General features: G+C 52.1%; 3 protein-coding genes across 3 annotated transcripts; 1 reads left to right on the top strand and 2 right to left on the bottom strand.

The window, feature by feature from the left end:
• Nucleotides 1–12,737: 12,737 nt before the first annotated feature.
• LOC119093784 (uncharacterized) lies at nucleotides 12,738–16,598 on the bottom strand. Its single transcript, XM_037216794.1, has 6 exons — nucleotides 16,564–16,598; nucleotides 15,906–16,091; nucleotides 15,591–15,673; nucleotides 14,715–14,738; nucleotides 14,317–14,480; nucleotides 12,738–13,639 (listed from the first exon to the last, which is right to left on the bottom strand). Exons 3-6 carry the CDS (start codon nucleotides 15,615–15,617, stop codon nucleotides 13,507–13,509), a joined length of 348 nt encoding a protein of 115 aa, XP_037072689.1. The 5' UTR covers nucleotides 15,618–15,673; nucleotides 15,906–16,091; nucleotides 16,564–16,598; the 3' UTR covers nucleotides 12,738–13,506.
• Nucleotides 16,599–16,669: 71 nt separating this feature from the next.
• LOC119094275 (forkhead box protein N3-like) lies at nucleotides 16,670–29,779 on the bottom strand (the record flags this gene model as incomplete). Its single annotated transcript, XM_037217349.1, has 6 exons — nucleotides 29,668–29,779; nucleotides 24,848–24,996; nucleotides 24,419–24,533; nucleotides 23,672–23,874; nucleotides 17,809–18,021; nucleotides 16,670–16,792 (listed from the first exon to the last, which is right to left on the bottom strand). Coding segments are annotated over exons 2-6 (780 nt in total), but the record flags the coding sequence as incomplete, so codon positions are not given.
• Nucleotides 29,780–58,132: 28,353 nt separating this feature from the next.
• On the top strand, nucleotides 58,133–67,465 carry LOC119094277 (histone acetyltransferase Tip60-like). Its single transcript, XM_037217350.1, is given in 12 exon segments — nucleotides 58,133–58,277; nucleotides 60,176–60,233; nucleotides 60,454–60,482; nucleotides 60,484–60,523; nucleotides 61,028–61,161; nucleotides 61,790–61,964; nucleotides 62,563–62,636; nucleotides 62,638–62,706; nucleotides 63,311–63,394; nucleotides 63,782–64,106; nucleotides 65,206–65,368; nucleotides 66,958–67,465. Coding segments are annotated over 12 exon segments (1,416 nt in total). The 5' UTR covers nucleotides 58,133–58,229; the 3' UTR covers nucleotides 67,175–67,465.
• Nucleotides 67,466–72,089: the final 4,624 nt, after the last annotated feature.

Here is a 72,089-nt window from a genome sequence, read left to right on the forward strand (position 1 = left end):
ATCCAACTCGCATCCATTTTAAAAGGAACTGATTTTACCTATGATGATTTTAACTGATTTTTAACTGATTTAACTGATTTTACCTATGAACTGACAGAAGTCTGGCTGATTTCGGAGCCGACTACGACTCCCGCAGGAGTCGAGCACGAGACCGGGCAAGTCATGGCACGTATAATGAAGCTGCAACAAGTTATATGACAATGGGAAACCGCCATAAAGGGCACTGTAAAGATGCACATAAATTGGGACAATACATGAAGACAATTGAGTTTTACTGCTGGGCGCCCAGTGAAAAAGACCGACACATTTACCCATGACCATCTGGGGGTTACAAGTAACCCATCTGGCTTTCGCGAACTTGCAGACCATGTCTGTCACCTTCACTAAATTTCAGAGCCTGACAAACTATCGGTTTGAAAAATTGTGGATCAAATATAACTTTGATGTTAGGTCAGGTCAATGATTTGAGATGTCATCAAAGTAGGCCTGTAAAAAACGATCTTTGCCTCAAAATGCGGCAAAACCAAGATTCCTCCCTTGTTTCAGATTCCTTTGATGTAATTCATCAGTTTCATTGCCTTGAAGCAATAAATCAACTTGTTTCACTATCTGTCAGCACTGGTCACTTTGCACATGGTCACAACAGGCCATCGTCAGAAAAAAATATGAGGGCAGCTTTCCAAATGGTGCTGAAACAAGATTATTTGTCAAGACCATTTGTGAGCAGTAAGACCATATAGCTAACTCATTTCCACATCAAACACATTTGTATGCCAAGCCAGACAAACAGGAAAATTGCAAGTGATGGGGTGATCTGACCTTCACCCGACATTAGCCCTCGACCTTTGTCAACACCATATCTGATTTTGGAACCCAAGAACACGCTCTATCAGTTGGTGCCGGTTCTAAGATTAAACATGATCCCAGGTGCTAAACAGCCTTGAAGTCATTCCAAAATTGTTGTGATCTTTGGAGAATTTTGCACAAGTTGTGACATCATCAGTTACCAGAAAAATGTTAACTCCTCAATCGACGGTTGAGATGGACCACAGCTGTTAATCATTTTAATTTTTCCCCATTTCACAATCAGAGCTAGAGACATCAGGACAGCACCTTGAGGGTTGTGGAAAACAAAATACCTCTACAGTGACAATGCAATGGCATAAGTTAGCTGCTTTGTTACACAATAAACACTTCATGTGTGTTATCAGATGAGCCAGCATGCCAGACTGTTAGGGTTCTTACATGCGATTTGCTCTCACTTTTCTTTTCAATGATGCCACCAGAACTTTTGTAACTCCCCTGTCCACTTGTAGAAATGCCAAGCTGTAGACATTACCCTGTGATGGTAATGGAATGTAATGGGCATCATATAATCGAACCGGAGCAGCCATTGCCTGAAAAATCATACGTTCCCATTAGTTACAAGCAAGACTGCACACCAGGCAAGTCTCACCACAACAGCAATGCCATTTTCACTAAAGCCCAGCCCAATTGAGCCATTACACTTGCCAAAAGCTCACAAAATTGGAGCAATCAATCACAAGTTCAGAAGTGTTCTGTGATAAGATACACCTTTTAATTGTTATGGTATCTTCAAAAAAAAAGCCTTCCCATTCCCCTTGCAAATAAATATGAAACTTATCACAAAAAGCTGCACAGGATGGGCCAAAACAGGCCTCAGGCCTTGATGATCCAGTTTGGCAGTCACTGCGGCCCCAACACATTTGACCAAACCTGTATGGATCAACTTTTGTATGGAGCTAGAACTGCCATGGATCTTATCAAATGGGTTAGCTAGGCATGAAACTAGCTACACAGCCCTTGGCATGGGTTCCCAAAGGTGCCTACCTCCACAAGCATAGGTTCTTGTATCATCTACACATTGACAATTGATCGGTCTCCTGTTACTGTGCTGCTCACCCCATATTGCACAGGAATATTGCCATTAACCATTAAGTTGTTCAGTGCATTAGTGAAAAATTATTCATATAGATAAGACAGTAGTAATAGCCTCAATCCTCACAGAAAATGAGGAGAATGGAAATATAGATGGGTTGATATTTTGGCAGCATGCCTTTTTAAAAATGACAGCAGAAGATACAGCTGCTATCATTTCAATACAGGCATGATGCTGAAATATCAATCCATGTATATTTCCATTCTCCTGATATTTCTCTGAGGAATAAGGCTATTACTAATCATTACCATTAACAGAGCCAGAGGAGTTGCTTTAAAAATCAGATTTATCTCAGGTGTCATGCACTCTACCATAGGCAAAAAGGTTATGCATCTTGAGTCACAAAGCACAGCAGAGAAGTGTCAGTTAACCAGGGCAGTGGCTGTTTTTTTTTTAACATGCTGCCTGCATGATTGCAGTAGGCCCTCCCACATGCATGTGAAAGCCCATGGGATGAGTACTTTTCTGACATGTGGTGAATCTACCACTTGATCTGTGTTATTCCAGATGAACAGAACACTCTGTCTTCTCATGCACCACCAAAATATGTATGGCAGAACTGTTCATGCCATGCCAAGCTACACCTAATGTTAAAGTTGACAAGCAGAAAATAACCAGCGTGGATATAGCTTGCGCACAGAGGGAAAAGCGGAATATGGACTGGGGTGACACTTGCCCTCAAATTTTAAGTGTTATTTTGTTCCTCTATTTAGCCTACACAAATGTGCTTTCACGATGCCCTATCAAAACATGCAATTTACAGATGAAGTAGCTCCCCAGATCTTGGTTTGCCCCCCCGGTATTCTTCAAGTACTTCACCTTTTTTAGAAGAAGAAAAATCTCCACCGCGAGCGTTTTACGCGCAGTGCGGCACGGGCTCAACCAGCTCGCGTTAGCGGATTGCCCGACTTTGAAATCATACATCAAACGACATCTTTAGCACCAAAAATAAAGAGCAGGCAATTAACATTATCATTACGTCGTTTCGACCACTGCTATTCACAATGCTCGCATGATTGCCTATCCTCTTCAAGAAATAACCATCTGATAATATAATAATTTCGGCAACAAACAGGTCATTATTTTTAACACGCAGACAGCCGACGATTATAGCATGTACTAAAAGGGCACGTAAGCACCCAAATTACGTACATTCGCGCAATTAAGAAAAGTATCCCAGTTCTTCACATTCGTGTCTCGAATTGATTTTCCAAACAGACAGCAACAGAGAAAAACCCCAACAATGTCGGCGGAACTGAAGCATTTCCAGCAGTCTTAAAAAGGACCAAGCCACGGAACCAAACACCGAAGCCAAGCCAACGTTTTCGGTACGGTACATTGACGTTATTAGCGCAGTGCATCTCATACACGAGTCCGGATAATGTGATTCACACCTATTAGGACCAAACACATCGTGACGACATTGTCGCTTAAACTACAACACTTGGATTCAATTAACTATACTCCGTTTGCCGTGACATGCTGCCATCATGTCGTGCAGAGGGACTCGTACGTAGTACCCTCTTAAGTAGTGCACCTCCTGTGCAATTCCAACGAGCAAGGAAATCGCTTTGACATCCAGAGACATACCTCTGCCGAGATAATATGCCAACAGCCACCCTAAGGAAACGGATCAAGCCTCGGAAACTAAGCCTGAAGCAAGGCCAGCGTTTTCGGTACGGACATATACGTCTGTTAGCGTAGTGCACCTCACACACGAGTCCGGATAATGCGATTCACACCCTTAGAACTGAACACGTCGTGCTGACAATGTCGATGGAACTGCAAGACTTCGGTCCGATGAATACGACTCATGCATTGCCGTGAGATGCTGCAATCATGTCGTGCAGAGGGGCTGTCGTAGCACCCTCTTAAAGTAGTGCACCTCTTGTACAATTCCAACGAGCAAGGCTTGAAATCGCTCTGACATCCAGAGACATACTCTGCCGAGATATTATGCCAACAGCCACCCTAAGGAAACGGATCAAGCCCCGGGAAACGAAGACTGAAGCAATGCCAGCGTTTCGGTACGGTACATATACGCCTATTAGCGTAGTGCACCTTACACACGAGTCCGGATCATGCGATTCACACTTATTGGGACCAAACACATCTTGCTGACGATGTCGGTGGATACGCCAGACCACGGTCCGATGAATAAGACTCATGCATTGCCGTCAGATGTTGCCATCATTGGCGGACGGACTGCAGTAGCACCCTCTTCAAGTAGTACACCTCTGGTATAATTCCAATTGGCGGGGACCTAAAAACCGCTCTGACAATCCAAAGACATACTCTACTACCGAGATAATATGCCAATAAAAATCCTAAGGATACGGACCAAGCCTTGGAACCGAAGACTGAAGCTAGGCCAGCTTTTTCGGTACGGCGCATATGCGTCTATTAGCGCAGTGCACCTCATGCACGAGTCCGGATCAGGCGATTCACACTTATGGAAATTAAACACATCGTGCTGACAATGACGGTGGAATTGCGAGACTTCGGTCCGATGAATAAGACTGATGCATTGCCGTGAGATGCTGCCATCATGTGCGGGCGGACTGCAGTAGCACCCTCTTAAAGTAGTACACCTCTTGTATAATTCCGATTGGCGGGACCTAAAAAACACTCTGAAAGGCAAAGACACACCCCGCCGAGATAACATCCCGACACGAACCCTGAGGAACAAAGCCAAGCCCCGGGAACCGAGGACCGAAACAAAGGCAACGGTTTAGGTACGGTACATATACGTTTAGTCGTGCGGTGCACCTGAAACAAGAGCCCTTACAACGCGATTCACACTAAGTAGAAATAAACACATTGTGCCGACAATGTCGGTTGAGCTGCAATGGTTTGATTCAATGAATAAGACTCATGCACTGTCGTGGGATGTCACCATCATGTGCGGACAGACTGTAGTAGCACCTTCTTAAAGTAGTGCGCCTCTTGCATAATTCGTTGACGAGACCTAAAAACGGCTCTGTCATCCAAAGACACACTGTACCGAAATAACGTGTCAACAGCAATTCTAAGGGAACGGACCAAGCCCCGGAAACCGAAAACTGAAGCGAGGCCAACGTTTTCGGTATGGTACATATATATTTATAAGCGCAGCGTACCTTATACCATCGTCAGCAAGATGTGTTTAGTCCTAATAAGTGTGAATCGCATGATCCGGACTCGTGTGTGAGGTGCACTACGCTAACAGACGTATATGTACCGTACCGAAAACGCTGGCCTTGCTTCAGTCTTCGTTTCCCGGGGCTTGGTCCGTTTGCTTAGCGTGGCTGCTGGCATATTATCTCGGCAGAGTACGTCTTTGGATGTCAGAGTGGTTTCTAGGTCTCGCCAATTGGAATTATACAAGAGGTGTACTACTTGAAGAGGGTGCTACTGCAGTCCGTCCGCCAATGATGGCAACATCTGACGGCAATGCATCAGTCTTATTCATCGGACCGAAGTCTTGCATATCCACCGACATCATCAGCAAGATGTGTTTGGTCCTAATAAGTGTGAATCGCATGATCCGGACTCGTGTATGAGGTGCACTACGCTAACAGACGTATATGTACCGTACCGAAAACGCTGGCCTTGCTTCAGTCTTCGTTTCCCGGGGCTTGGCCCGTTTTCTTAGGGTGGCTGTTGGCATATCATCTCGGCAGAGAATGTCTCTGGATGTCAGGGCGATTTCAGGCCTTGCTCACTGGAATTGTACAAGAGGTGCACTACTTTAAGAGGGTGCTACGACAGTCCCTCTGCACGACATGATGGCGGCATCTCACGGCAATGCATGAGTCTTATTCATCGGACCGACGTCTTGCATTTCCATCGACATTGTCAGCACGACGCGTTTAGTTCTAATAAGTGTGAATCGCATTATCCGGACTCGTGTGTGAGGTGCACTACGCTAACAGACGTATATGTACCGTACCGAAAACGCTGGCCTTGCTTCAGTCTTCATTTCCCGGGGCTTGGTCCGTTTGCTTAGGGTGGCTGTTGGCATATTATCTCGGCAGAGTACGTCTTTGGATGTCAGAGCGGTTTCTAGGTCTCGCAAATTGGAATTACCCAAGAGGTGTACTACTTGAAGAGTGCTACTGCGGTCCGTCCGCCAATGACGGCAACATCTGACGATAATGCATGAGTCTTATTCATCGGACCAAAGTCTTTCATATCCACCGACATCGTCAGCAAGATGTGTTTAGTCCTAATAAGTGTGAATCGCATGATCCTGACTCGTGTGTGAGGTGCACTACGCTAACAGACGTATATGTACCGTACCGAAAACGCTGGCCTTGCTTCAGCCTTCGTTTCCCGGGGCTTGGTCCGTTTGCTTAGGGTGGCTGTTGGCATATTATCTCGGCAGAGTACGTCTTTGGATGTCAGAGCGGTTTCTAGGTCTCGCCAATTGGAATTACACAAGAAGTGTACTACTTGAAGAGTGTGCTACTGCGGTCCGTCCGCCAATGACGGCAACATCTGACGATAATGCATGAGTCTTATTCATCGGACCAAAGTCTTTCATATCCACCGACATCGTCAGCAAGATGTGTTTAGTCCTAATAAGTGTAAATCGCATGATCCGGACTCGCGTGAGGTGCACTACGCTAACAGACGTATATGTACCGTACCGAAGACGCTGGCCTTGCTTCAGGCTTCGTTTCCTGGGGCTTGGTCCGTTTGCTTAGCGTGGCTGTTGGCATATTATCTCGGCAGAGAACGTCTTTGGATGTCAGAGCGGTTTCTAGGTCTCGCCAATTGGAATTATACAAGAGGTGTACTACTTGAAGAGGGTGCTACTGCAGTCCGTCCGCCAATGATGGCAACATCTGACGGCAATGCATGAGTCTTATTCATCGGACCGTGGTCTGGCATACCCACCGACATCGTCAGCAAGATGTGTTTGGTCCTAATAAGTGTGAATCGCATGATCCGGACTCGTGTATAAGGTGCACTACGCTAATAGACGTATATGTACCGTACCGAAAACGCTGGCCTTGCTTCAGTCCTCGTTTCCCGGGGCGTGATCCGTTTCCTTAGGGTGGCTGTTGGCATAATATCTCGGCAGAGTATGCCTCTGGATGTCAGAGCGATTTCAAGCCTTGCTCGTTGGAATTGTGCAAGAGGTGCACTACTTTAAGAGGGTGCTACGACAGTCCCTCTGCACGACATGATTGCAGCATCTCACGGCAATGCATGAGTCTTATTCATCGGACCGAAGTCTTGCAGTTCCATCGACATTGTCAGCACGACGTGTTCAGTTCTAAAGGTGTGAACTGCATCATCCGGACTCGTGTGTGAGGTGCACTACGCTAACAGACGCATATGTACCGTACCGAAAACGCTGGCCTTGCTTCAGTCTTCGTTTCCCGAGGCTTGATCCTTTTCTTTAGGATGGCTGTTGGCATATTATCTCGGCAGAGTATGTCTCTAGATTTCAGAGCGATTTCAAGCCTTGCTCGTTGGAATTGTACAGGAGGTGCACTACTTTAAGAGGGTACTACGACAGTCCCTCTGCACATGATTGCAACATGTCACGGCAACGGAGTAGTCATATTAATTGAACCCAAGTGTTGTAGTTTAAGCGACAATGTCGTCAGGATGTGCTTGGTCCTAATAAGTGTGAATCACATTATCCGGACTCGTGCATGAGATGCACTGCGCTAATAGACGTCAATGTACCGTACCGAAAACGTTGGCTTGGCTTCGGTGTTTGGTTCCCGTGGCTTGGTCCGTTTTTTAAGACTGCTGGAAATGCTTCAGTTCCGCCGACATTGTTGGGTTTTTCTCTGTGCTGTCTGTTTGGAAACATGAATTCGAGACACGAATGTGAAGAACTGGGATGCTTTTCTTGATTGCTCGAAGGTACGTAATTTGGTGCTTATATTGCCCTTTTAGTACATGCTATAAATCGTCGGCTGTCTGCGTGTTAAAAATCATATGACCTGTTCGTGGCCGAAATTATTATATTATCAGATGGTTATTTCTTGAAGATGATAGGCAATCATGCGAGCATTGTGAGTAGCAGTGGTCGAAACGACGTAGTGAATGATGTTAATTGCCTGCTCATTACTTTTGGTGCTAAAGATGTCGTTTGGATTGTATGATTTCAAAGTCGGGTAATCCTGCTAACGCGAGCTGGTTGAGCCCGTGCCGCACTGCGCGTAAAACGCTCGCGGTGGAGATTTTTCTTCTTCTAAAAAAGGTGAAGTACTTGAAGAAAACCTGCCCCCCCCCCCCCCCCCAAAGCCATCATTTGTTTCCCCGAAATCAGGGGGAAAGTGACATTCATGGATGCAAATGGCATTCACTGACAAAAAAAAAACAACAGCTACCAAGGCGATATATCTACCATGCTCCTATTTGCTTACCGCCGCTTCGGCTCGCTCTTCAAGCGCGGATCCCTGTTCCCAACTTCAAACGGCGCTGAAACAGTTTTCCCTGATATGGAAGCAATTGATGTTCAAGATTTCACGTTTATGGCGCCCGGCCGCGCCAGGATCATTTGACAGCACAGTTTATCGTGCAGATCAATGAAATTGCCCTGTTGTGTGCGGAGGTCTGTTTCGGAGGGGTTTCTAAGCCTTGGTCGGCATTCGTCGGTGTTTGGGCGCTTGTTTCCGTTAGGACTTTCTCACTGATGCAGGGGTAAGCGGTGGAGCTCGTGTCAGATCAGCAAGCTTTGAGTGCTGTCATCTGCAATTATTGCAGGTTTAAGGTGAGAATGTACCTGTGTGTGAAGGTACAGGCTTCATTGTAACCACTTCGATCTAGTTTGAATATGATAAGGGGCTACTCACTATCTTTTCTCATGCATTGCCCATAAACTCCGCAGTAAAGACCAGGAAAATTTGTCTGAACCTCTCATATTGTGTGTGTTTAATAACACCGCATTGAGGATTTTTGTTGCACCTAGCTGCTAAGGTTCTCTGACATTCCCTGCCTCACCCAGGCAGGATTGACAGGTACTATGGGGAGCCAAAGCCCACACTGCTGGTTTCCTAGATACTCTTCTAACCACTATGTGCCATGGTGCTTGGCACATCCATGACATTTATATGCTCTAGCTTGCACACCAATGTGTCAAACAGTACAGGATGAATTGTGCGGGATTCATAAAAGGCATAAGAAATTGTTACGGTGTATTTCTGTATGGAAACCTGTTTGTGACTATTTTATTTTACACCAGCACAACATTATAATTTCTTGAAGAATTGTTCCCCTGTTGCTTAAATTGAAGACAATCTTGTATGCAACATTTGACACTCTTTGGATCTGGATGAAGTTAATGTGGATTTAGAAATGTGCCTGGGCTGTATGGGGTATCCAACAGCATTCGAGTCAAGGAGATCCAGGCATAACACTTCAATGTGCTGTGCTAAGCACCTTATAAACCTCTTCAGTTGTTGAATTTTCAGTTGGACAAAACCTGAATGGAAGATTGTATTCTCACATTGTCACAATTTCTCTGCTGTGCCTGCTATTAAGCTCAAGAACATAACACCAAAACACATATTTCGTGATGCAAAGTCACAATTGGTGTCAGGAGTGAGCTATGGTGTTTGTAATGCTTTCATTGCATGCACATTTGGCACATGGATATATGGATATACATGAGTCATTTTATTTTCATGGTGGAGTGCCACTTTTCATTCTGATTTCACTACATTTCACAGAGTGACTTGTCTTTAATTGACACACCAGATGAACCTGCAGTGTGGAGCCATAAAAAGTATCTGAATATCCTGGATCAGGATACACAATTTTGAGGCTTTGAACTGGCTAAAAGGTCCAAGGATCTTGTCAATATGGAGTCCTATAGGATCCTAGATTCATCTTTTGGGATCCAGGCATTTGTTTGACACTGCACATGTGATTTAGGCAATGGATAACAGGATTCATCAGGCTCATGGTTTTGCTTGCAGACACAAAGCTTCATCCATGTTTCAGGTCACTGAGCTGTTACACTGAGCTGTCAGGCTGCTGAGCTCCCTGGCATCGTGCACTGCTGTCGAGCAGTGCCAGCACTGCCAGCCAGCATGGACACGACGCCTGTGCTGAAACGAGCTCGTTCCAAGTTGTCGCGGCGTGAGTCGCGCGGCCTCACCAGTCCCAGCCCAGCCGGCGGCAGCGACGAGCGAGAGCGGCACGCACCGGACGCCTACAGTACGCCGCTGCGCGCGCCGCCCGCCGCCGAGACGGCCTGCTGGGACTCGCCGATCTCGCCTTTCAGTCCGCCGCCGTCATCTCAGGTGTGCGAGATCGTCTGGGACGACGAGGTGCCGAGCTGCCGGGCCGAGGCGCTGAAGCGGGCCGTGCACCGACCGGGCGACCGGGTGCCGCCGCTGCCGGCGCCGCTGGCCGCCTCGCCGGCGCCGCTGGTGCCGGCCGGCCGCCGTCGCGCGCAGCGCCCCACCCGCCAGCAGCACATGCAGCTGTTAGCGCTGCTGGAGACGGCCGAGAGCCTGTGTCGGCGCCCGCCCGCTGCTGAGCCGCCGCCGCCAGCGGCTCCGGCGCCGGCCGACATGGAGTCGGACCCGGAGCTGGAGCGGTCGCTGCTGCGCTGCTCCCAGATGGCCGAGCAGTCGTCCAGTCCGCGCCGCTCGCACTCATTTAACGCGTTCGTCATGGACGCGATGCCGGACGAGGAGGACGAGATCTTCAGCCAGATCCCGGACGAGGCGCTGGGCGGTGCCGAACCACCGGCCGAGTCCTCCAGCGGCGTCAGTAGCGACTCCTGCGCTCACGTCGAGCCAGCCGTGCCGCGGCCGGCGGCGGTGGGCCGCGGTCTGCCCCGGCCCGCGTCCGTGCCAGACTGCCGCGCGGCCAGCGGCTCCAGGCCGGCGCCGCCCGGCCGGGCTGCCGGCACGCAGAGTCAGACGACCGGCGTCTCTGCGACGGCGGTCGGCACGGCCGGTGGCGCCCGGTCGGGTGCAGCGGCGCCGGGCCGGAGCGGCGGCGCCGTGACACACCAGAAGCTGCCGGCGGCGCCCAGGCCAGCGAAGGCGAACGGTGCGCCACCGACGGTTAGTACGCCCGCCGACCCGGTGCGTCTGCGCCAGGCTGAGATCAACAGGCGGCGGGCCGCGGCGCTGCGCCGGCTGCGCCAGAACCAGCGCGCCCGCTCGGCCGGTGCCGTGCCGCCGCGCTAGCCCGACCGCGCTGCGCTCGGCTGAAGCGCCCGGGCATCCACCGAGCCGACATCGGGGCAGGGCGCGCGGGGCTCAACTGGCATCATGTGTCGCTGGCCTGACTGGCCACATTCCTGATTTTCATTCGAGAAGCGAGTGGCTAATGGCATGACACAGCCGCCGGCGTCAAGGGGTGGCCTACTGCTGTGCAATCGAGAGCTGTTCTGATTTTGGAAGGCCATTTGCGTTGTTATTCCAATGGTATTGGGATATGTGTGATTATTGACAGTCGAGCTGTTTCGCCGTGCCTTGCTCATCAGCAGAAACTTTAACATTGCCATAATACATGCGAACGAGAACATCCCGAGACAACCGCGGCTGATCTTACCGCTCACCAGGGCTGCAGCACGTGGCACGCTTCACGCTTCCCGACGGCATGCATGACCTCCAGCCATTTAATAACCCTTTATGTCCAAGATCATTTCTGAGTTTCGTGCAGTCAGGAAAGTATGCACCGGGCTCTAGCTTCGACCAGCTCTTCACCTCGCTCGGTCCTTCAGGGGGGAAACGAGCGCTCGAACCAAGCTCAAGCAGCAGCAAATGTTCGATGCATCATATTTCAGGGGCTCAGGGTTATTTAAAGGGTGGTAATAGAATGAGCACATTTCACCTAGACAAATGATCTCACCTGGGCACCTAGCCAAATGATGAAAGATGCAACCTTCTGCTAACGATATCATCGTAGGGGCGGTATCAGCCGGCAATATCGCAGCGGCAGACGACCTTGTTTGATCAAATCACTCCTTTGCCCAGTGTGCATGTAGAATGAAAGCGGGTGATGGTGGCTCGGGAAATACGCTTATTATTCAACTGACAGATTGCGACTGTGTGCATTCGATAGCCCTGGTACATGGTCAGCTGCGAGTACAATACACTCGTCGGTTTTTGAATTCTATTGTTTTCGGTCCACACGCTACCCGCCAGCAGCGCATTACAAACGCCATATGGGCATGCACACTGAGCTCGGAGCTCGAGTCACTGCCCTCCAGAGCGCGCTTGTCGTGTCCAGGTGCTTTGCTTTGCCGCAAGCAATTTTGTGGCTGCTTGGCACGGGCTTCGTCGCGATATCGCTACCCGTCTAGGTTGGTTCCCTGCAGGCACCATTCAAAGACCCAGCTAGACTGCCCTGAGACTCGCGGCCGTGTCAGACAACTTGCAGCTGTCTTTCCAACGAAGAAGCCTCATTGATGGCAACTATCTAGAAATAATGTGCCGCCTGTTCCGGTTCACTGTCCTGTCTGTGTAGGACGAGTGGATAAACCGTCCATCTGGTAGCCACAGCGAGAATTCGCCGAGTTTGGGCGCGGAAGGATCCCGAAGTTTGCTATCCTAGGTACGCTTCGCGTTTCGCTCGACTTTGTGTTTCGACTTTCAACGTAATAGTTTCGGTGTTGGGCTCGGATACCAACAGGCTGAGCCCGGTGTTGGGTTCAGATACCGACGGACTGAGCCCGGTGTTGGCTCGGATACCGACGGGCTGAGCCCGGTGTTGGAAGACTGGACCCGGTGTAAGGCGCAGACACCGACAATGTGTTCTCGCCCGTGGCCAGGCCAACAGCGTTCCCTGTCGTCAGGAACACACGGCGTTACCACCAGACTACGCCTGTATTTGATTCACAGTCGCCCGGCCGAGTCTGCCCAGCGCCGTTCAACAGCTCCACGAAGGTGGACTGGCTTTGTACGCTCGCTACTGCTCCGACAGGGGCCAGACCCAGCCGGCCTGTATGCCGTCCCCAGCCGGGGCAACGCTCGCTCCGGCTCGGAGCGCCGCTTTGTACACGCTGACTCCAACAGACAATACCGACGCGACTCCAACAGACAATGCCGATGCCACAGCGCCACCAGACCAATGAAAACGCTAACGTGAAAACGCGCCGACGCCAAACGGCACCTTCGTTTTGCGGCCCCGGGGGAAGCGAAGAGAGCGGTGGAGCGCGGGACACCAAACGCCCAAGGGGAATAGGCCTAACCACACCATGTACGAACACACCGAATATCGGAGGGTAAAAGCGTAAAGTCGACGTAACAAACACGGTAAACTCGACGTTGTTTCTCGACTCCTTATGGTAAGCAAGACAAACGGTCAGAAATATGCGTCCGTCGTCCGCCTGAGAACTATGCATGATTGACATCGCCGCGCCGCGCAGCCAGTGTATAACGGCGGCGGCGAGCTCTAACGCGAGCAGCCGCCGGGCCGGCAGGCGCCGGCTCCGCCCGGCCCGCTTTGGCACATGATGGGCTGCCGGCCATCGCCCGGCTCTGGCGCACCGATGCCCTACCACACGCACGCGCACACCACCACACAACAGGAGGACTACAGGCCGACGCACGGCGGCGGCGGCGGCGGCGGCGGGCCTACCGGCCGCGGCGGCGCCGCTCGGCCGGCGACCGCGAGCGCGGCACGCCGGCCAGGTTCAGCAGGAGGTCGGCGCCCTCCTCGATGAAGCGTCGCTCCACCTCCTCGGGAGTCAGGTCGCCGCGCCGCCCGCTGCCGACAGCGGCGCAGGTCAGCCGGGCGACCGTCGCGGCCGGTCCACCCCACAGCGGGACACACAGCGTGACAGCGGCTGGATCGTAGCGGCCCTTCTGCCGACCATCTCCGCACCGATCACCACTGGGCTCACCCAGGCTCCACACCAGGCAGCCGTGGCGTGTACGACACCCACAGCCGACACAAAGTCGGCTTCTGCCCCATGCGCAGCGTGCCAAGTGTGGCTACACTCCAGAGAACGGCCGTTGAACAACTGATCCCGCTGGCCGGACAATCATTTTCGTTTTGCTAGCGTACGACTCTCTCTCGGTCTCTGATCCGGTACAGTTTGCCGCCAAAGGTAAAACCCCATACGCTAATGTTGGTCGTCTTGGATTTCTTTATGTCACCTGATTCGTCTACTCATGATGAATTCGGTTATTCAAACAATCAATTTAAATTGTCGCAAGCCTTTAGCCCTTTCTTTCCGCTAAACGTTTGTGAATATTTCAACTTTTGGTTTAGATATCCGCATTCAGCATGACGAGAGGAATTAGATGACATAAAACAACGCAAAATGGCCAGGAATGAACATTCGGGGTTTTGCCTTTGGACGACAGCAGTGTACAGACGTGAGTCGCCCGCGAAACGGCGAACGGACAGCCCTCACGCTATCTGACTTGACCTGCTCTGACCTGGGCTCGTGCGAGAGGTTCGAGTCGTCGGAGAAGGCCTCGTCCTCGCTGTCGGCGGCCGACGGGCCGGAGCGCTCTCGCTCGTGCACGGCGTACGTGTGATCCTCGGCCGCCGAGCGGGAGATCATCATCACACGCCGGATGCAGGCCGGCCGGCCGGCGACGTCAGCAGCGGACCCCGGAGAACACTAACAGGACAACAGCAGTCAGCAGCGGACCCCGGAGAACACTAGAGGGGGGAAGCAGCGACCAGCAGCGGCCAGCAACGGACCCCGCGGTCAGCAGCGGACCCCAGAGAACATTATAGGGGGAGCAGCGGCCAGCAGCGGACCCTGGAGAACACTGCCGGAGATCAGCGACCAACAGCAGACCACGGAGAACACTGCCAGGGAGGAGTGGTCAGCAGCGGACCCCGGAGAACACTATCGGGAGAACAGCAGTCAGCAGCGGACCCTGGAGAACACTAGACGGGGAGCAGAGGCCAGCAACGGACCCTAGAGAACACTAGAGGGGGGAGCAGAGGCCAGCAGCGGACCCCGGAAAACACTATCGGGGGAGCAGGGGTCAGCAGCGGACCCGGGAGAACACTGTCGGGATCAGCAATCAGCTGCAGATCCAGAAGAACATTATCGGGGGAGCAGCGGTCAGCAGCCGGCCCCGGAGAACACTGTCGGGGAGCAGTGGTCAGCATCGGTCCCCGAAGAACACTGCCGGGGGCGCAGTGGCCAGCAGCGGACCGCCGAGAACACTATCGGGGTAGCAGCGATCAGCAGCGATCCCGGAAGAACACTGCACTGTCCTCCCCAGTGTGCCGTCACTGAACAACGGACACTGGCCTGTTTCAGGAAGACTACAAGCGAGCGGAAAAGTCAGGGCGACACCAACAGCACGGGCCGGACTGCAACTTGAAAGCAATTGGACAAAAACCAACACAGTGCTTATTTTCAGGAGCTGTGGGCAAGTATATATTATGACAATGTCTCGAGACTGATACAGTTGCAGAGAAACGCATGACGCTCGTTACCACAGTTATACAGTGACGAAAAAGTACAACTAACGAAAGGGCATGATACGGTAAAATCGTTCACACACAATACCGGCACCAAATGCTGTTTCTGAAAGACTAAACAACTTAACTATGCGCAATGAAGAACATGACGTAAGAAATATAAAACGACGCTTAACACACTTACACAAGGCATCATGTGACTGAAACTGGTGTATCGCAATACTGATCGCCTCACTTCAAATCGCCCATGCCACTTCTGACTCACCAAACGTTTGCTCTCGATCTTCCTCATCTTCCCCGTAGCCAAATATTCGAAGTCTCCTTCTCTGATCCGCTTGTACGTTTTTGCTGAAAAACGCAATGCACGTAAGGTGCATGTTCATATACGCACATATGCATGCATATTCATATAATACTTTGATACACGCCCTTGCCGTTTAGTCACCTTCCCAAATTAACAGCTGTAGTACGTCAGAAATATTTAAAAACAGCCAATTCCATGCGCTACCGCGCGCCAGCATAAAATGTATATTTTCACTCACGCCCGCGGAAGTGATTGGCTGACGTCGCCACCACATACCGAGCTTTGGTGTGAGGAGGCGGTCATCGGCCAGCGAAATGGCGTCAACGCCGCTCTGGTGGACGTCGCGTGCAGTACTGCCGTCTGCACCCGACAACAGGCGGCGCGCCAAGAACGGGAACAGCTCCGGGTTGGGCAAGTTCTCGTTGCTACGCGCCCCGTCGCAGGGCAGACGCTCCTCGCCGCCTGCTGGATAGACCATTGGTATGCCGTTAAGAGCGCCCCGTCACAGGACAGACGCCTGTCGGATAGAACATTGGTATGCCGTTAAGGCATGGTTGATGTACATCATTCGCACCTCCTCTTTGTAACCCATTTACTTTCCCTTTTTGTTTGCTGTCCTCCCCCCCCCCCCCCCTGCCTAGCGTAGATCCTCCACAATCCCCAGTGGCACCATCACCAAAGATGAGGACTTCTCGGCACATCTGAGCACGATGGCATCTTGCTTAATTTAGACTTCAACCTCAACTGGAAGATGAATCTGCCTGGCACAGAACAAGATTAATACTTTAAAAATTGTACTGCGCCTGCCAGACCGGAGGCATGCAATGCATCTACAACATCTAAAAAGCATGAAGAGCGCCCTAGCTGCATATGTGTGCGCTCAGCAAACACATGATCGAGTGCGTGACGAGGGAGCGGGCACGCTGGGGCTGACCTCGGTCGGCGCGCGGCGGCGGGCAGTAGCGGGCGCGCGGCACACGCACGCGCCGCGGCGACGCCGGCCAGTCGTCCGGGCCGAGCGCGGCGGCCGCCGCCGCCCACGGCTTGCCTGCCGAGTCGTTCTCCACCTTCCAGGGGTGCACGCAGGGCGAGCGCTTCAGCGTCTGGATCAGGTTCAGCCGGTACATGGGCTCGACGGTCCAGAGCGAGCCCTTGCCCATGCACTGGCGGCGGAGGAGGCGGCCCTGGGTCAGCTGACAGGCCGTCCCTTCAACATCGGCAGGCCCGGCAGAGCAGGCCTGCGCAGCTTCGAGAGACTTCCGTCAACTCGCCAGAACCATGCGCCGCTCTAACACAGCACTCAGTGATGACGAGACCCGCGCCGGGATACCGCAGGGGGATAACGGCCGGCGTACTTGACTTGGTGCCATTACACGCCTGTCCGCACGTCGCAAGCGCGAAGTCATTAGAGCTGAAGACCGAGCGGCATTGAGAGTCACACCTATCCTGAGATTCACACAAGTCTGCAATCAAGTTATCGCGTATCGTACACCTTTTTGACCTAAATGAGTCCTGAAACCCCGGAGGGCTCTTCCGTACGGTGTCCAGCCATCGAAGACACTTCTACTATCAACAACCACACTGATTAAATCAGCCAAATGCATTCCAGAGCATACTACGACACCATGGACCATGTCCATTCTGGACGCACAACTATGGTAAACTATGTCTCTTTAGGTGAATCAAATCAAACGTGCGGAAAGCCATGGATCGCGTCCATCCGAAGGAATAAGCGTGGCTTTGTCTATGTTAACTTCAAGGAAGGTAGTTATGCGCACCCCGATGATTGAATGCGCGTAGAAACAACATAACGCAACCACCACCGCAACTGTCCCCGTCTGCAGAAGCGACTCCCAAGCGATACGAACAGAAGCGCGATCCGTCGCCTCGAGCAAGTTACCCATCAGCAGGAGCTGGTCATCAGCGTGCAACATGGGTAACAACCGAGCTCGAACGGCCCGCTCCCAGCCAACAGCTACCCTCCGCCTGACACGGCGCCTGCGGCCGGCCAACAGCCACCCTGCGTCGGACACGGCGCCTGCGGCCGGCCAACAGCCACCCTGCGCCCAACACAGCCCCTGTGGCCGGCTACCAGCCACCTTGCGCTCGACACAGCCAGACACAGCGCCTGCGGCTGGCCAACAGCCTCCCTGCGTCTGACACAGCGCCTACGCCTCACCGGCACCTTGTCCACCTTCTTGAAGCACTTGTTGAGCGACAGGTTGTGTCGAACCGAGTTCTTCCAGCCGACGGGCGCCGCCCGGTAGAACGGGAAGTGCTCCATGATCCAGCCGTAGATCTCCTTGACGGGCAGCGCCTTGCGCGGCGAGTCTTCGATCGCCATGAAGATCAGGCACGAGAACGAAAACGGCGGCTTGAAGTGCACGTGCACCTGCAACACGCGGGAGAGGGGGGCTGACAGCGTGTCCAGGCCTGCGCCGGAGTCTGGGACCGGCGGCAGTGGAGGCGGCGGCCGGCCGGGCGCCGTCACTCCGCCCGGTGCCGGGCCAGGCTCAACAGCGCGACCCGCCAGCAGACGGGCCAGGCTCAACGGCGCGACCCGCTAGCAGACGGGCCAGGCTCAACAGCGCGACCCGCCAGCAGACGGGCCGGGCTCAACAGCACAGCCCGCCAGCGGCGGCGACGCGGCGCACGTCCCTGCGGGTCCACATCAGCAGCATAAACAGCTCGGAGGACGGACAGTGGCGGCGACGGCCGGCTCGGAGGACAGACGGTGACGGTGGTGGCCGCTCGGAGGACAGACGACTGCAACGGCGGCTGGCTCGGAGGACGGGCAATCAAAGGGGGGGGGGGGGCAGACCTGGGGGACAGTCTGACGTTGGTGACTGATAGTTGCGTCACTAAGGCGGGGTCATTTAGAGGACGACCATCTGCAGGCCGAGGCGTTCAGGCGCCACTCACAGGGGCAGCCGGCGTGCTGCCGGCCGGCGGGCAGGCCGCGACGCCTGGCCGATTCCGGTTCCGGCGTCGGCGCAGCCCGGCGGGCGCCGGCCGTCCCCGCCGTCCCCGCCGCCGCACCATTCGCCCAGACGGCGGCACCGGGCCCGGCTGGCTGAGCCGCGAGCGCAATCACAAGAGTGCCAGTCTCATCTGACGATGCCTCGTCGTTACGGGTGGCATGCAGTTAAACGCTTTTACACGAAGGAATTCCGAGGGATGTGCATGATATTTCGCTTCGAAATGAGAAAGCCAGTCCCAAAGCAATGGCACCGTGCATCGAAATTTGTGGTGGACGGCATATGCGCGATCTTATATTGCCGAGAACATTGTGTTGTCCTGCCTCCCCAACACTGCACGGTCCTGAACACATGAGCAAAATTATGGCGTATCTGCATGCCACGTTTTTCGTTGTTGACCGCATCTCCAGGTTTCATGGAACTGGTCACGGTGCAGTGTTTAGACGGGTGAAAAGCCGGTCACACAGGGCACATAACTGTAAGTCTTGAAGCGGAAGCACCAGTGGCTCGCCACTCACGGCAGCCGGGCGCATGCTCAGCCTTTTTGCTCCCTTGGCGCGGGACAGCCAATCAGGCCGATCCGTGCCTCTGATTGAGTGTCTTGCACGACCATCCCGGCGGAAACGATCCCCCATCGACAATGCACCGACCGCAGCCAATCACGTCAAATTAGTCACCATGGCAACCGCCTGCGTAGGAAATGGCCCCAGCAGACAGAATCGCCAAAGATGTTCGGTCATTAAGTCGGCCAGCCTGTGGCGCGAGGAGGCCGGTGGGCCGCCGCCAACTGGGGGATGCCGCCACTCATCGACCAGCAGCGCGGAGTATTGCAGAGCGATCGGCTAACCAGGCCACCATCGCCACACGGCACGAGAGGCGCTTTGGGCGCCACTCCCAAAGCGTCGGAGAGGGGCTAGGGGCTTAACAGCATCTGGCGTTCGAGGTATTTTCATTGTTACTTGTCTGCCTGGAGTTCTGAGCTGTCAACACTTAGTCGCGCGTCTCTTAATGCACGTTACACGTTTCGTAAGGAAGGACGTGCCCCCGAGACCTGTGCGCATACCCGCTTTTTTAATCGAGAGCGCGCCGCACAAGCGGAGGAGCTCACTCGGTGTTACGGGTAACCGCTCCGCAGAATATGCACGCGCCACTCTCCGCCTTTGCGATACACGCAAGGCCTGTTTGCTTTGTAGTCATGTAGGTGTGCCGAATCATAACGTAATATGATAGCGGCGGCCACGGATTCAAATGTAAGTTCGACGATTTATCTGCCACCTGACTTCATCGCAAGAAGGGCGTCCACGAATGGATTCGACACATTTCGTGTGGTGTGTTCCAGAGCGACAGAAAAATCGGCTCAGTGTCAGTTGACTTTCACAACGAAATCTGACGATGAACACAGCTATGAATCGCCTAATGTTCTCAACATAACCACTGATGGCTCAATAATGTCGTTTCGCCAGTGCCTCCTCGAAAATTGCAGGTCGATTGCTTTCCGAAGCAAACTCCTAATTTATGCTGTCTAAGCATCACGAACACAAGGCACACTTACATATTATATATATATATATATATATATATATATATATATATATATATATATATATATTACAGCTTTGAATTCACGTCAAGGCGCTGGCCGCGCTATTATCAAGGTGGCCACTCCGGTCCCCCATCCGGTCACCACGTCCCACCTACGCTGTCCTTGCAGTCATCGACATCAGACCGTTGGGGTCACACAAGTTTAGCTCCACTTTTAGGCACAGGAGCCTCGCAGCAGTACACATGCCATATCTGCCGTCACCTCTGCACGGACATTGCACCATGTGCGCACTCTTCTCTGGTCTCTCTAGTCCGCACATGTCAGGCCATGCTATCCTGCACAAACTGTCTGTTTGCACCCCGGATCACTTTCATGGACGACAAATGACATACGTCCGGCGATCACAGTGAACTGTCTCACTGACATGATGCCTGTAAATAACACTCCATTCTAGGCTTCTCACAACGTTGCAGTTTCGAAGAGCTTCCTCATTGCGATCATACTCGTACGTCAAATGACCAAGCAAGAAAGATGACGCTGAGGAGCGGCACTAGCGGCGGCCGAGAACTGCACATCGACGTCGGTGAACACGCAGGCTGGCTGCCGCGGCCACGAGACGCTGGACCCCGGCCGTACGACTCGGACCGATCGGACGCTGGACCCATGCCCTCGGCCGGACGCGCCGCGTGGGGTGGGGTGGGGGCGCGGTGGGGCTTCTGACAATGCCCACCAGCGCGGGACGAAGCCCCACGGCGCCGTACTGCGGCACTCGTCAGCCCCGCACAGGCCGCCGGCGGAGAAGACCGACGATTGTGAGCCGGATGTCATGGGACTGCGGCGACCCAGCATTGCCGGTAGGAGGGCTGTGGCGTGATGAGCGTGGTTTGCAGAGATGTCGGCGTGACTTTTATAGGCCAGTGGGTTGAACACAGAGCATGATGAATTCCTTGCTAAAGCAAAGGGTACGACGCATTGCACAGTGTGGGAAGGTCGGTAGGCCAATGCAGCCGGAAGCCTTCAGCATCCAGGACCCATGGATACCACTGATGCGATGAAAAGACTACCGATCGTACGTGCTCGACACCTTGATGAGAAAAATGTTACAAAACGTGCAGATATGAAGGGAGGGTATTAACATGCGCCAGGGTAGGGGTGAATTTGCCCCTGCCCCCCCGAAGGCTTTCCCAGAATGATTTTCGAACGGCGCGGTGAAGCTAGGCCAAACATTGCATAACTGCAGGCAGCTGAATAGTGAGTCTCTTGGTACAAAAAATAAAATGCATCCCGCAAAATTGCTAAACCTATGGCAGGTCCAAGCCAGGTCGTGGCTGTCGGTGAAGGCTATTTGCTGGGGAATCGTTTAATCTGATGTGACAACAGAAGGTGAGAGGAATCCATACATCTCTGAGATAGTTTCTTAGGCAATAAACCAGTTGAATTCAGAATTACAACAAATTCAACCAGCTTCTCACTCAAAGAGCTCGCTTCATGAGTCAGTTGGCGGTGTTCATTTCGAATCTATTCGTAATAGGGACCGCAACAGATATATGCCATGGACTTTTTTAAGGTCAGGGAGTTGGTTAGTGACCTAAAATATAGCAGGTCAACATGTTGTTTTTAGGAACATGCCCTCTAGCGTGGCCCCTGATACTTATTTCAAGGACAAAATAGGAGCAATCCCGTAGTTTTTGTTCACTAAACCCTCATGAGGGTCAAACAAGGTCAATGATCTTAAATGAAAACCACTGACATTTTGTTTCGATCAGGTATGTAGGTTCACGGCCGTTGCGTGAGGAGGTCTGGAGACAATTTGGGCACTAATCTGGATTCTGACCCTGTTTGTTGGGCGGGGCTCAAACTGAACCCCACCAACCCCAGCGAATGGTATTCAACCGGCCACACGACGGTATGTATCAAGGCCCATTAGCGCATTACAGAGAATAGCTGCAGCATTCACTGCAGATTCTGCAGCCGTCAAGCGTTGTAGATTAGAGGCGCCACATATCAGCCCGCGGGCCCGCAAAGCGGAGTAAAAAGAGCTACAAGACGGACTGTAGTCCTCCACAGATGAAGTCTGCAGAATCTGTAGTGGATTCTGTGCTGCGGTTATGCTACATTATTGTGTTATCATATATCCTGGATTGTTATATTATTTAGCGCTGCGAAGACGGATCGTCGAGATCTGGGCCTGATTTCCAACCAAATTATTCGACTTCGTTTTAGCGTGTGACTTGTAACCCATTGACTTGATTCAAATATCAATCCAAGCATATGAAACGATTCGTGATAAATACATGACATGACATGACATGACTTTCTCGCATTTTGAAAACCTTCCTTGTTTCATGCTAACCTTCACCCTGATTCGCCGCTTTTCATAACGGGGACTGATTGGGGGAGGGTCAATGCGACACCCCGATGCCGTTTCTTAACTAACAAAGCTGAGCCTAACGGCAAACACTAATGAATTGATCTAAGCGGGATCTCACGTTTGGTAATAAGGTTTACGTTTCTAGCGTAATAATTCCTCTAATTATGCCAGGTCAAAGGTAAAATTTTCCTGAAAATTAAACTTCTCAGCGTAACATGCCTACCTGCGTGAGGCCACACTCGTCGCGACACGAAAACTAAACAGGCATATTCCTCGGCCAATCCTGACTGCAATGGAAAGTATTTGTAAGTGTTTTTGATATATTTTGATCACGCATGGCTATGTTAGTGCAACAGTGTCGGTTCGTCGCGCGCGCGGTCCGCGGAATCGTCGACTACCGCCCGCTACCCGCACTGGCCGTAGAACGTCGTGTACTGTTCACCTAAGCCGCCGGGATTCCGAAGCCGGAGATGCTAAGGACAGATGTTTGGTGCCAAAAATAGGCGCGATTGATGCACGATGGGCTATTAAAAATTTGGGCGCGATTGCACGACATGACGGATAGACATTCTCAGAGAAAACTTAAGGGAGGGGCGCTTCAACTCCTCCCCCCTCAATCAGGGCGAGGGTTCACAAAATAAGGGACTAAATCTTAGTGATACTACAATGTTGAAAAAACCCCGCCTGGCCAACAGCTTGCTCGCAAATGCCTATGAACAGCAAATCAAAGTGTCAGACGATTGCGGTTCTTCTTGCTGGAAGCTACATAAGGATGTCATGAATGTTCGTAATCACATTAGCTTCCAAAAACGGTGAGGCGTCGGGGTGTGCCGGCCCACACCAGGAGAACACTGTCCCATAGTTCAAGCAATATTCAGCAAGCCTGTGGCCTCAACCGTCATACAGGTGAGCAATATAGATTTCGTCTGGCCAGACAATCCTGTCAGCAGCCAGATCTCTCCACCATGTCGAGGCACTTGTAAATTCATCACCATAAACAAGAACCACAGGGCTTAACACTTTCCGTTCGCATCAGTCAACCGCACCAGTCTAATTGACCAGCCAGTACACTAGCAGCGCCACAACGGCACGAGTACCAGCGTGTCACGACAGCCCGCCTCGGTGGCCGGGCGGCGCACGGCGCACCCACCTTGGGGTCGTAGGCGAGCGGATGCGGCTGGCGGCGGCAGTTGAAGCGGCTGGCGTCGGGCGCCGGCCGCAGCGGCGACTCGTCGGCCGGCTCGGACGCCTCCTCCAGGTAGTCGGAGGTAGGGGAGCCGTGGCCGGGCCCCGGGCCGGGCGACAGCTCGCCAGGCGGCGAGACGGCCGCCGGCGCCGGCCGCAGCTGAATGTCTGCCGGCCGCCACACCAGGCATCATCGGACGGAGCTCACACTGACCGGGAGCCAGCCGACACGCGACAACAGACGACTCCGTGACTGAACAGGCATCATCTCGTCCCATCAAACAAGGATTAAATCGTTATTTGATAAGGCAGATATTTAACCCTAACAAGCAAAAAAAAAGAAGACGAATGCTGTCACAATTGCACATGTTACCACGACTCACGCGTCTGGGCACTGGACCCGCACTGCATCAATGCCTATTGTTCACGGAAATTCCACCAGGCTCTCGAGAGACTCATGCCAACGACAATACTGCATCAACATTGCAGCGTACAGAGCGAACGACACATGGCAACAAGAAATACACCATGTGAATCAAGAACAGAAGTTACACTTGAACGAGTTCAAATAACACGTGCCATTTGCCTGGGGTCAACATCGTCGGCCTTCATCGCCGTTAGAAGCTGGACGGACCCGGCTGAACTTGAAACGCACACATAGCTTGCCAGACACGGGAGCTCAGCCTACAGTACTTCAGTTAATGACGCTCACCCTTTAGCAGGTTTTTGTTATGCAACCATGACAGTGATGTCAGGTCCTCGTCCACCACCGACTCCGGCTTCCCAGAAGCCAATTCCGTTTCCAGAAACTGGTCGGGGTCTATCATCTGTGAACAACGAAGCAGCGACTGTGTTGACTGGTCGTTCTCGGCCATTACAGCCTCGCTGATGTGAAACATTGGGCGAAGTATATAGTTGCACGGTGCACAGGCAGCTTTCAGTCATGGTATAAGTAAAGGGAGACGACATAGGCTCAGAGCCACCATAAGGATACGCGGGGAAAACATCGCTTTCAAGGCGACATAAATCGTAACGCCACCGTGTTCATGTCAACGCACGCCAGGATACGAGCAGAATCTTGTCGTGGGGGTCAAAAGATCAGACGGGGCTTCCGGCGATACGGCCAGACATCAGCACTCACTTCCGAGTCCACTTCAGACTTGATTTCCGGACTCCTGACGCCGGCCGCGTAATCTCGAGTTGGCATGGCTCCACGAGATGGCAGCACTATGCCCAGGCTACGCGCCACCTCCGGTGTCAGCATCATAACTGGTTGTCCATTCACCTGGCCTGTCAAAAGCCGGTGCCAATGGTAAGAGCGCGTTGCGGAACCGTACGCTTGTTTTCTGAACCAGAGGAGACCATGCATCTTTACAATGACGGGACTTGAATGACTAGTGCCAACTCAGAGCCGACTAGGAGAGAGAACGAACTACCTCTATTACTCATTCAACGCTTCATGGTGTGTTCTCGCAGCGCCTTGTCTGATCAGAAGCATGCTCCGGCCTCCAGGCATGAGTCGGTCTCACGGCCGTCCTGGCACGCACACGCAGACGCACACGCACACCGACGCAGGGCCTCCGCATGGTAAAATCTCCTAGATCCCACAGCAGAGCTAACACTTCCAGGTCAGCGCATCTCCAATCTAACCAGACCAAAAGACAGAGCGCAATGGACGGCGAGGAGCGGGATGACAAGATTGTCCCGGAGCTATGACACAAATGGCATCGATAAAAAGCAGGGTGCGGGGTATTCATCCCTAAATTTGTAGCTTATATACGACTTGTCCCCAAATCAGGCTGCTTCTAACTTTTCCACAAACAGTCTGTGGTCTTAAACTAGCCCATGAAGTCACTGACATGATGACATCCTTTGACATGAAATGTTTAAACATCCGACATCTTGAACTCTCATGCGACCCGTGGATCAAAACATGATTTGAGATTTTAGGACGCGTCGACATCAAAGGTCATATTGCGCCTATGACGGCTGTTCTGGGCTGTGCTATGTCTCAACTATTAAGTAGTAAATACCCCTGAAAACTTTACGAGTCTTAGAAATAGAAACACCTGGCCTGATTAAAAAAATAAAGAGCCGTTTCCCAACATGTCGCCAATCTGTGATGGCTGGGAAGAAGCTCCTAGCTGGGAGCGGAGAACAACGTGTGCAAGGCCCAAGGGTGGCCCGCTTTGTGGCGGTGTCGGCAAGCCCGTTGCCCGCAATCCCTACGTGGCTTGGGATCAAGCATAGCACTACCATTGTCCTCACGCCGTTCAAACATGTTAAGCGAGTAAGGATGTCCTGAAAAAGGACACTGAATGTAAAATATCTTGAGAGCCGGGAGGCTGTTGACGGAGTCAGATACGACCCAGTGACGTTTATCGCCAGTAATTTCAGTGCAGCAAAGTGCTTTAATGACGGCAGCAAGTTCTGCGGTATACACAGAGGCGTGTTCTGGCAGCGAGAATGAAAGAGAGGCATGGCCACAAACGAACGCAGAGCCAGCGCCCGATCCGGTTTGGCTCCGTCTGCAAAAGTCGTTACGTGTTCTTCACATGAGGTAATAAGCCCCAGCGCCCCAACCAAAGTACCTCGCGCGTGACAAGCCTTCGTTTTTTCAACCCGTGCCCATGAAAGACCAACAATTGGAGCACATACTTAACATGGAGTTCACATCAGGCGACTACACCTGAACACGCCCCTCCGTCTTAGACCGTTCTCTCGGAACAACTCCCGGAGCTAAAGAAAAAATTATAACCAGCTTTCTCCGTTCGTCTCTTAATTATAACGAGTTTTCTCCGTTCGTCTCTAAATTATAACGATCTTTTTCCGTTCGTCTCTAAATTATAACGAGCTTTCTCCGTTCGTCTCTAAATTATAACGAGCTTTCTCCGTTCGTCTCTAAAACGCTTCGTCACACGTGTTGTTTATCAGCTTTTTTCGGCGCGCTGACTGCAGTGGTCATTTGGCGCTGAAAACGACGCTTTTACCTAACTAATGAGCCGTGTCAATAGTGTCCAAGTTTACCTTTTTAAGAAACAAAGAGAGCTGCTAGATTCAAGGCAGCGCGAGTTGTCTCCTATTATATCACAGCGCGTCAGGACCGGTCACGCTGTTCAAAGTGATACAGACGTTCTTCCACGAAAAGGCTGTCGGGCAGGTGGGATGTTTAAGGAACTACGCCAATTTACGAGCATACCACATCCCAAGCATCATCTCACGCTGAAATGAGAGCGGCTGTTCGTTTCCCTCTGCCAGAAGGCTTGCAACTGGAGCCGTTTCGAACGCACCGGTTGCTATGCGCAGTGATGCGTGATATATGGTGTCTAAACGACGTTCGAAGGTGGACGCACGGTCATATATATAACACACCGTAGTCAAGTTTAGATATAAGCAGTGGACGATACAACAATAAAAGCAGTTTCCGATCTGCTCCGTATTATGTCCGTGACACGTATTTCAACAAGTTCGGTGTCTTAGTGCCAAAAGGCAAAATATGACCAATAATGCTACGGTTTGTCTAAAACCACACTAACGTTTGTAAAAATGCTTTTTTTTAAAACCGAGACAATCGTGTCTTAGCCATTCGTTCACAACTTTGCACATGTACGAGGTAAGTGCCACTGAGCGGTAGTCAGAAGAATTTGTCACGTTCTTACTATCCCTTGCAGCAGAACTATGCACAACTTCCGCCAAGTGGTCGGAAACTTTCTCTTCTTCCACAACTGGTTGCATGCCGCCAATATCCCTTGTGCTGCTGTTTGTAGGAGTCACCGGAGCATATCATTATAAATGAGGGCTGGGCCTTTCGTCACGCTGCGCAGAAAGTTGAAGGGAATGGTCCACATTGGAAGACATTTAAGCAAGCATCAGATATGATAGGATTAGGTAACTTAGGACTATTGACATACTTTACGTGGAAAATACTGCTTTAGACAACACAACTTCTCTGTTTAGTAAATATGCTCCTCAATGCGTCATTGCTTGAGCACTGCTCCTCAATACGTCATTGTTTGAGTACTGCTCCTCAATACGTCACTGCTTGAGTACTGCTCCTCATACGTCATTGTTTGAGTACTGCTCCTCAATACGTCATTGCTTGAGTAGTGCTCCTCAATACGTCATTGCTTGAGTACTGCTCCTCAATACGTCATTGCTTGAGTACTGCTCCTCAATACGTCATTGCTTGAGTACTGCTCCTCAATACGTCATTGTCTGAGTACATCACCGCATCTTACGCAACACTGAGAGCCAACTGACGGCCGTTATAGCTGGAAATTGTGCTCACGAACGCCAGATACAAGCAACCAGACAATCATACTTGTCTTGGTTTTGAGCGCCGCGTGGTTATTGGAACGCCAGGATTTGAATGACTTACTGTAGCGTCATGAATGGTTGGCTGACTTTGAAATAGTCTCCTCGACAGAGGCTACTAGTCTACTAGTCTACTAGTTTCCTCGAAAGAGGTCCGCGGGCATGCGCCTTAGAAAATAGAGGGGTTTAGGTCTTAAGAACGGCAGGGATGTGAACTGCACCGAGTGATGTTCAAGATGGCTATTTCGGTTCGAAACCCCATGCAAATGTGAAGCACCCTTTCAATTGCGGACAAAGTTGAGTGAAATGTTGGCTATATTCATTTTATTTATTGTTTACAATGTTATGTTGTTATGGTTATATGCTATGCTCTTAGGTCGCATTGTTATGAGGTTGTCACACTGTGAAAGTTTTGTTACATAGGAGTTCCTCCGCTGCATGAAAGTTTACCTCGGCTGCTTTGCAACGAGCACGGCGGTGCATAGACTCGGGGACGGTATTTGTTCGCCCGCAACGCTCTGCAAACGCGCGAGCGACTTCATTCGCCACATCAGATGGGTGCAGTATGTCCTGGCCATCTATACGAAGCACGGGGCGCGGCACTGAGGAGTGTTGGCCTGCTATACGCTTTACCCGCCGGTCCACATATGAGCGCCACGACGTGGGCTTTGCCTCCGAAGTAGTACGTCGGGCTGCCGCCCGAGCTGGTGGAAATGCGACTGAGTCGCCCGTAGCGCTGTGCCGATCAAAAACCCGCAGGGCCTTTTTACGCGTACGTGTAGCGTCGCGGCACTGGTCTGTCACCCCCCTGTCCCCCTGTCACGTGGAGGTACGTGACAGGGGGACGTAGTGGGTCACTGGACGTAGGCGGTGTGATTTCTTCTACTGAGTCTCAAGATACTAGCTGCATGTCAGGAAAGCGCGCTAACGAGATGAGAAACTCACAAGAGTGGGGAATAACCACGCTGGAGCGCATCACTTTTAGCAGATGTTCACCAATCTACACTTTCTTCCGACACGCCGCAAAGTACAGCCGTCTGAGCCAATGACCTGGCATGACCTACATCTAAAACATTCCGGCTACAATGGAAATAGATGTGACATAGACATTTACAATCCCATGAGCTGGCTAAAATTGCTGACGTAGCTGCGGGGGCCTAGCATTTCAGCGTTGACTTTAGAACCAGGGACAACGCCAGTCAGTCACTATGCTCACGCGGAGCATAATTCGCTCTTCTGAAGCGTCCTCTGAGCGAGCGGCTGTGAGCGAGTCCTCTTCCTCTTTGCAATGGGTTAACGATGTTCCAAACGGAAAAAAATACAAAATCGTCGACCAATGAATCAAATCACAACCGAGCTTCAAACCCCCTGGATATGACATTAGGCGGGTCATTATTCACCATGTGTGCGCAGCCAATGGGAATATCGGGCGCGAGTTAAGCTGTCTCGCAAACACCTTGCCACCACACACACATGTGCACATGCTTTCACTGGGCGCAAAATGACCTAGAAGTCGGCACGCCCTAATGCCCCAACTATCATCAAAAATGGGTTCGCATACAGCGAGGAGCGCGTAAACCGCAGGTGTCGAGCGGGGCAGGCCGGACGTGTCCCGCCGCGAGCGCGGCCCCGCCGGCCGCCACTGACCGGTCTGCAGCAGGACCCGCTGGGTGGGTGTGAAGCCGAGCGCGTTGCCAGTGCAGGCGGCCGGCTGCAGCGCCAGCGGCCGCCGGCCGGGCACCGGCGGCGGCGGCTGGGCGCCGTCAGCGGCAGCCGGCGCCGGCGCCTCCAGCGACACCATGGGGCGCCTCCTGCCGGACCGAGCGTGCGTCACGGCGGCACCGGAGCAGCTACTGGCACAGCCACGTCACGGCGGCACCGGAGCAGCCACTGGCACAGCCACGTCACGGCGGCACCGGAGCAGCCGCCGGCACAGCCACGTCACGGCGGCACCGGAGCAGCCGCCGGCACAGCCACGTCACGGCGGCACCGGAGCAGCCGCCGGCATAACCACGCCGCCCTCCTCTACATGGTCAGGCCTCGGGCCAGCGGCAGACGGGCGCGGGGAGCACAACACGGCCGGTCGGCAATGGTGCTGCCTGGGGCCGGCGCCGCCAGATCCGACCTCACCAGCCTGCGGCGGTGTCAGACGGCCGGCAGTCAGCGCGCCTCCGGCGGCGGCGCCTGCTCCGCACGAGGCTGGCGGCTGGTGACGGCCTGATCTCTCACGCGCGCGCGCTCTCTCACACCTCCCAGAACGGGCGCAGCGCCCCGACGCCGCGTGGTCCCCATGGCAACGGCATCGACACAGGGCGGCGCGTCGATGCCGGCGCAGCCCATCTGCTTTGTGCGGACGGCACGCGGTGGCACGGCGCGCCGGAGCGGCTGCCGGCCGAAGGTCAGACCCGCTGACACACACACCGCGGGCCCACACAAACAAGCGCCGGCTGACAGCCCAACCACGGCCAGGGGGGCGTCTCAGCCGTTGCGGCACGACCGGCGCTGGGCTCGCACGTCAGCGCCGGCGCTGGGCCCGCACGTTAGCGCCGGCGCTGGGCCCTCACGTCAGCACCGGTGCTAGACCCGCACGTCAGCGCCGGCTCTGGGACTGACGTCAGAGCCGGCGCTGGGCTCGCACGTCAGAGCCGGCGCTAGGCCCACACGTCAGCGCCGGCGCTGGGCCTGCACGTCAGAGACGGCGCTGGGCCCGCACGTCAGAGCCGGCGCTGGGCCCGCACGTCAGAGCTGGCGCCAGGAATGCACGCCAGCGCCGGCGCTGGGCCTGCACGTCAGAGCCGGCGCTGGACCTGCACGTCAGCGTCGGCCGTCAGCAGTGATCGTATTCTTCGGTTTCCGCCATCGTGAGGCCTTGCGTACGTAGCAATACACGCACTCAAAACCCGCGTTTGGGAAAATTCTGAAACCGAGCTGCACAAAACAGTTTTTGGCGCTACCGAAGTAATGAAGCACCAAAGCGGTATATCCATGAAACATCTGTGTTTCCCAGGCCGCGCCTCAGCCTACGTCTCATTAATCTCATCATCATTAACCGACCGGTAAACAGACTACACTGACTGAAAACGAGGCCTTATTACGCTGTTTGTGCTTTGTCAAAGATTTCGGGACTCTTTCCAAGGTCCGGGTTGGCATTCTAGCCTACAGAAACTACCTTGTGCCAGTTTCTAGTTTACACCGTTCATTTTTGCCAGCTGGTTAAAAGGTTTTGCCAGCATACACTGATAGAACCCTGGTAAGTCAATAGCAGTAATTTTAGCACTTATGCAATCATATCTTAATCACAAAATTTATCATCCACACAAAGAAGCAGAAACAGCTCATTGAGGCAACAGCAAGATCAAAAACTGTATACTTCTTTCAACTGATACATAATTTAGTACCTGAGCCCAGACCTTATGACCCATGGCCACGGCATCAACGATGCGTTACGTCCGCCAGCGCGTGCCCAATGTGAGCTGCTCTCCCCACCGAGCCAGGGTCGTGCCCGCCAGACCTGCCGTAGTCGACTCACCGGCGAGATACACTAGCCTCACTCGCTATGGCGGCCCTACAGCATACCCGGTTGGCTGCGGGGGGTCACCAATCACCTGTCCCAGACAGCCGCCCAGGCAGCGGGCCAGCAGCGGCGGGGCCGTCTGCACCAAACCAACTGTCCAAGCGGCGGGCCAGCAGCGGCGGGCCCGTCTGCACCACACCGCCTGTCCCAGACGACCGCCCCGGGTGGTGGGTCAGCACCGGCGGGCCCGCCTGCACCACACCAACTGTCCAAGCAGCGGCGGGCCCGTCTGCACCACACCACCTGTCCCAGACGACCGCCCCGGGCAGCGGGCCAGCAGCAACGGGCCCGTCCGCACCAACCACCTGCCCTAGACAGCGGGCCAGCAGCGGCGGCCTATCTGTACCACACCACCTGCGATGTCGACCATCACCAAGGGGCACTTTACGTCGGAAGAACTACAGCCTGCTATTGCATGCCGTGCGACACCTGATTTACCCGCCTTCCGGCACCATCACCGGGCCACATCATCACCCATGAATGAGCAGGCATTAGGCGCTCATTGCGGGTCGATGCTCGCGGGGCCTGTGCTCGCTCGTTTTCAGGAACAGTACCGTGCCATGGTTGAAGTGGTGAGATTGACCGAATGAATACTTCCCATTCAGCTGATGATTGAACCTGATAATCGCAAACTGGCCGTCGTATAAAGAACGGTCGTTCACTTCACCAAGCATGTAACGCCTTCGTCATTGGCATTGTATGCGTTATTTACGCACATACAGAAATGCATTAACGATCAAGAACACAAGAGTCCGGTGCATACGCGACGTTTCCACTTCGCCTAGTGAACGCTATGAGCGAAAATAGTTACACGTGCTGTGTTAGTTAACGGCAGTCTGCGCGCACCTACGCATGAACCAAAGCTGGAAGCGTCACAGCTGCTGCAAGCGAACACACATACACCACCGCACACTTGTGAACAGGTCCCCAGGCCTTATGATAGAAACCCCCACGGGGGTTTGTATGCGCCGTTACGTCCGTAACACTGACACAAAAGACACGTTCTGAATAGGGCTGGGCCGCCGCCGCACTGTCCTCCTGCCGTTCACGAATAAATCGGCCGCGAGGTCGGCCGCTGGAACGGACACGGCCGTCACACAGGTCTAGCCGATCACGGATGGTGACAGCACCATGGACTTGGACTAGGTGACCAATCATCCCGTGCCAGCCCGATGTGGGCCCGGCCAGGCAGGCGCCCACCACAGGTGTACACCAAACACTCACTACTGTCTCCGTTCGCACAGCTGCTGAAAAGAGCCAGGACAATGATCGGGCGCTTTGGCCGGCCGGCAGACCATGGCTCCTCGCCACGTGATGTCCGGAACACGACCTCCGGCGGCCCTGTGTGGAGCCGCCGGCTCCGGCCGGCGACGCACAAGCCGGGCCAGTCGGTCGGCGGGCACCGGCCCAGAACGATCGTCGCCTCGACTGTGATCCAGGCCCACGGATCGTGACCCCAGCCGCCGCCCGGCCGACCCGAGGCCTGAATCAGCCCACCAGCGGGGCCATGAAGTCATTCCCAGGTCAGCCCACCAGCGAGGTCATGAAGCCATCTCCAGGTCAGCCCACCAGCGGGGCCATGAAGCCGTCCCCAGGTCAGCCCACACGCGGGGTCATGAAGCCGTCCCCAGGTCAGCCCACCAACGGGACCAAGAGACCGTTTCCTGGTCATTTCACCAGCGCGGTGCCGCGTGCGGCGCTGGCGGCGCTGGCTGTACTGCTGCTGGCGCCGGCCGCCAGTGAGCCGGTCAGCTGGCGACTGCAGCCGGTCGGCTGCCAGCCAGTGGGCTCCGACCAGGCCGCCCCGGCCGAGACTGTCTGCGCCGTGCTCGCCAGCCGCCGCGAAGCCGACAGTTTCCGCTTCCAGGCCGGCCGCTGCGTGCTCTGTCAACAGGTCGCGCCGGCGCCGCTGGCGGAGGGCGGCGCGGCCACGTACGTGCGCTGGGCGCTGCCGGCCGCCGCGCCCCCCGCCAGCGGCGCGTGCCTAGAGGACGCCGACTGTCCGACCAACCAGAGCCGCTGCGGCGTCAGCGCCACCTGCGAGTGCCGTCCGGGCTTCGTCAGCGACTGGGACACGGCGTCGGCGTGTCTGCCGGCCTACGCCAGCCGGCGGGTGACGCCCGCCGAATCGCAAGTCGGCCCGCTGCCCAATGACATCGGCCAGCCGTGGCCGGTCGACTGCAACCGCGACCACACCAGCCACGACGTGCTGCTGGCCATCGCAGACAGCCTGTCCCTCTTAAACTCCCCGCACAGCGCCGACATCGACTACCTCAAGTGCGCGCGGCCCGGCAACGATTTCCGGCTGTTGCACGAGAAGGTGCGCCTGCTGCCGCTGCTGGACACGGCCGGCAACGCCGACACGGCCTGTCCCGTCCACATGGTCATCACGGCGCTGCATGACCCGAAGCGCTCGCTGATCACCAAGCCCTTCTACCTGGAGCAGCCGCGCCACGCCAAGTGCACGGCGGTCGGCGCCGGCTGGAGCGTCGGCGAAGACTGCGTGCAGGTGCGGCTGGCGTCGCAGACGACGCTGGACGTGACGGAAGAGCAGGCGGCCGACCCGAACGCCGCCTGGACCGCCCAGTGTCCCGACGACAGACGCTACGGCATCATCGCACTGTTCGCCACCAATTGGAAGTGGACCGAGCTCGTGTGCTGTCCGATCGTTAAGCAGCTGCCCCCGTAGCGAGAAACACAGGTCTCGCCCACCTGCCGACCAGATGACCAGTGACAAGCGGACCATGCCGACCGACTGGCCAGAACAACAGCCGGACCGGCTGACTGGCAAACCAGAGCCCTGGCTGACCAGCAGACCAGACGACCAACCGCACCGGCTGACCAGAACAGCTGGGGCGGCCGACCAGTGGACCAGCCCTAAAACAACAGCCGGCCTGGCTGACCAGCGGACCAGCTGATCGACTGGCTCAGATCAGTTGATCAGCTGGGCCGACGATGGCACGGTAAAACGACCTGACCGATTCTGCAAATAGGTTCTCCGACTGAAGCCCGATGGATGTGGCGGTGATTGACGTCCGTCTACAATCGGTTGATCGCGCTTTACTCTCAGCCCATCACTCCTTCCATTCCTTGTAATTACTCTACACGACCTGCTGGAACAAGTTTCCCTGGTGAGCGAACACTATCCGTACAGACAAGAGCTAAGCAATGGATACACGCAGGTGCGCATGCAGGAATCTGCAGTAGAGGCCGACACGACTCAAATGTGCCCACAACAAAGTTCTGAGCACCATAAACGCGCGGGATTTTACATGGCGTGAAATAACATGGTACGTTTTCAATCTTCTAATGTCACACGTACATATAAGGCAAATTTTACTGTAGAAACTTATTCATATGCGTGCGCAGACACGCATGGCCTTGATAAGACGGGAACGCCCCCCCCCCCCTCTCCATACACCCCTGAATATCCTAGACCGCCACCTGCGGACCGTCGACCGACGACGTACGCTAACTGGGCTGAAGCTCAAGAAGCAGCTCAACAGAAGGCGAAAGTGAAGAGGGGGCAGCTGAGCATGACCACTACAAAAGCAGGGCGGGCGGAAGTTCCGTTTCTCCCGAGGGCGTTTCTGCTCTGGCTCTTTGAAATTGTTTGTCGGCTTTCCAATAATGCAGCTGCTTAGACTCCGTGATCATCCCGATGAAATCTAAGCTACGCATTTCCCTTGCGAATTGGTGCATTTTACGGGTACTCCCAACCACAAGTAAAAAAAAAACATGCCATACCTCATAGCATTAAACTACAGGCAACTTATCCGTGCACGCACAGAATGCTAGTGTTTGTACCACTGGCGTGTTAGACGCATTAGTAAGTCCATTTTGTTACCTTGGCAACAAACAAATGTTTCATCGCCTAGGTAACAAAACGCCAGATGTGTGGTAGGTCACTTTGCACTACTGGACGCCGGCATCCTCCTGCCAGTCGCCATCACTGAAAGCGATTGTCCCCCTCCCCCTCCACCCTCTCCCCCCAAAAACACCACCTGTGTCCGAGCACATAGTTGGGCCTTCCTGCTGCCAAGCGGGTCCGGCAGAGTTGATGCATACCTGACCGCTCCTCACACCGGTGGCGTCCCGGGACGCGTATCACGAGACATGCGGCGCACTGAGGCCGGCCCAATGCTGCCCGTACCGGCTGGAAGGCGCGCTCGTCCCGAGTCGGGTCGGCGACCTCGCTTACCACCCCGCAGAGCGCCGTTCACACGTTCCCGCCTCGTAATATGTTCTGCTGTTCGAACCTACCCAATAAAAGCCCGATGTACTGCATGCCACTCAATAGAGCTTGACAACGCACCAACGCTGTGAAGTTTCACCGTAAACGCACTGGTATAAGTGCGTCAGATAAAAAACAACAACACAAGTCCTATGAACTCTTCACATGCTAACTCAACGAAAAAGCCACTCGAAGTGGTCAATGGTGGAAAAGACCGAGTGTTTCTCCTTCCGCGCATTAACTTGAGCAATCCAACAGGCCCATGACGAAAAATCAACGAACAAAAAGTGAATTACGTACGTTGATAAGTGCATTTGCAAGGAACATTATGCATATAAATAATACAGAACTAATAGTCTTATCCCGAGCAGAACAACCCAGAGAATGGAGAGATAAATGCATCGATATTTTGTCAACAAGCCTTCATCGAAACGAACATCAGTAGTCTACTTCTAACTACTTCTGATTGAAATTAAGAGACGATCTAAGAAACTACTATTGTACCACTACTGAAAAGTTGGCAGAGGAATGGATAGAGATCAAAGAGGTCATAGGCGAAAGGAACCAAAAAAGACCAAGGGAAAAAGCCAACGAATAAAAGGGAAGTGCGACAGGTCAGAAGACATGGAAGTCGAAGGGATGAAGGGCCGGAAATGGGATCGGAAGGGTCATCCGCGCGATGTTAGAGGTTTTTTCACTTACTTGCTATGGACTCTCTAGACCTCAAAACACCATGGTTATACAGTTACTATGTCCGGAGGCGTAGCCATGGATTTTGAGTTGGGGAAGGATTTTCCCGAAGGCTCTTCGACAAAATGGGGTCGCCTCGCAGGGTGACCTTCTGGGCTTTCCAACGGGCCTGCTGAGTTGGGCCTGAAGAGGGCAAGAAGACCCCACAACAACCTATTCCTACTCCTCAAAACGATGCCTGCAGTACCTCCCCAACTTGGAGAAAACGGTGTTCGCGATTCCCTTCAGTCGCTTTTCTCTTTCATTCTCTATCGTGTTTTGAAGAGCTTTGGGGGTTTGAAGAGCCAAGGCAGCCCAATCTTGCGAGTCATAGTCGGTAATAAGAGCATATTACGACTTAAGACATTTATTTTTTCCTGATAACCATTTTAATCCTCACCCTGTGACATGAACATTATTGTCGACAGTTTTAAGACACGAAAAGCAGCGGAGTTGCTGTTAAAAGTCGTGCTCGGTTTGTTATCACTTGCTGACCACACAGACATTTGATAAATATGGGAAGAAACTGATTTCGAATTAGTTGGCCAGTTATTCATGGGTTCTGTAAGCAGGCACGTTAAAGGCCTCTGATTTTTTCAATATAGGAGTCGGACACTTCGATCACTTAGTGCACACAAGTTCTTGTCTCTCAAAGGAGGGCGGGCTCCATATGGCGGCTGGTATCCGTCTGCCGTGCATTACGCAAAAATAACTGAAAAGTAACGACGGCAATCACGACAATGCTGTGTGTGACATCAATAACCACGTAATATTACCTAAATTAAGGGTTCACAGGAAAAGGGGCTAAAATCGACCCGGCAGCCATTAATTCATAATCCAAGCATTGGTGATTCTGGTTTGAGGACGTTTAGTGTGGCCAATGTGTTTAACTGATTCGAGAACTGGGGAAGTGGAGAGAAGCTTGCGCATCACAGCGCAGGTCAAGCGTGATTTGCCGCGGCTTCGGGTCATATCAGATACGGAACCACCACGGGCTCCTTGATGTTCAGGGAGCCGTCGAATCCGGCGCAGGATCTCCATATCCAGAAAGGGTCTTCTGATCCAGAACAGACGCCTTCTGATACGTAAAGCGATCTCCGTTCCAGAACAGGGGTTTCTTAATCTAAAGGCGGTGTCTCCTAATCTGGAGCACGGGTCTTTTCAGGTAGAAAAGCGTCTACTGAACCCAACTGGGGGCCACCTACATCAGGGCTACCTTGACCTGAATTTTGACGTCGCATGCGTAACTGCACGACTTTCAACTGGTTAAAAGGGGCCTACGAAAATGGTGAAGTGAGGGGGAAAAACCACACTTTTGCCCCAGTCCTACCGACAGGTACGGGGGCAGTCACCTCACTCCACGGCCTCTCCCACTGCCGGGTACACCGAACCAAGCGTCGCCCACAAACAGGGCTCACTTGACTTTGATTGGTGTGTCAAGGCTCACAGACATGTAACTGGGTTTCAGCCTGCAAGTAAATGGGACAAACAAGCCTTACAGCTGCGCGGAGGAGCTCCCGTTAAATGCCCAATTTTTGGTCTGAATGAGGTCCCGCACGACCGGTTGCTTTAGGACACCCTTGACTTCCATGCCTTTTCACGCTTTCCTCGTCCGAGTTGTTGCAATCTGCATACTCTTTTGACTCGAACTCCTTTAACTTATCTTTTCCATTTCGATTTATTGCCTTTTTACCTTGATTTATCCTACCTCTGAATTTGCCTGGTCGACTTTTTTCCGATTGACCCTTACTGTGTTGCCTTCTATCACTTTGGCATGTGGTGCTTTTGACATGTTTCGAGCTTCCTACCATTTGCCATTTTATCCCTTCGATTTAATTCCGTTTCATTTTGGTCCAGCTAACTTTTGTCCCACTTGCCTTTTTATCATTTCAGTTTTTTACATTTGAATTTGTCCTTTGACTTCCTGGCTTTTGACATGTCGGATTACCCATTCCACAATCCACCAAATGTTACCGCACGACCAGTCTTGCATGCAACATATAGCCATTAAATCGTATTCCTCACACACTTTCAAACTCGTTACAAAGGTTCACATGAAAGCATGATTATTGGCCTTAATATGGACCGATGAGCCGATTTTCCATTCCGACACAGCTTCATCGCATTGCTGTCAGGCGGTAAAGCCCAGCTTCATCACACAATCACAACTGATGAATATGAGCTCAACGATGATCGGGCGTGAGCTTCATGTGTGGTGGTGTAGCATACGAAACCTTCAATGGTAATCTGCATATCTGAGAGAAGTAGTGAGCCCAAACAATGCAGGAGCAAGTAGGGAATCCGCCCGTACCGCAGTAAATCTACGTGAACCAGCACGACTAACCCTTCGGCGTGAAGATCCTACATCAAGCTCACTTCTGGAGCGATTAGTCGGCATGTCAGCATTGCTTCCGACTACGCACACGTAGTGGCTGTTTCGAGCGCAGGACAACTCATGGTTTGGTCTCACTCCGTAAGCAAAATGTCGCGATTACGACCACACCGAGAAGACCGTTCTCTATAAAGAACGCACAAAAAAACTCGACTTCGCTGCACCCAGCTCAGTATTACAGGATTGGAGAAAGCGGCCCGTGTCGAATCTCTGCAAAAATGCCCAAAGGAATCACATGGTGTTTCGCACCATTATAATAACACAAAAACGCATTCCCTTTTCAGAGTATCCGCTGCCTGTCATTACACCCCAGATCACGCCCGTAGGTGCCTTATAGACGGACGCGCGAGCGCTGACCAATTCGTCCGAACTCGCGCTCCCTTCCCCCCCCCCCCCCCCCACCCCCCTCCCCCACGGCGAACATCCCTTCCGGGCGCGCCGGTAACCCGCGCCGACCGGTCGGAGTCATCGGCCGGCGGCTGCACGAGATGTTCAATATCCTCCGTAAACGTCGCCATGACGACGGCGGCCAGTACGCCGTAGCCATGACAACAGACCGATTGGAAGGCGGCCCGGTTCCTCACACAATGCGCGGCGGGGGCTGCGCCGCCTCAATGTAAAAGGATGGAGCGGTCCAGCCGATTACCGGCGCCGCAGAATGGTCCCGAAAAGGGTGGGCTGGCCGTATATCATACCAACGCTGCCGTACATCACACCAACATAACGCAAGCCAACACGCAGAGACACAACGAGAGCAGTCATCGAAGCAGCGAGAACAAACAACTGTCAGACGGACTGCGAACGGGGAAACCCGCTCCAGAATTTACATACCGGCAAAATGCTGAGGAGGGAGGACAACGGATGGGCCACCCACTGGAAATCATAGCTATGTAACAGCAAGCATTATTTCAGGGCTATAAAGGGACCTTAGTTGAGCTGGCTGCTGCAGTACAGCACTGCAATAATAAGCGTGCGAATTTTGACCGACACGAAATCAAGATACAAAGCGCGCCCGCTAAAAAAGGCTGTTACGGATCTGATTGAAAGCTGCAGTCCGCCTCCAAGAAGTTGAATCTTGAAAGTTCTAAAAACTCACCATATTACTCACAGCACGAGACAAAACCTGCGAAGACATTGAAGAATATTTTGTTCATGGTGGGTAAAAATGTGACACCTGGAGATTCTTTCTCAACACAAGGCACAACAACGCCTTGACCCACGACAATCGCGTAGAGCTGGTGATTAACCTATAAAACGCATTCGTCTCCCATAGATCCCGTTTTATATGCCAAAACTTTGCAGACATTGCAGCACAAAGATCGAGGGAGCCAAATGGACTAGTATTTTTCGTAGCTCCAAATACTAGGCATCATCACAGTAAAGGATGAACGATTTGCAAGAACTAACACATCAATCGGGCGTAGCAATTTCCCATGAATGTAACCAAAGAGCAGCTTTTGGGCGGGTTCAAGCCTCTTGATGAGGAAGTGTCATCCTTGGAGGCCATCACAAAATTTCGATGAACGCGGAAAACATTCGGGCTACAAATGACACCAGGAGCAACCAGGTGACCTGATGCATGTAATAACCCTGTTGTTTGGCGTAAACCAATTACAAAAAGTCAATCAAGGCGGCGGACAGCAGGGCAAAGTTTCTTATTGTTGGGACTCCAACGAAATATTGTCATGTCTCCCAATAATTGCCCCGCCAATTAATAATTGCCCCGCCTAACACCCACCTAACCCCCGCCTAACACCCGCCATCCCCCCCCCCCCCCGAACGTATTTTGCGAAACTAGGTAACTGGTGGACAGCGCTATCCTTCCTCAAGCATGGATACTTTCGTCACTGTTTTGGTCGGTAACCAATGACGATAGAGATATTTGATGATAATGATTTGGGGTTTTTGAGCGCGTCGATTGCGGGAGGTCATGCAGCACCCATATCTATCGTACTGTACAAGGCCGCACATAAAACATGCTTACCATACAGATCACGCGGTGAAGTCTTGAGGGTCAAGCACGGTGTCATGGTGAAAAGGCGACAGGAAAACCTACAGTAAAAAAAACTCGAGATCTAACCAACCCGCCGCCATGCCCTACAGCCAATAGGTTAACAAACTAACCTAAACTAAGTTTCTTTAAGGACGCCGGCCCTCAACATTCACATAAAACAAATCAGCAGGAAACACAAGTTTTGCTGACGAAGTTTTATTGCCGACAAAGTTTTGAAGTGAGAGGTTGTGCCTCGACGCGACCTGTTTCAGCCTGACTCTATCGACCAGTGCCAACTGACAACCAGACAACGCCAACACCGGCTCCGTTTTTGGGGTACAAAACCCACGTACTTATTTGCCAAGCGATCGAAGCATTTTAGTTCTATCGACTGAGCGACATGGGCGGCGAAGGACTTATACGAGCATGGAAGCACCGACACTACGGGAACCTGCCAAACTGCAATGGAGTGAATAATTTCATAACGACAGCAATGGAATGCAAGACGACGTGAGGCACTTCACCCAAAGAAGACGTTCCACACACCAAAGATGCCTACGTTCTCGTAAGATGCATCGCACCAGCGGTTTGGTCACAAAGTCTACTTAACACCTCTTAGCGGTAAGTGGATACAAACCACAGTAAATTCGCGAAGGCAGTGTTGTTGACGGTCATGAGCATAAAGTCCGATGGCATAAAATATTTTTTAATGACACACGAGCTTGGGGCGACCAATTAGAAAGCTTGGTTTGGTCGCCCGCATGAAGCATCCCTCGGACATACGCTCCATCTACATACGTAACTGTACAATAAAATGCCGACCTACAAGGTAGCACGCACCCTTTAGGGTCCCAAACTTTAGCGTCTCACCGTACGACGTTTATCTCATTCTTCGTTCGCTTTTGCCCACCATGCTGCAATATTTCTGCAAACTGTGATGAACAACAACATGGGCCGCGTGGTGGGCTCATTACCAGGAGTCTAGCGTCGTGGCACGATATTCAGACAACGAGGCGGAATTTATTGATCACAGTCTAAGTTGAATACATACATCTTTAACGTCCCAATGGCATATTGCTATCGCAAACTGAGAACAAAGCATGGCTGTGTTGTTTGCAGCTGCATGCCATTCGTAACTCCAACGGCACATTTTAACCATCCGCCCACCCGCCCACCCAGAGCTCACTCACTCACTCACTCACTCACTCACTCACTCACTCACTCACTCACTCACTCACTCACTCACTCACTCACTCACTCACTCACTCACTCACTCACTCACTCACTCACTCACCCCAGCATGGGCGCCGCCGTCAGCGCCTTTGGCCGACCAGCTGAAGGTCACACTGGCACACTCGTAACGATCTACACCCTGCACAGCAGCACGCGAGACGTCTGCATGGTGAAAGCGCAAACCAGCTGTCATACAACACCCCTCACGTAAGAAAGTAGGGTAATGTAAGGCATCCAGCGGGAAGCCAGACATGACGAACTGATCCAATACCATCGCAAACATAGGTTTAGAACCCACAAAACGAGAATTGCCAGTTACCTGATCAGCGGAGACTTCAGAAGAAACCATAACAGCGAAAAGGATAACGATTGGATACCCTGCACGCAGATGTTTTTGTTGCCTGCTCAGATAGATCGTTTACTGAATGGATATATATATATATATATATATATATATATATATATATATATATATCACGGGGTCATGACGTCAAACAACGTTTGCAGGGCGTTAACACCCTGTCTAACTTAAGCAAACCAATGCAAACGGACACCTTCGATTTAGATCAGACCATGAGTCCATCATGTGATGCGCGACGGGTGTAATCCATTCTGGGACATGCAAGAGTGCCCTCGACCAGTGGCGTACAAGGAGTTTCGTCACGAAGGGGGCCAAGTGTGAAAAAGGAGCCGTGGTATTCGGGGCGTAAGAAACTGTTACAACGAACACTGATCACAGCAAGAAAGCTCCACCCGACATGCCTACCATCATCAAAAAAGGCCGTCAAGATCGCCTCGTATTGAGAGAATCCGTTTGCCTGCCTGCATAGTCCACGTACAGAGGTCGTTTGGGTTCTCAAGTCCCTGACACTGGCTCCTGATGCCGGTACTAGTTCAAACCGCCCATTTTGAGACAGAGGATCTCACAAGTAGCTTTCAGGGCCTTTGAACCCTGTGACAACCTTTCGGCCGGTGGATAAGCTCATATCGAATTTGTGGGCGCTGCTGCAAACCCTGACCTCTCCGTGCAGACCCACACATGGCCTGGGGACCTTTTCTAGAGATCTTGAGGAAGAGAAGGGTAAGCCACAAAAGGTAGATTTCAGAGATCAAGGTGGTGTCATAGAGAGTCTGACAGGATGCTTCGGATTCTGAATCACTGCATCTTTACAGGACCAGTTTACGCCAAAAAATATTTGCATACCCACTGGGTTATGTTTCTGCACTAGATGCACCAACAAGGACGGTCGAAACATCCCCAGTTCTGGAAATCACTTGCGGAGAACGCATCCTTGGCAGCTTCGGGACGTTTCCAAGATGCTTGAGCCCTTCTACGAGTAAGGCACCACTGAACATATGGGTGCCTTGAATGAGAGACGCTCTTGCAGCTGGAAGTGATGGATCCTTACCTACAGGCTGGCCCGTGACCTGAAAACGGCTGACTTTCTAAGCTCATGAGCGCTTCTCAATTTTGAGGCTTCTCTCCCGACAAGCGAGAGATTGCCACAAACCTGAGAGGTCCGTTTAAAATCACAACGGGTTTTTCCGAGTGCCGATCCCAAGTAGTCCGCTACAGATTGTCATCTCAGGTTCATGGCAGGACCCACTGACACATCATACGTTCCAGGCGCGAGGAAAGACTTTCTTACTTTCCTTACCTTAACTTTCCTTAAGGGCAGCTCTCAAGGAAAGTGACATGCTGTTCGCTCCAGTGGACTCTGTCTTGGGGGCTACTTCTCAATGCAAGTGGAACTCATTAAGTTATGCGCTTAGGGTACGCCCTTCGGAAGCCCGGAGACCGTTCCAGGCTTCGAGAACCTTTTCGCATGATCCGGGAATTTTCCACGTTAGTGGAGTCGACCGTTTCAATAGCATTCCGTTTAATCCCTTCGTATCCGTTTTCTACAGAAAGACGCCATGCAATGGCCATACGCTACACAGAGTAGGTACCCATAGGGCTCAATGGACGGGGAGTGAGGGGTGGGAACGTGAACCACCTCTGAAAGGGCCCCCCTGAACCCTGGCCCCTCCTTGGGTAGGTATCTCCCCAGCTACAACCTATCTTCAATCTCCATCACCACACCTACTCATGTGCAACACGATAAGGCACGGGCGACCCGATACCGCCGGCCTCCCTTGGGCAGACGGACAAAACAAGGGCCAGAACGTGTCGCCCGGTCCTCCAGTGAGGAGGGCGGGGGTAGGGCGTTCACTTGGCCCTTGCGTAACGACGGACGCTGCGGCCAGAGCGGGACTGTACCGACTGTACTACCGACAGCCACCCCACCGACCTCAGAGGAGGCGGTAATTGGACGGGGATCCACCCGCAGTCCGATCTCAACACGTAACGAAACCTAGGCTGCTGACGGTGATCATATGCCGGATTCGGTTCGATAAAACAACGCCCCGGCAACTCGCCAAAGTAAGCAGCGGCAACGCCGGTCAATCAACCGAAGTCGGGGGGAGGGGGCCATGTCAAAGCACTAGGCAACACTTCCAAGACAGGTCGATCAGTTTTTACGGAACGTAATGTACGCGTAAACGTACAATGCGCGCGGCTCGTACAGTTAGGCTTATTTGAAAGTCCGGGCAAGAAACAGGACCCAACAAGACTGGGAACAGAGTACATCCCACGGCCCCCCGGCAAGACCTGGCAAAGCGCCCCGGAGACACGATATCCCACACCGAGCCGAAGAGGACGGGCTGCAGCCTTTACATGCGGGATTAGCCAGCACTCTGTGCGTGCTGCGCCACTCACGGGAATGTCCCCGACAGGTGTCGGTGGAGCCGGGTGGAACAGGTGTCACCGGCCCGCGCCGAGACGCGCTGGCCGGCGGTCACCGCTGATGCACGGACGCCGACCAGCGTCGGACGCCGAGCGACAGCTCGCCACGCCAGGCCGTGCCCGGAGCCGATCACGGCGGCGGCGGCGGCGGCGGCGGCGGCGACGACGCCCGCTCGTCCGTCGCGTCTGCGGCCGGCCGAGAGGCGGCGACGGCCGGGCCGAGCCGGGCGACGCGCCGGCGTCCGCGGCTCGCGCAGACCGGCGTCGACCGCGTCTATAACAGTCGCCGCCCTGGCAGTGGGCCCGCCGCACCGCCGCCCGACGCCACGCCACGGCTGACCGGCTCGTCGGCCATGCCCAACACAGCACTGTGATACGCCATAAAGGCTTGATGTCTCCAGCGCCGGACCCGGCACGGATGACAGCAAGGATCCGATCAGCATGGGCTACATATTGGGACAGGTGATACTGGTTTGGTCGTTTTCCTGCCGCCCCACCCAACAAAAGATCACTTTTGACACCCGACCATCCGAGGTTTCGACGAAATTTTCCATGCTGTTTTCTCTAGCTCTGAACACGACTCTGAGCAAATTGGAACGTTGCAGCTATCATTTTGGAGAAAAAGGCGAATTTTATGTTTCGTCCTTTGAAAACAGGCATTTTTTACCTCCCGTATCTGGAAAAAGTCGCAGACCTAGAACTCAACAAGTCGATGGACCTTAAGCACGGCTAGACTTCACGACAAAGGTGTTAAAAAGTCGACATACATATCTATAAATTGCCAACTAACGTGTTACATAAAAATACAGCTGCATCCAGCGAACACCGAAGCGGTCCTCCACGCAGTGGTCGGCCGCCGGTCCCCCAACCGCCCCCTCCCCCCAGCTTTAGTGTCTGAGGCGGCGCGCAGGGGGAAGGGGAGGGGCAGCTGTTGATAAAGTAGGGAGGTGCTCGGCAAGAATGAGATAAATCACGCTGGGGCGCTCTCTTCACACTAATTTCCCACAAACGGTGCGACCACTAGAGTCCCGTGCGCGTAACTAATTTCCCCTTTTATAGCTGATGCCCTCATTGCCCGAACTACCCAGATACCTCAGCTTATGCTTTAGCTGATTGACATAATGGTATGAAATCTGCCGCAGAGGAGCCGAATTCATTAATTGACCTCATTCAAGTTGAATTTGGTTCACGTGGCCGATATTTTTCAACATCCCTACTAATTTAATATCGTTCGAAAATCCTAGCACCTTACTCTGCAGTCCTATCTCAATACCATTCTAAAAAAATAACAACTTTATGACATCGGTCCTGACAATTAGTTTACTGGCTGTGTGTGCATACTAGCATTAAACTTTGTAAGGAAACCGGCAATTCATGAACGGCCATCGTCATAGAACGCTAATTCCTACACTTAAAAACTAAAACCAAACTAAAAACTTGTCACTGACTGCGAGTGGACCATAGAGTGAGCCATACAGCCCACGTTAAATGATAACGCACATTGCATTTGCGCGACAAAACCACCTGGTGAGTCCCAGCACAGCAGTTTTGGCATGGTTTGCTCTCGTGAGAATTTCATTGCGGCCGCATTTTTCACATAGTCTTTTGCCAATGAGTGGTACCACTAGGTGTTTTGACAAGATATAGCCCAGCAAAATGCAATATAAATATGCTCATACGCAAAAAAATAGTTCATGGAAGATACAAAGGCCTGAAATGTGGTTCTTCAACAGGCCATATCAAAAGTTTCTTTTTGCCGACCATTGCGAGAGAGGCTCACAACACCCAAAAGGAGGCTGTTTGTGTCAGATCGTTGTAGCATGACAATTTGCAGACTCCAATAGCTTGTGCGCACAGACGTGGTTAACACTGCAGGCAACAAGTGCAAAACAACGTGCAGTTTCTTGCTTTCGAAAACTGCGTGGAACTGCAAAACTGCAACGGTGCGATCACTCGGATGGCGTCATGGTCAAGCCGCGTCGAGTCGGGCTGGGCTGGGAATACTACCAAAAACTTTTCCGCTGCCCAGGACTGAGCCGGTCTGCTTTCTCATGTGAAGAAACATTCTTTATTGTCATGACTTTAATTGAACCGCAACCTTTGCATAGTTCAAAGTGATTTGACGTCTAGGTGATGTTGGTTACGTGAAACTAAATCATACTTCTCTTCTGCTTGGTCTAATTATGTAGCCTTCCGTGTTTCTAATGCATGCATACTGATCCAAAACCCTGCATGCAATGCATTCCCTTTCCTTAATAAAATTGTTCTCCCTTAGCTGCATTAAAGGAAGTGTTCCATAGTTACATGGGATTTTGAATTGAGATCGCAATCTTGATGACCTTTCAGTGCCGTTCACAGCCCTGCCCTTCCCTTCAACCTAACACCTCTAGTTTCAACCTAACACGTACGCGAAAATGGGGAGAGCATTTCGGTGGGAGTATTTCAAAGTCACCTTGGCATCCATCACAACATAATGACGTTACTGAAATCCTGCCATTTCATAAGCCATGCAGCGATCAAGGTCCAAAAAATACAGTGATCGAGTCGTTCAGATGTGGCGTTCGTGAGCACAATTTGTAGCTAAAATGGTCGTCAGTTGGCTTTCAATCAGTGTAGTGCGGGGTACCATGACGCAATAAAACAACGGCGTTTTGAGGAGCATATTCACTAAACAGAGAAAGTGTGTTGTGTGTAGCAGTCTTTTCCACCTCAACGTATAGCAACAGCTGTAAGTGAGCTTATTTCATCGTATCTGTTGTTTGCTTCAATATCTTCAAATGTTTCCTTTAAAAGACCATTAGACCGCGCTTAAAGGGAGTATTTCACTTTTGTTGCGGTATTTTGAACTGAGATAGTCATCTTGAAGACCATTCGGTGCGGTTTACAGCCGTCCTTCTTAAAACCTAAATCCCTCTAATCTCTTAGCTACACACCCGCGAAGATGCGCAGACTATTTCGGAGAGGCTATTTTAATGTCACCTAGGCATCCGTGACACCACAACACCGTCATTCAAAGCCCGTCATTCCATTAGCATGCGGCGATCAAGGCCGAGAAACATATAAGTGTCGAGACGTTCGTATCTGGTGTTGGTGAGCCAGATTTCCAGATAAAACGGCCGTCAATTGGCTCTCAATCCATGTACTGCAAGGCACAATGACGAAGCTAAACAACGCCGTTTTAACGAGCACATTTATTTTAAAAATTGTCTTGTCTTGAAGTCTTTTCCACTTAAAAGCACACCAATAGTTAGCAAGGAGTTCTTTCGTCATAATTGATGCTGCCTAAATCTCCCCAAATTTGGAACATTTCCTTCAAAGTCGGCCATGTCGCGTGCCAGCCGACGTCCGCCGCTCCCTCCCCCTGCGCGCCGCCTCAGCCAGTGTCAGAAACTCGACGTTAGGGGTAGCGGCGGTTGGGAGAATGGCGGCCGACCGTTGCGCGCGGGAGGGCCGATTCGGGGCTTGCTGAATGAGTCGTTATGAAAATGGCCGTGTGTTTTTCATGGAATCCATGGTAACAAGGTATGGGGAATCAGTCATAATTATTTTGCAATATAAAGGGATGTTTTTACACCCATATTTTTAAAATGAACTAATAATTTACACATGTATGTCATACATATTATAGCATACTGATATGTGAAATGTAGCCGTGCTTGTGGTCTATCGCTTTGTTGTTGAATTTCGGGACTGTGATTGACACTTTCCTAGACACAGTCGTTTAAAACGTATGAGTACTTTTTTCGAAACATGCAAAGTGTGAAACACGGCTACCATTTCACAGCGGGAGCTCTCATCGCTCTTTTCTCACAATCGAGTGTAGAGCTGGCGAAAGAAATGTAGACAAGATTGCATCGGAATCGTTGAGGGTTGGCTGCCACCGACTTGTTAAGTGGCATAGCAATGACCCCGCTATCAGGGCCTCTGTGCCGATCAAAACCCTGCCCAGAGTGATCGACTCAGCCCAGCCCAGCCCACATGCCTGCCTGACCGCGCCTGACCCGGCAAGCCCCACCAGCGTCGTATGTCAGAGAACCCGGCAATGGGCCAACGACAGCCCAGTGACCGGCCGCCCACGCAAGACATGCGAACAGGCCTAGTGATGCGGATACCGAACAAGAGCCGCCCGACGACAGGTCGCAGGCGATCCAGGCCTCGGCGACAACACGCGGCGTGACTCCTTCATTGCCTTCAATTCAAGACGTAGCACAGGCCAACAAGGCAACATGTTGGACACACCCAACTTGCTGCAAACCGCAACACGGGAAGTCTAACGGGTGTGAGCAGCACTCGATTCTGGTGACTCTAAAAGCGCTTCTCCATCCCATAGTACATAATGATGGCGAGGGCACAGAGTTTCTCGGGCTGTAGAGCACACCATAACCTACTTCACGGAGAAGAAACACGTGCAGACAGCTGGATATCTTGGATGCTGTTCATCGCAACAGACGCACATCGGCGTGGGCGATGGCCGATACCGATGGGCCACCGCGCTGGTGGCGCCCGGAAAAGGAGGTTCAGTAACGGGCCGCGCCGACCACCGCCTGCGCACTGTCCCACCCGGCGGTGCGCGTGTGTGGCGTGTGTAGCGTGGGCGGCGGTGCCACGACCCAGCTCCGCGCCGTCAGCGGTGTCGACAGAGCCGTCGTGTCCAGAGCACGAGTGGAGGGCCGGGCTCAGGTGGTTCGGATCGAAGCGACAGGTCAGAGGGAGCTAACCACAGGATGGAACCCTGTCACAGAGAGACAGGAGGGTCGGGTATGGAACGGCGGCGGCGGTGGAACAGCGTCAAAGGGGAGGTAACCATGCAGAACATGAACACTTTCCGTGGTTGATGCGGAGGGCAATGTTGGGGATAGGTCTGTGGTTCAATCCTGACTCCGGTAGGCTAATCATCTACAGACTCCAACTTGGTAGATAGCAGCAAATGGAGAGTGATAGCCCTGCCCCGGGATTAACGCTACACCAGCCGTCGCCCGCGGCGGTGTGTTCACGAGAATGGCATGTCTGTAAAAAGGCTCATCGGCCCGGCGGCATTTAACGGGCGCACGGCTTTTCTTCCTGCCACCGCATCAGTCCTCCCATTCAGAGGTCCGAGGGGTCCGGACGGCCCTTGCGTGTACACACGCGCCACCTGGCGGCCTGGGTAGGAGGCGTGTGGTCCGGACTGTCACAACGACGCCAGGACCTGAAGCATTTGCCGTGTACGTCGCGTGAAACTAGCACCATGATAAGGTGCACCTGAAAACAAAGGCCCCGGAGGACCCCACTGTTGTCGTTTTGTTTAGCTGTGGAGAATATTCAGAGGGCCAGCGTCATATAACACGGTTAGAGAGGAATGCCTACAGAAAACCGCGTTAGGTTGACACGGTCAGACAAGGTCTGAAGGCGGGAAGCCGACGTCGGTCTCCCAGTGGCAGTCAGAGCGGTAGTATAAGAGCCGACACGCGAGGGCGGAAGGCCAGCACAAGTCGCAGCCTCAGCTCGGCCCGGCCCCGACGGAGCCGCCGGCAGCGCTGCTCGCCGCCTGCGACCTGTCCCAGGAGGGAGGCACTCAGCTGCGGGAGACAGCTGGACTGGGATCGGCCGGGGCTCGTGCGTTCGGCCTGGACGCCACCAGGTGATCCAGCCGCGCGATCTCGCTGAGCGATCACTACATTGATCGGAACGCATCAGCTTTCCTTCAAACGTACAATATTGTCTGAATGTAACAAGCCACAACGTGTCTGCAGGTCAGCATGTTTGTATGCGTTACCAACGTTTACTCGTTTTCTTTGCGTGTCTCAGTTCAGCAGCGCGCTCCCAGTGAGAAGCGACACTCACTGTGGACCATGGCGACATCTGAGTCCTGGAGGGGAGACAACTGGCGAGGCTTTCGGTCACCGTCCATCGAGCGGTGACGTGGGCAGCAGCTCCACCCGATCCTGACAGGCTCTGTGCCCCCTCTGGCCACCAAATCAATCCAGTGACCCAAGATCAGATCCAAAGACAATCCAAGCCAACATGAATCACCTCAAAAACTTAAGTGAGCCTGGCTGACAGTCACGTGATCTAGGGCGTGGTTAACGCAGCTCGCTTGTTGAAGCGTAACACGACTTCCCCAACAATCAGCAAAACATTCATCACTCTGTCTAAATTCAACATGGGCCTTCTCCATCGCGATCGACGTGTAATTTTTGGCCCATTCACGAAGTAACGCCAGGGGCACACATCCCTCTTGTCCTTGTTGAATGTATCGTATGCACTTCTATGAGCATAGATAAAGGCCACCGTTTTGATAATAAGATATAAAATGCATAAAAATAAGCAGATTGAGACCAGGCCACAGCCCTTTATGTAAACATGAAATTAAGCATACAAGCACACAATTTTGTGTCCCTATGGCATGCTAACAGGGGTCTCAATGAAAAATTTGGAGTTGTGCCATCCTCTTCCCCACCCCGAACTCCTGTGTGCGACCCTGACCCTGCAGGAAATGGATGATTCAGAAACACTTAAACCATAAACAAGGTTCAATGGAACCTGGACTCCTATTGTGGTGTCCTGCCCTGCCCTCACCCAAATCATGGGTGAATCATCATTATGCTTCAATCACCCAATAAGTATCCAAATCAGAGCCTCTGTAACCTGCTTGCCCATGGTTCCAAGTGAGATCTGATGATGCTTTGCTGCATACACCCACACATCAACATGCCTCAGCTTACAGCAGCACATACAGCAGCATATACAGCTTTTGTCACACCATGCAAGCACACAGCAAGCCTGGTGGATAATTTTACCTGATGTCATGTTTTCCATAAAGAGAATTAAATACTAAAGAGCACTGCTGCCAAGAACTAAGAGTGAAAACTTTAAATGTATTCTAAATTGGATAACAAGTACTTTTACAATTTGAATATATATTTTTTGCAATTCCTAAGTCACACAAGTTGATCAGATATCTTGAAACAGACTTCCAAGCATTTGCACTGAATTATCTACTTTGGCCTTTCTTGGTGAAATAAGAAAGTGACAACAAGCATGCAATTTCCCTTTGTTTGGTCTAATCTCTACATATACCACTTTTGGTCTCAAACAGTATTTCCAGTTGCACTATTGAGCTTTCAGTTGCTCCAGAGCTAACTTTAAGTCAGTGGTGCTTTCTCATCTAAATTCAAACACAATGGCTGGAAATGAATTGCAAACTCAAAGCTATCTATGCTGAATGGTAAACTAGGCACCAGCAACCACATACCTGACATGCTAGGCATGTTGAGCATCAATGTTATGCCATGGCACTGACCATCATAATGCAAAATTATATCCATTATGAGGTGCAGCATGCAGCCTCCTATTAATATGCATGATGAATATCAAACACAAAAGAAGTGTATAACCATAAATTAGATATGCATTATAATCAAACACACAAAGAAGCGTATAATCATGAAGAAATCAACAACATAAGCATAAATATGGTAACATAACCAATGACAACTGAAGTTTTGTAGTAGTTCACACCACTGGTTAATGATGAAATACCAAGCTGGCATACATAAGACCATCCTGATTTCTCATGTATGTACCTAAATTCCATTACACTTATCAGGCAGAAAAATTGTCAAATTAGCTCATGCAAGTGTATGATGACCATTACCATTGGTGTCCTTTCTTTCCTTACTCCCAAAACATCCTCGCGACGTCAGAAAGCATGACAAATCCATTATCACCAGGCAAGGAGAAGCACCTTATGGCTGAGATGATTAGTGGGAAAATGAATGCATGTACAAGGGACTGCGCGCGTTCCCAACACTCACCAGCGTTCCTGCCTACAGCAGCCGGTGAGCACACATTTGCGCTGAGCAGCTTCAGATGACGTCTTGTGGCAAAACCCAACTAATACGTAAGGCCCACAAAAATGAACGCAATAGCCGCTACCGCAGCAACCTCGTGGACACCATCCACGACAATCACTTGCACGTTCTGTCTGTTTACACTTCCAGAACGAAAGTTGCTCTATTCCAACCAACAAAAACGAACATTCCCTGCTTCTCGCCAATTGTAGATTACAACCGGAGCTCAGCGCACACTGATTGGTTTCAGCCTACGTCTACGGATTTCATTCGCAGGATATGCGATGTCTCGAGCAGCCCGACCTATCCTGAGGAAAATCAGCTGATTTAAGTGCTACCAAATACCAAATTCTACCACATCGGATTATTACTTTATTTCCCGCCACGACTACTAACTTTCATTATGTAATTGTTTCAAGAAACAAGGCAACGTCCGACGATGAGCTTTGTGCCTAACGATGAGCAGCATCTGAAATTGGGCGCAGTTATTTCCTGGTTCGCCGCTGCAGATTACCGCACCGCACTGAGATGCACTGTTTCCAAAGGTTGACCGAACAAAATAGACTTACCTGTTCGTATAAATTTCTACGCCTGGAGGACGATAGCCTATATAAGCGTTGTAAAGCTCACGCAGTCGCACTTTTCGCGAATGTTTGTAAGCATTTTTCTCGGTCCACCAAAGTCTGATCATCACTCTACGGGTAGGACGGCCGTGGTATCACAGTGACAATGCCGGCATCGCCGGCAGTGCTTAGCATCAGAGTCGAACTCTTCGCTCACAATTGTACGTTTTTCAGGCCGCTGTATTCTGGCCATCATGCTACGGGCAAGCTGGAAACAGTTTTCAATGCGTTTTCAACATGCGATTTCAACAAAAACGCTACGTTGGCCGAAAAGCCAGTTACACTGCCGGCCATAGAACACGCCCTTTCAGCAGCTCAGGGGTTTGAACTGTACTGAATGAATTTCAAAATGGCTGTTTCAGTTCAAAACCCTCATACACATGTCGAGCGCCCTCTTCAAAGAAAACGTTCTACACTTAAGAATACTGGGGCAGGGATCAGATCAGATCAGATGAAATAATCCAACTTATTTTTGGAATGTTTTTTTAAGCGCCCAAACCTGCATTAGACAACAATATTCAATTATTTTGTAAGTATGCTGCTCAATACATAATTGTTCGATTGCGCCATGAAACATAAGTATTGCCAAACTGGTCGTGTGAAATTCTTATCGTAGCGGAGGGGCTGACTCATTTGTGGCACTTCAACTTCTTGAGAGGTGTTGTGCTGTCGGTCCGTTGTTGGCAGAACCCAAGTATCGTCATCTGCGCATGTTTTGGATCTCTCTCAAGGTGTTCTTGCATGCTGATTCATGATTCTTGGTTGTTTAGTTGCATTAATACCCCTGGTTAAAGCGTTATCTTCAAGTTATTCGATTACCAGTCTTATTTCTGTCACATCTAGTAACAGGGTCCAAAGTCCTGTATTGTGTAATACGAAACGTGATCCGTGGCGAAACTCGTACTGCATGCGTACCATTTCTTTGTAGCCACTTGAACGCTGTTGGTGCCAGAAATCGTGCTTATGTACCCCAGACACCAATGGTTTGAAGATTACACTTAACTTGACCATGAGCACGGTATGGCCATTCGGGTGGTAAAGTTTGCGTAACATTTCTATGGCGTCATACATGCCTGGGTGACCTTGAAATACCCAGCACGAAATAGTGCACACCAATTTGCGGGCAGCTAGCTCAGAAATGGCTATTTCAGTTCAAAACACCATTGAAATGCCGAACACTCCCTTTAAATGCGGCCGGCCTGCTCGTAGCGCAACAGTCAGAACACAGTAGCCCGGGTAAAATGCTGCTGGTCGTGCGTGAAGAGTGCAGCTGCGTACATTTGATAGCACTGGTATGGAGCTATCATCTTCCAGCGCAGCATACATTTCCGATCTGGGTATCAATGTGATTCAGTCGATCAACGACAGCATATCACTCAATGCCGGTGGGTCGCTCACACATATGATTTGCAAGGTAACGATGCATATTTAAAAAAAGAAAACTTTTACTGGTGCGCGAAGTGTGCAACATGCGCACACGATGTCGTTGCGGATACACTATCATCCGGCGATGTAAATCGCTCATCGGCCGACGTATCCGTTCCTGTTTTGATCATCCATCGGCGGCGCATTGCTAGCTGCGTTCAGCTGGCCGTAGCGTGATGGCCAAAACACTACGACTATCACTAGTCGTCACACAAATCACACAAATACTAGTCACACAAATCACACAAATACTAGTCACACAAATCACACAAATACTAGTCACACAAATACTTACAATTGTGCGCGAAGAGTTCGACCGTGTGCATTTGATAGCGCCGGAATGAAACTATTGGCTTACAGTACAGCCCACCCGTCGGACTCTGGCTTTCATTTAATTCGGTCGGCTACTGGACACTACAACACTCAGAGCTGGCGAGAATACCACCGTGGCGATTTACAAAGATGCAGCGTCAAATTATAAAACAGAATGTTTCGTGCGCGGAGGGTGCACCCATGCGCACATCATGTCATTGTGAGAGTACTGCCTGCCAGTAAATTTATTGCACTTCGATGCGCATGACAATTATGTTAAAATTAACTCTTGCCGGCGGCAAATTACGAACCACGTCAAGTCTGCCCGCAGGGTGATAGCAGGACTACGGTGACCCGAAAAAATGACATCCTCATGGGCCGAGAATGCGACTGTGTGAATTCGATATTGTTCGTGTAATCTAGCTTGGGTAGCCGCTATTATCTTCCAGCATGACATACTTCTCCAATTAGAGAATCTGTTTCATTAGGGAGGCTCCCGACGGGGTTAGCTCAGTGCTTTCGAGCGTGGCGCAGCGGCTGCGTGTAAACTTACCACGTCCAATTTAAAACACTCGCTCGCGCGCGCCGGATGCGGCCGTGGACACACGAGGTCATTTGCTGCGCGCTATTCGCTACGAACATAAATCACCGATCAGCCGGCATAGCCTTTGTTGTTCGCCCGTGAAGGCGCATTGCTAATTGCGGCCGGCCTGTTCGTGGCATGGCCAGAATGCATTAGCCCGGGAAATGCTCTTACAGCCGTGCACGAATGCTGCTGATGTATGCATTCGATGGCACTGGTACAGGGCTACCAGCCGACAGTACAAAATACTTGTCGGATTTTGGTTTGCATTTTATTCAGTCGACCCCAGGCAGCGTAGTACTCAATGTTCGCGGCCCGGTGAAAGCAGAGGCTTGAAAAGATAAGCCGTCCAGTTTAATAAACTTTGAGTCGTGCACGTCGGGCTTGACCTTGCAGACATGGTGCCATTGTCGGCGCGCTATCGACCGGCATTGTAAATCGCTTATTTATCGACATGACCTTTCTTATTGCAATCACCCCTGGCGGCGCTTACCAAGCGCGGCCGGCTGGCCCGCAACGTGATGGCCAGAACGCGGCAGCCCTTGGAAAAGTGTTTTGAACTGTGCCCGAGGAGTGCGGTGGTGTGCGTTTGATAGCGCTTGTATACAGCCATATTTATAAGATTTTGGTTTCCATTTCATTTAGTTGAACACCTGACAGCGCACCACTTATTGCTATCGGGTCGCCGCAACAGAGGTTTTCAAAAGTTATCCAATTTTATCGGTCTCTTTTTTAGATTTCCCAATATCAAACACGGCTGCTCGTGCGCAGAGGATGCAACAATGCGCGGGATTTCATTGCAGAACGCCATGGGCCGGCACCGTGAGCTGTTCATCTGCCGGAGTGACCCTCTTTGCTGAACCCACTTCTCGACATCGCGTTGCCAACTGTGACCGAAAATTCCTGTGGCGTTAAGTCAAGAATACGGCGGCCCGTGAAAACAATTGCTGAGAACATTGTTCGAAGAGTGCGACTGCGCGCATTTGATAGCACTTGTGGGCACTTGTGGAGTGTTATCAAGTGGCAGTCAAGCGCACTTCTCCGATTAGAAAATATCCAGTGAGAAGGGGGCGGGGAAGCTGGACCAAACAAAACAGATTCCCTAATCGGAGAACTGCGTCATCCTGGCAGATAATAACCCTATACCAGTGCAATGGAACGTGCCCAGTGGCACCCTTTGCGTGCGATCATAAGTGTATTTACCTATTTGCCGTATATTGGATACCAAGCTGCCGGCAGCCCGGTCGCAGTCGGCACGCCGTCGCGGGGCGGTCTGAACAATGCCCTGAGTGAAAGGAGTGATCGACGTTGCTGGCCGATAGTGCTCCCACAATGACATGTGCTTATGGCTGCACTCACTGCACACCACTTAGGGCATCTTAAATGAACACCGTAGCCTTGTAAATCGCCTGTTCCACCAGCCCGCCAGCATTGAGTGAGTCCGTGATGCGCTATCGGCCAAATAAAGTTGACCCCAGGAGCAGACAAGTGTTTTACTGACAGATGATTTCGTAAAATAGCGCTGGTATAAGGTACTATTTAAGGCATTAGACACTAAGGTACAGTCGCACTCTTCGCTGGCGACAATAAGGGGTTTTGCCGGTCCGCCGTTTTCTGGCCATCACTCCGCGGGCAGGCCGGCGGTAGTTCGCAATGCTTCATCGATAAGTGAATGAGCTGATGGTGTTTTGCCTTATGTCCCGACGAAATCCTGAATCGACCCCTTGTGCGCGGGGCACCAAAACCTTCATTTCGGTGCACCATAACAGTTGTTTTCAAGAGGTACCGAATCCAAGCAACCAATTTCAGGGAATGTTTCACATCTGAAGATGTTGAAGCAAGCATTAAGTGTGGTGAAACAAGCTCACTCTTAACTATTCGTAAGCTTTTGTAGTGCAAAAGACTGCACTGGACGGCCCATTTCTCTAATTTTTGGGACGGGAGGGGAGCGGCACCAACTTCCAGGGGACAGACAGTGAAGCATGGCCTCTCCTTGACGAAATCCTGGATTCGCCTTGCCTGGAGGACCGCTCGTTCGATGCGCGTGTAAGGCGGCCATGTAGCTTAATTCGCTTTATGCAGTCTCAGCAGAATAAAATATCGATGTCTCTGTGATCATTAGAGTACCAGCTTTATCCATCCCCCGACCTACCCTGGTTTATTGATCGATTTCAACACGGAGCCATGAACGAAGTTTTTCTTGTTAAAAACTTTGTTACTTCTCTCTAGGTCCTAAATTTTTTCGGCGTTTTTGGAGGCATTTGTGGCGATTGTCAGTTCGGTGTTCAGCCTGGTATATGCGTTTCATTTTAAAAAGTGGGGAAATTCAGTCAACGAAATCATACCATGGCAGGGTTACCCGATGCTGAAGACCTGATTAATGATTCTGTTGTAAGTAAAGCACATCTTTTTGTCATTTTTAGCCTGGATTTTGCGGCTTCGATTTCGGTCACCTGCGCGTTATAATTGTCGAGTAAAGGTATCACTCACATTCATGGATGTTTCCAAAATGTGTGTTACTACATCTTCTGAATTTTCATTGGTAAGTTTCACAGACACATTGTGCTTGGAAAGCAAGTTGGGAAAATTTGCGGCATATTCATTGCTGTCATGTACACCAATTCAAAATTCCCTGATACTTTTATATGGGCTGTAAGCATCCTATACCACATTAAGTGGCAGAAAGAATGGATTTTAATTAAATATTAAGTATACAAAATGTTTTATTCCACATCAAATTTTACAAATAGGTCATGACCATGAGTGTTTCCCATACAGCCAAAATGGAACATTATTAACTGAGAATGCTTATACAGTGAAAAATGTATGATCATGATTTGACTGTGAAGGTTTGCAGCTCATGGTAAACATTTCAGTGATGTTATTGTGATGTGTGTGATGCTATTTTCAAACATAAGTTGTAAGATCTGTATATAGTAGATTAAATATGCTCACAATGTTTTTACAGGCATACTGCAGAGCCACACTATATTGGTGTCCCCATATTACTGAGTGGTTATTGCATCAAAGCGGTTGTCACAATTCATGCTGCTCGGATGCTCTAAGCAGTGGCCACCACACACATCTTGGAAGCAAGGGGATGTGAAGATAATGGAAGTATTTAGTAAGGATTTTGTTCTGAAATGTCATTTGTGGCATTTAAGAACAAAACCGTTACTGCAAACCATTTGTGACATCACTAGGATATCCAACAAAAATGTCGTGGCAGCAATAAAACACAACCTAATCCTTCTTCACCTTGCCCCACCTTGCCTTGCCTTGCCTTGCCTTGCCTTGCCTTAACTAACTTCATCTCAATCATTTTGAAATATTGTAATCCAATCAAAAACAATGGTTTAAGTGTATCAAGGCCAGGACACATCATTCCACTGTAGTTGCATCTTCTTGGGGTGCTATGTTTAAAATGCCTTAACTGGTAGCAGAGGATTTTCATCCCAGTGTCAGAGGTGCACAGCTCTAGGGGAGGAAGGTAAAAACTGGCTTAAAATATGTTGATAAATTTATGGACAGCATGATAGCAACTGATAAGGTTTAATGCAATTTATGCACTAAATAGGGTCAGGTTCCATCTTGCAACTATATTGCAAACAGCAATGGCTTGACACTTTCCACACCCCATTGTTGTGTTGTCCAACACAGCAAGGTCAGTAACATCTGCTGTCCTACACACTGACCATTTGCACCATGTTAACAGAATGTAGCATGATTGCCAGTGCAGAATGATCTGTAAAACATGTACAGTATGCAGGTGTCATTTGGCATTGGCAACAAGCTAAGTCAACTGACATAAGGAACTTGTGCATGACATTGGGAACTCTCACATTGTAGTGAGTAAATGGGAGAGTTGAACAAATAGAACAAAACATCCAGCAAGGACCATGTACAATGGCACAAGTGCAATGTTGAATGCAAGAGAAGGTGAAACTTGTCCCCCTTCCTCCAAGAATTGAGGCCCATGGTTGCAGGATATTCAATTTACATATGCCTGATTCAATGCAGCCTCAAACTGTTAATTAGCTTTGTTCAAAACTGTGTTATAGTTCATGTGTTGTCATATCATTGTTATGCCAGAAGACCCCAACCATCATGTCAGTCAGTATTGTTATCAAGACCCCAGTCAGTATCATTTATTGGTTTCATAAAACACACAGCAATATCAGGTGATCTGCTTTGATGCTGTGCACCCTGTTTTACCACCCACTGTAATCACCTAGAAGCTACCTGTAGCAATGTCAGGTGATCTGCCTTGATGCTGTGCACCCCGTGTTGCCACCCACTGTAATCACTCTAGAAACTACCTGTTTCAATACTGATTGTGTGCTGTGTAGATTCAAATAACATTTTGATTTGACTACAAAGTTGAATTAAAGTATCATGGCCCAAAGTGTGAACTTACCAGACGTGACTCCCTCATTACAGGCCTCAGTTGTGGAAGGATGTCAGCTGCCTGTGCACATGCTGAAAACCGACGAGTGGCGTAAGTTGCTTAGATTAATTTATGGTCAGGTTAGTGTGGACACCTCTTGAAGATCAACACTGGACCATTAATGCAGCTTCCAGTTGGCACTGCAAGCTTGGTGTCCAGACTCACTTTGTTCTGGACCATGGTGATTTGCTTAGGTGGTGGATAAGCCACAGTGCCATGAGTCAGTGCGCATTCCCCATGCCGATAGTGACGCCAAACTTGCGTGTTCCAGCATTGGCCGAGATTGTCAGCACAAAGGAATGAGGATGGCCGACAGAGGTTCTACGTCCACTACATTGACTGTGAGTGTGGTGGCCGGCAGCGGGTAGGGCGCTGTCTGCCGGCCGCGCGTCTCCCCACGGTCCGCTGTCTGCCCGCCGCGCGTCTCCATGGTCCGCTGTCTGCCCGCCGCGCGTCTCCTGTGATCCGCTGTCTGCCCGCCGCGCGTCTCCCACGGTCCCGCTGTCTGGCCCGCCGCGCGTCTCCCAGCCTTATAACTGCGATCATAAGATGCGAGTCGGTGCGTTGCGACTGCGCTTCGATATGTGGCCTCAGATGGGGAGAAAGCATCGAAGGCCAGGTTCTATCATTCTTATCACGACATTCGTCCCATGGCAGCCTGGTGATTGGAGAGGCCATCCATTCAGCTCTGCCATGGTCTGGTGGTGTGTCATTTGCTTACAACGCTTGCAAGCGAGTGCTACCGTGTCTCTGGGAGCTGGCAGAGTGGAGGTGCCTCGCCGGACTAGTCGGACTCGTGCGCTGGTGAGACGGTGGCTGACATGGGCCGCCCGCCCCACCCTCAGACAACAAGCGGCTGGATGAGTGGGTGACAGAGGAGCGGCTGGATCTGCGGCGCATCCAGTTCCCCCGGAAGGACAGAGATGCTCCCACCACCACCACCCAGGGTACAACGACTGGGCTGAACACACCCAAGAAGGTAGGCCTCATCAGTGTGTGGAGTGTTAGCTGGCTTCGGCGGAGACTTTTCCCCTGGACAATACCTGGCTGCCTGACGGTTTGCTTACAGATCACTGTGTCAATGGAGGTGTAATTCGGTGTGCCATTTGCCTTAAGACTGGACGGTCGGCCGGCGTGAAGGGAAGACATACCCATCTATCACTCACTCTTGTGCGGTTTCTTTCACACACTGGTGCTGTGGTATGTTGCATTTGTTCTAGTGCCGGACGTACACTTCCTGTCCGATTTAGGTCATCCTGGCGCCTTCAGTTGTAGGGATTTAAATTCATCGGCCAGTCTGGCGGGAGGTCGAGCCACTTGTCTGTCGTCACCTCCTGGGGCTGTGTGAGTGTGTGGTCGTCCCTCCCGCTGACTCGGACCTGCCCCTTGTCCCGACTCTACCCAAACCTACTTGCTTTTTCCACACCCCAATTGAACCAGAACGCTCGGAACCCCAGTCTGCCGTGACCCCTCCTGTGTCCTATGCCCCATCTGACGTTGACCCACCCCTCGAGCCCAGACCCGGCCTCCTGTCCCCACGGTCCAGCCGGTGCCGACCGGACGCGTGCGCCGGCCCCGCTGACGGGGCGTGCCCGGCCCGTCTGCAGAAGGAGCCGTCCAGCACGCTGCCGTCGCGGTCCGGCTCACCGGTCCAGTCACCCGAGCCGCACCACATGGCCGGCACGCCCAACGTCCTGTCTGCCGCCCTGCTCAGAAAGAAGGCGCAGAAGCGCAAGCTGCCCTCCTCCGAGGAGGTACGACCCGGTCAGGCGGCCAAGCCGAGTAGCGGGCGACCGCTGACGTCATGCTGTCTTCGGGTGGGAGCCGGGAGCGGCTGGGTGGCGGCCAGGTCGCCAGGTTATTCACCAGCGGTCCGGACCCGAGCCCGCCGCGCTGAGAGAGGCCATTGACTGCTGTGGGGTGCCGGCTGCTGGGTATCGACTGCTCTGGGGTACCGGCTGCCTGGTACCGACTGCTCTGGGGTACCAGCGTCAGCCGGTGGGTGCGGCCAGTGTTGTGCTATGCCAGCAGCTTGCTGTCGGTTGAGGGGAGACACTAGGATCGGCATGACCCTGCGACATGACATTTGTTCGAACTGAGTCACCTGCTCGATGTCTCGTGACCCATGACCGTGACGTGGCCAGACTGTGACCTCGCGCTGCCGGATTCAGGGGGAGCGGCCGCGGGGCGGTTCTGAGGGGTTGTACGGCACACTTTCGGCCACCATCGGCCCCATCGTCACCACGCCTGAGCTGTGGCTCCGTTCTGAGGTGACCCTGTGAACGGCGACGTGACCGGTGACCCGGTGACCGCGCAGGGCCAGCCGCCGGCCAAGCTGGAGCGGCGGGACGGGCCGGGTGCGCCGGAGCCGGCGTCCGAGCCGGTCGACCCGGGTTCGGCCGTGCACGCACCGGCAGCATGGCCGTCCACCAGGACGACGTGGTGACGCGCGTCAAAAAACGTCCAGATGATCGAGCTCGGTCGCCACCGCATCAAGCCCTGGTACTTCGCACCTTACCCTCAGGTGAGAAGCGGTACTGCACTGGTACTGCACTTACCAGGCTGCTGCGCTGCTTGCTATTATGGTTGTAAGCACTGGGAGCGTAATTGACGTCCAAGAACATCGATTTCGTCATTTACAATGACCACATCTTTCAGTGTCAAAACCGGCTTTTCCAGAATGCCAGTTAGAAATAAGCCTGCTGGCGTCATCTGTTGTGTTAAAGCTTATGAAAGCTCATGAAATGAAAACAAAATCCAAGCTCGACAAGGACCAGCATTGCAGTGCATTTCTGGCATATGTTGACTTCCTAAAGTCGACGGGCACCATTCACTTGTGTTGAATGATTTTCGTCATACACTGATGTCTTTGAACTCCGTCTGTGTTGTATGATCTTCATAGTACAGATATGTCTCATCTCGCGCACACGACGCCGCGAAAAGCATCTTAGTGGCGTATGTACAGCGGTTAATATGGTAATTGATAGAAGATGAAGAGCAGGGAGGCAGTCATGCCATGCCTGGGACGCTGTCTTTTTCGTCTGTGTGGAGAAAGGCGATGTTTACCAGCCTGCTGCAAGAAGGCTTAGAACAAATATTGATCAAATTCTTCTGCGGTCATATTTCAGGAAATGACCAAGATGGGGTGCATATACCTTTGCGAGTTCTGTCTGGCATACAGGAAAAGCTCGAAGTGCCTGGAGAGACACATCGTAAGTGAACTTTATGCTAAATTGCTGCTCACTGTGTTCACAGCAGTTTGCGTGAATTGTGCTCAAGTCGAAGTTGTTACGCTTACCAAACATCACCCTTCGTTCCCCGTCGCGTTTATCACAATTCATCCACGTTAACATGAATACTCTTGCACACCTCTTCTGCGCATGCTTTCTTATGGCGTAGGGCTCTTCACATGAAGAATGTCGACTGCAGCATAATTTTCGTAATAATGCGTAGACTGAAATGTGTGAGGGGCTCGGGTTAGAATTAAGAACAAATATAGACCCAACGGCCCGCGATCCACCGGTTGCATTGCATGTGAAAGGACGTATTTGGCGTACTTTCACCCCTAATCTTGTTATGCACCTGTCACGTTTCCACAGAAAAAGTGCAAGCTAAAGCACCCTCCGGGTGACGAGATCTACCGCAAGCACACCATCTCCTTCTTCGAGGTGGACGGCCGGAAGAATAAAGTGTACGCGCAGAACCTCTGTCTGCTCGCCAAGCTCTTTCTCGACCACAAGACGCTGTACTACGACACGGATCCGTTCCTCTTCTACGTGATGACCGAGTGCGACAGTCGCGGTAACCACATCGTGGGGTACTTCAGCAAAGAGAAGGAGTCGACCGAAGACTACAATGTTGCCTGCATCCTGGCGCTGCCGCCCTACCAGCGGAAGGGCTACGGCCGGCTCCTCATAGAGTTCAGTGAGTGCTGTTCAGCCGGGTCTGGGATGAACGGGAGTCGGTGTGGCTGCTCAGCCGGGTCTGGGGTGAACGGGAGTCGGTGTGGCTGCTCAGCCGGGTCTGGGGTGGACGGGGGTCGGTGTGGCTGCTCAGCCCGGTCTGGGGTGGACGGGGTCGGTGTGGCTGCCCAGCTGGGTCTGGGGTGGACGGGAGTCGGTGTAGCTGCTCAATCGGTGCTAGGACCGACGGGAATCGGTGTGGCTGCTCAGCCGGGTCTGGGATGGGCGGGAGTCGGTGTGGCTGCTCAGCTGGGTTTGGGGTGGACGAGAGTCGGTGTAGATGCTCAGTCGGTGCTAGGACCGACGGGAGTCGGTGTGGCTGCTCAGCCGGGTCTGGGATGGGCGGGAGTCGGTGTAGCTGCTCAGTCGGTGCTAGGACCGACGGGAGTCGGTGTGGCTGCTCAGCCGGGTCTGGGATGGGCGGGAGTCGGTGTAGCTGCTCAGTCGGTGCTAGGACCGACGGTAGTCTGTGTGGCTGCTCAGCAGGATCTGAGATCGACTTGAGTCAGGGTGGTTGCTCAGTTGGGTCTGGGACGCTGGACCGGGGGAGTCCGCGTGGCTGCTCGGCCGGGTCTGGTATGGAACCCGAGAGATGCTGCGCTTACTCTGATGTGGAGGTCTGTGGTATGTGGATGGTTTGTGTTGCAACTAACCTTGGTACATGATTACTTCAACCGAATAGCCAAGCTGGAGTTAAATATTTTTAGAACTGAGCGTGTTAGCATTTTTTTTCTTTGTCAGCTATTCAATTTTAACGATATTCCTCCTAGGTGTTGTCTTCGGCATGAACAGTATGATGCACATGGTGAAGGTGATAGGTACGCTATTGGCTAGTATCGTGGCCCTTACGGCTTGTTGAGCCGGCACGCCGTGGCTCAGTGTAAGTTCAACTTTGTTCTTCAGTTGGTAGCTGGCCGATTTCCGGCATGGTAATATCTTGACGGCCAGAAAGTCAAAATTTGAAGGAAAATCTCCTCGGTCTGCTCGGTTCCTTCAGAACCTGTCCGCGTTAGAGTGCGAGTGCGGCTGGTACCGGAGCCAACCACGGTCCGCGCCGGCAGGTTACGAGCTGTCCAAGTTCGAGGGCAAGACCGGCTCGCCGGAGAAGCCGCTCTCGGACCTGGGCCTGCTCTCGTACCGCAGCTACTGGTCGCAGGCCATCCTAGACCTGCTCATCAACACCAAGCCGCTGGAGGGCCAGGAGACGCCGCAGATCACTATCAGGTCAGCGCCCGCCGCTTACAGAGCCGGGCCCAGTCGTCTGTCCCCCCCCCCCCCCCCCCCTCCTTCCTCCCGCCGATGCAGAGATGCCACAGATTACCGCCAGATCAGCGCCCGCCGTATCAGCTTAATGTCTAATCTTTTTTACTGTCTTGGCGATGGATATCCGCGCATCTCCGGGACAATGCACGAGCTAGTTACGAAAATGTTGCGAGCTGCGCATGCTGCTAATACCACGTGCGCCAAGCAGTTAATACCACGTGGCCGGCGAGCGGGCCACGCTGGCCACAGGTCCTGTTCCCCAGCAGTGCCGTTTGGTGGTCACAGGTCCCGTTCCCCAGCAGTGCTGTTTGGTGGTCACAGGTCCTGTTCCCCAGCAGTGCTGTTTGGTGGTCACAGGTCCTGTTCCCCAGCAGTGCTGTTTGGTGGTCACAGGTCCTGTTCCCCAGCAGTGCTGTTTGGTGGTCACAGGTCCCGTTCCCCAGCAGTGCTGTTTGGTGGTCACAGGTCCCGTTCCCCAGCAGTGCTGTTTGGTGGTCACAGGTCCTGTTCCCCAGCAGTGCTGTTTGGTGGTCACAGGTCCTGTTCCCCAGCAGTGCTGTTTGGTGGTCACAGGCCCTGTTCCCCAGCAGTGCTGTTTGGTGGTCACAGGTCCTGCTCCCCAGCAGTGCTGTTTGGTGGTCACAGGTCCTGTTCCCCAGCAGTGCTGTTTGGTGGTCACAGGTCCTGTTCCCCAGCAGTGCTGTTTGGTGGTCACAGGTCCCATTCCCCAGCAGTGCTGTTTGGTGGTCACAGGTCCTGTTCCCCAGCAGTGCTGTTTGGTGGTCACAGGTCCTGTTCCCCAGCAGTGCTGTTTGGTGGTCACAGGTCCATTCCCCAGCAGTGCTGTTTGGTGGTCACAGGTCCTGTTCCCCAGCAGTGCTGTTTGGTGGTCACAGGTCCTGTTCCCCAGCAGTGCTGTTTGGTGGTCACAGGTCCTGTTCCCCAGCAGTGCTGTTTGGTGGTCACAGGTCCTGTTCCCCAGCAGTGCTGTTTGGTGGTCACAGGTCCTGTTCCCCAGCAGTGCTGTTGGTGGTCACAGGTCCTGTTCCCCAGCAGTGGTTTGGTGGTCACAGGTCCATTCCCCAGCAGTGCTGTTTGGTGGTCACAGGTCCGTTCCCCAGCAGTGCTGTTTGGTGGTCACAGGTGTTCCCCAGCAGTGCTGTTTGGTGGTCACAGGTCCTGTTCCCCAGCAGTGCTGTTTGGTGGTCACAGGTCCTGTTCCCCAGCAGTGCTGTTTGGTGGTCACAGGTCCTGTTCCCCCAGCAGTGCTGTTATGGCGGTGACAGGTCCTGTTCCCCCAGCAGTGCTGTTAGAGGGAGCGCAGGCTGGCGCCGCTGCTGTGGAGGACAGCCGCGGTGTGGTGGGCGGCGCATGTCGTCGCGCGGCCGCTGCTCACTCAAGTCCGTCCTCGGTGCTCCTGATCGCCCTCCAGCTGTCGTTCGTGGCGGCTCCGTGCGTAGAGTTGGGTGAACGGGGCGGATGCGTCGGGTGCGATTATGTGACGTCATGCCTGAACTCGGGCATCGATGAACATGCTGTCTGTTTTCCAGCGAGATCTCCGAGCTGACGAGCATCAAGAAGGACGACGTGATATCCACCCTGCAGTGGCTGAACCTGATCCACTACTACAAGGGCCAGTACATCATCACGCTCAACAAGGAGCTTATCAAGACGCACCTGCGCAGCATGGGCAAGCGCACGCGCACCATCGACTCCAAGGGCCTGCACTGGACGCCCCGCGACTGGTCGAAGCGGGGCAAGTGGTGACCAGCGGGTCACGGCGGTGCGCCGTGACCCGCCCGTAGTCAGCCGTCCCGCCGCTGTGCGCCGGGCTGCCCCCGGCTTGTGATCCGGCGGTGGCGGGGCGACGGGGCACCTCGGCTGTGTAGACCGGCCCGCCGGCCGAGCGTCGACTGAGCTGCCGTTCGTGTTGTGATCCGGCGGTGGCAGGGCGGCGGGGCACCTCGGCTGCGCAGACCAGCCTGCTGGTCGAGCGTCGACTGAGCTGCCGTTCGTGTTGTGATTGCGCCGTTTTCAATACAGCTTTTGCAGTCGGCAGTGCCGTTTCGAAGAAGGTGGCTGACGGAGATCTTTGAAGGCGTGCTACGTGACATGCAGTGAGGTCACACTTGATGGATCGTGTGTATTTTTCCGTCGTAGGGTCTCCATGAAAAATATAGGGATTTTGGGCTAAGCGGCGCCAGTACATGGCGCCAAAACGCATCGTTTTTTTTCTCATCAGATTCTGTGAAGTAACGTTCTATAAACGCCCCTCAGTACGCAGTCCTACAACCGACTTCAGCACCGCACCTTGTAGCAAGAAAATTCCGACACCTTTGATCTTAAAAATAGCCGCACGTATACCACATACCAGCTATTTCGACCACTCCCGGTTTCTCTGGGGCGTCAAAAGCTGTCACGTGTTGAAGTCGCCGAATACCAGATGAATTTTTGACACTGCCAGTTTTACCACGTCATGCCGGGTAAGAGCAACGAGCGGACAGGTTGAAACCCATGCAAACGTATTTCAGTCAAATCTATGTACCACTTGCATCGCGGTTTTAGACGCAAAAGTGCGGTGACAGAGGCAGGGGCGAGGTCGGGTCAGTGCGTGTGGTGGTCTTCCGCAAGCCAATCTAACTGATGCATTTCCAGACAGCGTGCCACACGGTGAGTGGAATGATACCGTTGTGGAGATCTCATATATGTATTAAAACTATCAGGCAATACCTCGTACATTATTTCCCATTAGCTCCAGAACGTGCACCTTTCGATTTCCTTTAAAATCACGACAGGCTTAGACAAGGGTAGACATATCAGGGATGCTGTGCAAGAAACTTGGTTAGGCCACGATGAGCTTTTTAAACGAAAGAGTGTTTGCCCAATGCAAAATGAAACATGAGTTAAGAAGCTTTGCCGTCCTTGCGACTCGAACATTGGAATACCAGTCCGGCATCCTCACGCTGCGCTACGCTGTTCAGAGCCGACGCCGACGAAGTTGAGAAATGGGGCGGCGAGCTGTGTAAGTAGTTTTTGACGCTTGAAAAACGTAAGACTACGCCCTAGGAAAAAAGTGGCACATAGGTTGGCAGATAATTAAGCAATCTTTTGCATGATGCAAATCGACTGGGTATAATCCAATATGTGGCCTTTCGAACCTCGCAACAAATCCTACAGCACAGGCGCAATGGGCTCCAACTCCCCCATGACGTCATAAGCCGTCGCCCAAATCGATCGAACACCCGAATGACAACCTGATTATATGACCTCAGTGGCGTCCACCGAAAATGCTTCCGGCGCCGAGCAGAAATGGTCACATGATCCAGGGGCGCAGTCCGAATTGTTTGGAAGGGATGGCCTGCGGCCTGCCGAGTGTTCATCTTGCCGATTTTTTAACTTTCTATCGGAAACCCTCTATGATGAAAAAGAAATCTGGGCCTAAGGACGAAGCCCGGACCCAGGACACCTCCCCGACTGCGCCCCTGATGTGACTGGCCTGAGACTACAACAATGCGTGCAAAAATAGTTCACACATATATTCGTTCCACACACATACACAGATTCGGGCACAATATAACGGCTACGACGCTTACAACATACGTAATACTAATCACCCACTAGAATACAAAAAATACCTACGCCTGACGAGACCGGACAGGACCGAACGGGACCAAACGGTGAGTGCTCAGCGGGACCAGACTGCTCCAGAAAGCAACCAAGGGAAAGGCTAAGGGGACGTGCCCCCCCCCCCCCCCCCCCCGGCTCCTGAACCAAGAGGAATGAACCTCGCCGGAATGGGTTAGACCGAATAAAACGGATGACATCGTCGGAAAAGCCTGTCCCACTGGCAGCTGATAACCTTGCTGGAGAGCTTTCAGCACAGCACATGAATCTTTTGCGATGACATCATCTATTCTGTCTGGTCCACCCCATCCTAGTTCTGGCGAGATGGCCGCAACGGCGATTTCAAACCCACAGGATGCCATTTAAAATGCTCTTAGTCCTGCATCGCTGTTGCGAGCCTGCGCACACGATGCCATTACGGGAGAGCCTATGGGTGGCAATGTAATTTGCTGATGGTTCAATGCCAAGGAGCGTGATGGCCAGAATGCGGCGGCCCAGCAAAAATACGCGTAATAAGCGTAGGCGCCACAGAGTGCATTTGTTAACGCTGCTATGAAGCTATCAGCGTCCAGTAAACCAGTTCCCTTCGATGGCGTCATGTATTTCATTTGGACGACGTTCCATCCCAGTTCTGGCGGAACGGTCGCAGTGGCGATTGTTATACGCACAACTTACAATTTAAAGTGCTTTAAGTCGTGCACGGTATGTGTGACCATACACATATATTACTGTTGGAGAGTGCTCGGACGGCAGTGTGATCTGCTGATCAGCCGCCCTGACCTTTCTGTGCAATTCGGCCGTCACACAAACATACTTTTTAGCGCTTGCAAAGATGCCTACGGAGTGTATTTGTTAGCAATGGTAGAAGGCTATCAGCGTCCAATACATCAGCCATTTTGGATGACGTCATCTCCTTTATTCGACCGACCGCCATCCCGGTTCTCGCGAGACTGTCGCAGGATCGACCTTTAAACGTATGGATTTGAATTGGAAATATGTTTAGTCTTGAGACCTAGTCATGGCCATTCACACGCGATGTCATTGTGGAAGTCCATTCCCACAACAATGTAAGTTGCTGATCGGCAACATCCCCGTTTTTGCTTAAATCATCTCAAGACAGTGCATTATTAAACAGCGTAACGGTTAGCCCAAGACGCCCCGGGACAAATACTCATAAGGCCACATAGAGACTGTCGAGAGCTGAGAGCTGGTTTGCACATGCTCGCAGCTGGCGTGCACGGCCAAAGGTCTTTCAAATTGTCGTCAGCAAATTTGAAATCGCCACTGCGGCCGTCTCGCCACAATTGGGACGTGAGATAAAAAAAAACGAAAGAAAACAGGACAAAACAAAATAGAAACAGACCACGTCAATGAAACAGGCAGATATACTGGCATCTGATATGTATATATATATATATATATATATATATATATATATATATATATATATAGCTCGATAGCAGCGTTAAGCAATGCACACAGAAGCTCTTTTTGCGCGGGCTTATCCGTATTTTTGCTTGGACGCCGAATGCTGACCATCATCCTACTTTGCAAACACCGTCTCGGGGCGATTTGAACATGAAAGCTCATGTCAGCTGATTAGCAAATTATATTACTGTCCAAGCGCTCTCCCGCACTGACATTGTTTGCGCATGTTCATGCCCGCCACGCGCGATTAAAAATTGCAAGCTGTAATTAATGTAAAACCGCAAGCTATAATCTTAAATTGCAAGCTGTAGGTTTAAAGGTCGCCGTTGCGGCTGCACGTAGGTTTTTCCGGGCCGCCGTGTTGCTGGTCATGAAGCTACTGTGCAATGCACCGTCTCGGGCCGATTTGAACAAATATGGGACTTCGGATGATCAGGGAATAGATTGTTATCCGAAAAGTCTACCTCAAGAACATCGTGTGCGCATGTTCGCACCCGCTGTGCAAGAATAAAGTATGATTAAAAATTGCACGGCCTACGTCTACAAATCGACGCTAAGACCGCTCCGCCAGAACTGTGATGGAACAATCATCTAACAAAATAGACGGCGTAATCGGAAAAGATTGATATACTTAACTCAGGTGTCCCTATATATATATATATATATATATATATATATATATATATATATATATACATGCTCCATCTGCCCGCTCCCCGCTTCCATCATCCCGCCCCCACCCACACCCAAACACTGACTGACCTCACCTCTTCAAAAGAGCAATGATCGTAATTTTGCAGGTCTCCAGGATAACTTCCTGTTGTAGTTTTGAGAATAATTGTGTCGTACTGGGTTTTAAACAAATTGCATGATAATGTTGCCGTCCGATTTTCTGTAGTCGTGGCACGTGCGCTAAATCCCCCACCTCCAAACTAATCGCACTTCATTTAGGTGGGGACTTAGCCGTCCTGAAGTAAGTTAGGTCGTTAACCCTATTATTGGCTGTATCAAGAAAATAATGGATTAATTCGATCAATCGGAGCCGTCAAAAATTAACCGGGGCCATAATAATGCACACGTGTTTTATGTCGGCGACACAATATCCCTCAAACACCATTCTAGCTTATTGAGCCTGATCCAATGTGTCCGCTCAGGTATCCAGCACTGACCAACAGGGTGGTTTACGGCTCTTGCCATGTCGGGAGCGTCCGGCACCGCTCCAAGACGACCAACAGGGGCACCGACCTCGCGACGCCGGGACCGTCGGAAACAGCCTCACCGGGCAGGCGGAGGTGGGCGTCAGGATACAGCGTGCGTGGACGGAGTTTCCCGTGCTCAGGGCGCTCGCGCAATGCCTGATACGGACTGAGGGAACAGATGCCTTCATGCGACGCTGGCACAACTCCACCAGTGCCGGCCGGCGTTCTATGCTGCACGGCTGCCCTCAAGCCGAGGGGCGAAACGCCACGCGCATCGGTGTTCAGCCAACGGCAGCGTCGCGCCGCCGCCCTGCCAACCTTCGTGGCCGGACCCGTGCCTCCGCTGGCGACGGGCCAAGGTGGCGGCAGGACTGCGGATCGCGGCTAAAGTGCAACAGATGGCCGACGAGCGGCTGCACTTCACAGCCTCG

Source organism: Pollicipes pollicipes, unplaced genomic scaffold, assembly GCF_011947565.3.
Source record: "Pollicipes pollicipes isolate AB1234 unplaced genomic scaffold, Ppol_2.1 Scaffold_4002;HRSCAF=4701_pilon_pilon_pilon, whole genome shotgun sequence".
Lineage (NCBI taxonomy): Eukaryota > Metazoa > Arthropoda > Thecostraca > Pollicipedomorpha > Pollicipedidae > Pollicipes > Pollicipes pollicipes.

Excerpts from the sequence above, each read along its gene's own strand:
- LOC119093784 (XM_037216794.1), bottom strand. The coding sequence starts at position 15,617 with ATGAGGAAGATCGAGAGCAAACGTTTG. Across the intron at positions 14,739-15,590 it reads AGATCGAGAGCAAACGTTTG|TGTTCTCCGGGGTCCGCTGC; the intron begins GTGAGTCAGAAG and ends TTCTCCCGATAG. Across the intron at positions 14,481-14,714 it reads CTCCGGGGTCCGCTGCTGAC|GTCGCCGGCCGGCCGGCCTG; the intron begins CACTCCTCCCTG and ends TCCGCTGCTGAC.